Below are 72,089 nucleotides of genomic sequence, written 5' to 3'. Positions count from 1 at the left end.
TGTTAGGATTCCCACAGATACTGAGGGAGGGGGGAGGGTGAATCAGTATCTAATCGGTTATAAGATTTTCTTAACTTAAAACATGTAAAGCATATCAATATTGTATACCGGTAAACAAGAAATAATGCAATAAATAGAGATAACAACAACCACATGAAAAACACACCATAACGCAGTAGTTTAACAAGGAAACCCGGTGTGGGAAAAACCTCGGTGGGATTTGTGACCCACAATATTCACTTACTGGCCAATAAGAGAATATTACTGCTACAAGAGGGGCCTGCACATGCAGGAAGGCCAAGTGCTTAGAGCTCACTACTCAAATACAAAATGGGAAGTATCACTAACTTACAAAATGGATTATATAAATCCAATGTCTTGTACTGCTTCAAAATATCATCTACTATGCCAGATCCAGTACTGGTTTATGGCTCTGCTTCATACATAAACCCTTAACCTATAATTTGCATAATAGGTCTGCCTTATTTCGCCTATATATTTCCTTCCTTTCTATATTAAAATGTTCTACAATGATCTCTTATATATATGAGTCATTTTACAACTTGCCGAGTCGGCTTACAATGATTTTACAATAATTAACTAAATATATTACAAACAAAATTCCTGTCGGCTTATGTGTCGGTATGCTTCCTTTTACTGCTGGTGGTCTCTATGCCAGTGTAGAGTCTGTCTTTGCTAGTGCCAGTAAATTGTCTTCTCGGTGTCATAGGATTGTAAGGTTGCCATCAATGAAAAAACCTTCAATCACCTACAATATCTCATTGGAGTGTGCATTTGCCAACAATCTCCCCCTTTGGCATTGATGGCAACACTCATGAGAAAAATCCAAAAATTGTTATCCAAAAGAGTGTGCTGGAATTGTCTTACCAAAAATTTGTGTACCAAAAGAATATGTGCTCCCCCTGAGCTGATGAGTCATTTGCTGGTTATTTGCTGGTTATTTTTCTCATTCCACTACTCCCCCTTTGGCATCAATGACAAAGGTTGTCAAAGTGTTAATGGGTGTGGTTTCCTGTTTCATCCTTGTAACCGGTTGGTCACAATCTGAAAAAGATCTGCCAAAACCAGATTCAATCTCTCAATGAACTTTTTGCTATCTTTTATTGCGGCCTCAGTCCTCTGAACTGTACCGATGAGGTGTTGCATTTTCTCTGCCGGTGTTTTCTATCCTTGAATCAAAGCATCAGATATTTCTTTTCTTAAGGAGGCGAGGTAGTCCAATTTTGGACTAAGTCTCCATTTTAGATCTTTATACTTTTCTTTTATTCTTTCCTTCTCTCTTTCCGACTTTAGTAGTTCTTCCTCAAAACCTTTATTTTCTGCTCAAAAACTGATAATGAATCAGATGAATTGATGAAGTTATCAGCTAGTTGATTTATTTCCTCCTGTACCTTGCTGATTTTATTGTCTATATCTACTGTCAAAAAGTTAGTTTTACATGTATCCTTGTACAAAGTTTTAAATTCCTTCAGTGTACTACACAACTCTAGTAAAAGAGTGTCAAATTGTCTTGTACACTTCTTTATTTCCTCCTCAAAGAATTTGTGTTTTTCTTTCTCTAGTCTCTCCTTGAATGCATCCTTTTTATTTGTTCAACTATCACAGTGTTGTCAGTAATATACTTAGACAAAGTGTCAAGTTGACCTAAAGAATCTTTATTATCTATATTGCACTTAGGTGCTATCATTTTCAAAATTGGAATTGTGTCATCAATTGCCTTGTATGCTTGTGAGCTACACTTTGTTATCTTCTTGATGGAATCCAAAAGAACTTCTGTCACATTAGTTGGTTTGAATTCTACATTTGATGAACCAACAATCTGTATTTCGTCGATGGGAGCAATTTCCTTGCTTGTGGTGACCTCTGGTAGGTCAGTTTGTGTTTCCATTTCTTTAAGAAAAAGGTTTGGATTGCTCAATTGATGTCGGTGGCACTGTCTCTGTGTGAACCTGTTGTTCAGTGTTATCATCTGTTGGTTTACCTTCTGTACCATCTGTTGCCGGTGGCTCACTAGCCATATCTGTTTTCCTAGTTGTATCCTTATCTACCACAATATTGACTTTTTGTGTGTCAATGTCAATTGTATATAACACCTCAGAATTGGGATTTGTGTCCTCTTTTGGTATGTCCATACTCTCACTAGCCAGTTGATTTTTAGTGGTAACTATCGGTGGAGTATCCAGAGGCGGTGGGGATAGATTATCTATTATTTTTATGCTAGGTGGTCCACCAAGCTTACCTTTTCCTTTATCCTTATCCTTTTGGTATACTTTGATGGGTTTAGGATTTCTATATTCTTCCTGCTTTGCTTTCTCTACAAGGAATATGTCCCATGCATTAGTTGTTTCCTCTACAACCTCATTCACTCTACCAACCATAAGTGCTACATGTCGGTGTGCAGTTGAAAATACTGACCGGTTAGCCTCTGAGATTAGTTTATCTATCTCTTTTGGTGAGTTAACTGGATATACAACAAGAAGTTTTTCAATTTTTATTTTCTTATCAAGCTCTACAACAACTTGCCTTCTAGCTTCAAGTCTTTTGAACAGTTCTGCTGGTAATTCATCCACAACTTGCATTAGAAATTTCTTGTAAATGTCCAAGTGTAGGATTACACTATTTTCAACTTTTTCCTTGTCATCAATTGATAATGAATCATATAATTTATTAATGTTCTTCAACTTTCCATCCTCTGTTATTTCATCTAGAAGTTTGTCAATTGGAGCAATGTTTTGTTGAGTCTTCTTTTTGGGTGTTAACTTTTTCTTTGGAGTTACTTTCTAGCTGTGAGCCTTACTGCCTGTTGTTTCTGTCTGGTTCTTCTAGGAGAAGGTGTAGATACTAGTGAAGGTTTCCTTTTTCTCACAACTCTTTTAAATTCAGCTGGTATATCACTTTTTGAAGAATTTCCAACTGGTGAAAGGTGAGATTCCAGTTGACTGTTTCTAACACATCTTCAGTAATACCATTTTGTTTGAGTACATCTTCTTTGATAGCTTTAGCTTGTCTAGATCCTCTTCTAACTGTTGCTTCAACCTTCTTTACCCTTTTCTTTGATTGGATTTGATTTTCAATAGTCTCAACACTACCAAATACCTCTTCTTTAGGTTCCTTGGGTGCTTCTAGGAGGGCTTTTGCATATGTTTCAATTATGTGGTCATCAGTTTCATAACCCATTTCAGTAACCCAAATGGTTCTTGGGATAACTGCCTCCATCCAAATCTCATCCTTCTTAATAACAAAGCATATTTCATCCTTATACTTATTTACAATTGCTTGTGATAATCTAACTCTGGTATTCATCTGGGCCTTTAATGCCTGAAAGTACTCATTTATATTCTTTTCTCTGTTTTCACCCATGTTATTTAGTAAATCAGACAATTGTTTGCCTATCGGTATATCAAAACCAAGATTTTTATTACCGATACCGGCACTTGTTTTGTTATGTGCACCATTAAACAGACAAGTAGGTTTCCAAATCTAAATGTCCCCTTTTTGTCTTTCTTTATCTTTCCAAGATTGTTAATAAGTTCATCTTTCAACCATTCACACACATCTATTTTTGCATTATCATTAATCATGTCATAGGCACTCTTTATGCATAGGCTAGAGACTGAGTTTAATCTAGTTGCATGTGTGGTTTTGTAGCCTAAGATCATACTAATGAATCTAACATTGATATCTGTTACATCATTTACCCTTAAAGATCTCTTATCAGATGTTGCACCTGTTAGGTTAATCACTAGGTCATTTGAGACCTTCTTTGTTTTATCAGGCCTGTTACCGGTGGAAGGTAACCCTGTCACAGTTTTTACTGCCTCTCTAGTGATTTTGTGAACTAAGTCTAACCAGAAGAATGCACCATGTACCCTGCTTAATACTATCCTTATAACATCCTTAGGAAAATCCAGAATACTGAGAATTTCAGTGAAACCTAGGGTTTCTACTATCTTGTGTTCAGGTTTAACATTACCAGAATCATTAGAGATTATTGATTTATACATGCTCTTGATTTTCTCATCACCTAATTCTTCTATGTGATAGTGAATATACATTCTAGGGTCTTCAGCAAAAACTACTCCTTTAGGGATTTGAGAAAAAGCACCAACATTATCATCTTTCTTGGCAATTTCAGGAACTAACTGAAATACGGGTCTAGGGAATTTAATCACTTCAACAACAATAGGGTTTGCTATGAATTCATGAACAGATGAAGAATCCATGATTATAAATACCTTTATCTGCCTTAGGAATGATTGCTTGCTGAATTGCTTCACTTCTTTGCTCGGAATGCCTTTGCTCGGGAATTTTTGCACTCTCGAAGGTTTGAATGTTCGGTGAAATAAATTGGAGCCAAAACACTTGATTTATAATGTTAATTTTCCAACCACCACATTTATGCTTGTCGATTAAGTAATGACTTAACTTATCTGCCGGTATAGAAGTAATTTCAACTTCTCACCATCAACCGAGGGAATAATAGCATGTTTCACATTTGATTGCCAAACCCTCAAGGGAATTTTCTTTAGTTAGATGAAGAGTCTCCTACCGATGGAGTGTTACTCTCTTCTATCAGTGGAGTGTTACTCTGTTTTGCTGGTGGAGGAGTGTTCCTATCACCATTGAGATTTGATTTCTTGATCCATTGTTTTGAGAATTCCTGCTTTACTTCTTCAACCTTTTCTTTACCTTTCAAACTAGGACCTTTGTTATTTACCGGCGAGGACTTGCTTCTACAAAATTTTGCAATATGTCCAATCTTGTTATAGGCATAACAAGTCACATTATTTTTCTGAATAGCTTTTCCATAACCTATGCCGGTTTGTGTTCTGCATTGATTAGATACGTGTCCAAATCTTCCACAAACATAACATCTTACATTCATTTTGCAATTCTCTGAATTGTGACCAACTTTGTTGCATTTTGAACATTGACCGGTGGGTGTATTGGTATTCTAATAATTTCTAGATCTACATTGATTTTCTCTATGACCATACTTGTTATAGTTAAAGCATTTTCCATTAAATTTATAAGCAGTAGGTTGGCTTACCGGTTTGCCCTAATCCTGTGTGTTTGCAGTACTGGAGCTTTCACCAGCTTCAAAGCCAAGACCATTAGTGTCACCATTAGGTTTCTGATTCTTCCACAAGTTACCAAGTTCTTTTGAGCTTTTCTTGAATTTTTCTTTATGTTGATTTGCAACAGCCAGTTCTCCTTCCAAGATACCTTTTTGCCTCATGAGTTCATTTGAGTCATTCTGTGCATGCATCAGATCTATCTTCAACATATCATTTTAATAACTAAGTCTTGTGTTTTCATTTGCAACATCATTTAGTCTTCTAGTCAAGTCTTCTTTATTCTTCTTTCTATCTTCAATTTCTTTACAAAATCTCATAGTCATATCCTGCATCTCATTCTTTGTTGTCATGTTTTCTTGTTTCAGCTTATTCACCAGATCACTAAGAGTTTCTTTTTCATCATTCTCATTTTGCATCTTTTCACAAAGCTCTCTTCTCTTGTTCCTTGCAATGGTAAGATTTTCTTGAAGTGCTTGAATAATATCCTATGCAGCGTTTAGATCATCTTCAAGTTTGATATTTTTTAACTTTTCTGCATCATAGTCTGAGAGAGCTACTTCTAGTTGCTTCATTAGGTTTTCCATCTCTACCAGTGTCAAGATCTTCCTCAAGCTGTTACGCTTCTAAAAATAGAGGACCAAGCTCTGATACCAATTGTTAGGATTCCCACAAATACTGAGAGGGGGGGGGGGTGAATTAGTATCTAACCGGTTATAAGATTTTCTTAACTTAAAACATGTAAAGCATATCAATACTGTATATCGATAAACAAGAAATAATGCAATAAATATAGATAACAACAACCACATGAAAAACACACCATAACACAGTAGTTTAACGAGGAAACCCAGTGTGGGAAAAACCTCAGTGGGATTTGTGACCCACAATATTCACTTACTGGCCAATAAGAGAATATTACTGCTACAAGAGGGGCATGCACATGCATGAAGGCCAAGTGCCTAGAGCTCACTGCTCAATTACAAAATGGGAAGTCTCACTGACTTACAAAATGGATTATATAAATCCAATGTCTTGTACTACTTCAAAATAACATCTACTATGCTAGATAGCTCTGCTTCATACATAAACCCTTAACCTATAATTCGCACAATAGGTCTGCCTTATTTCGCCTATATATTTCCTTCCTTTCTATATTAAAATGTTCTACAATGATCTCTTATATATATGAGCCATTTTACAACTTGCCAAGTCGGCTTACAATTATTTTACAATAATTAACAAAATATATTACAAACAAGATTCCTGTCGGCTTCTATGCCGATATGCTTCCTTTTACTGCCAGTGGTCTCTGTGCCAGTGTAGAGTCTGTCTTTGCTGGTGCTGGTAAACTGTCTTGCCGGTGTCATAGGATTGTAAGGTTGCCATCAATGACAAAACCTTCAATCACCTATAATATCTCATTGGAGTGTGCATTTGCCAACAAAATAATCTTTATTATTTAATTAATTCAATTTCCTAAGTTTAAATAATTTCATTTAAATTAATTAATTAATTAAATTCCTCCAATTCCCCAAATTATAATTCCAATTAATTCCATCTAATTTCATTTTATTTTCTCCCAAATTCGAATTTCACTTAATTTCATCTAATTTCACATTTCACCAATTCTGAATTTCAATTAATTTCATGTGCATTTCAACTTTCGAATGACCAAATTCAAATCCAAATTGAAAATAAAAATCAAATTCAATTTCAAAATCCTACAACACATGTTTAAATCAAAACTTATTGATCAAATCAGTTATCTATTGAGTAGTTAACTCATTAATAATCCTTTTTAACTCTCAATCACCTTTTTCTGACTAATCCTTCAATTTAGTCATCTCCCTAATCAATTCAGTCTACTGATCAATCAATTGAGTTTACTAGTCAATCTATTTAGTTCACTCTCCAATATATTGAGTTAACAAATCAATCGACTCTGTTAACTGATCAATCTAAATCAATTATCTATCAATCAACACTTGAGTTCTATTTCTCACCCCCTTTGTGTTGAAATCTATAAATTCAACATCATTTTCTCAATTCAAGTTAGAATCACATAATCAATCTAGAGAATCATAGTCTTAAAAATTATTGTCTATCTTATGCAGGAAATCAAGTGCAATACCTGAGAGCCACCTACACCAACAACAATAGAGAAGAGCAATGGAAGCCTTGCTAGATGTGAATTGAGGGAGTTTTAGATAGATCTTTCTTTCATTTCAATTGATTTTGCATCATTCCATAGTAATTTAGGAGTAATATTAATTAGATTAGAGTTGTGATTCACTCTTTGATATCTGATTATGCAATTTACACTTAATTTACCCCTAAATACAAGTACTTCTTGATCGCATTCTAATTGTTTGGTGACTTTGCATTGGCTGGCGTGCTGATATGGTGGTCCTATTTGGATCCCATTAAATATTCTATGTTATTGTACTGAGGGTTTCTATCGGTTGGTGAAATGTGTTGGAGATTGGTCTTAGCGTGATTTTCGATGGATATAATTGTTTGGGAATTTGAATTAGGTCCATGCTATGTAATGCAAATCATAATATTGGTCTGGTGATACTGTGTAATGCAATTTTTATAATTATGGGTTTATGGGTTTAGGGTTTAGCTGACATTATCAATAACTTTTATGATCTGTATTCATAGGTGACTTATTCATGTAATTTGGATAGGGATGGTATCAATGGTTATGTCTGCATTATCAGAGAAAGGTTTATGTACAAACAATAATATATCATTCAGTGGAAGATTGTAAAGGTTTTGGTGCTACAAGGCAGACATCTGTGCTTAATCGGAACTGTATCAAGCATTAGGAGATGCTACTTTCATAGTTCATTTTCTCCAAATTTTAGTTTGATGCTTTTGTAAGTCAATGATACTTCTCTTTTGTGATGAGTAGTGCACTCTAGACAGTTGGCCTAATTGAAAGTGCAATCCCCATTGTAGTTATTTCACATACTGGTACATAAGTATTATTTGATTGTGGGTAGGGTTTCCTACCGTGTTTTTTCCCTTTACCGGGTTTTCCACGTCAAAACATTGGTGTTGTGTGTGCTTTCATGCTTTATCTTTCATTGTGTTGGTTTCTATGTGCTCCAGTATAAAGGTTATAATTTGCATTAACTGTGAATATTGGTAGAAAACTGATTCACCCCCCCTCTTAGTTTTCTCCCGGTATCAGATATGTCTAACACTATTTGGATCTGGTTGGTTATTCTATGTTATTTCACATAGGGTTTCTACTGGTTGGCGAAATGTGTGGATATTGGTCTTAGTGTGATTTCTGACGGATATAATTGTTTGGGAATTTGAATTAGGTCCATGCTATGTAATGTAAATCTTATTATTGGTTTGGTAGTATCATGTGATGTAATTTTTTTACATAATTATGGGTTTAGGGTTTATCCGACCTTGATATCAAGGTTGATGATTTGTATTTATAGGTATCTTATTCATGTAATTTGTGTATCGATGGTTATGTATGCATTATCAGAGAAAGGTTTATGTGTGAACAAGGTTAGATCATTCAACAAAGGTTGTGAAGGATTTGGTATTGCAGGGTAGACATTTGTGCTTAACCGAAACTGTATCAAGCATTAAGAGATGCTCTCTTCACAGTTCATTTTCTCTGGATTGTAGTCTGATGTTTATGTAAGTTAGTGAATTCTTTTTGTGATGAGTAGTGAGCTCTAGGCGGTTGGCCTGATTGCAAGTGCAATCCCCATTGTAATCATTTCACATACTATTGCAGGTGTATTATCTAATTGTGGGTAGGATTTCCCACCATGGTTTTTCCCTTTATCGGGTTTTCCACGTCAATGATATTGGTGTTGTGTGATTTGTGCTTTCATGCTTTATCTTTTCCTGTGTTGTTTATATTGTGCTCCGGTAAATGGTTTACAATCTGCATTAACTGTTTAACTTATGGAAAACTGATTCACCCCCCCCCCCTCTCAGTTTTCCTTTGGTATCAAAACTGTCTAATAGAAACATCCCCCGAGGATGATGACAAACAACAACCAAACATAAAACATAGAAAAGAAAAACAACATTAAGCCTTTTAAGGCTTTAGCAGCTTCAATCTCTTGTTGGTAGAATTGATTGTATAGGTCAACAAAGCTAATCAATTCATTTTTTTTAATCTCTGAAGAGCCTTTTCTTACATCCTATGGTACAAGTGTTGGGACTTGCATTAGCACCATTCTTCTCTTCCCCTTCTTAAATCTAATCCTCAAGAAGGAATCTTAACTTCTCAGAAAGGATACAAATTCCTTTGGTGTTATTTTGAAAGGAGCACCATTGCTTCCTATGTATGAGTCCTCATGTTATATTCCATCCAAAACATCATATTATAAACATGATAAAAAATTGTAGTATTTTGTTTGGGCCAATTTAGATTGCAATAATGGGTCTAATTATGTGGCCATTTTTTTGCTTCTTAACAAGATATTTTAAAGGCTAGGCCTTATTAATGTCAACAAAAAGGTATCTTACTTATGGTAAATGAATAACCAAATGTTGTGATGCTAATGAAGAATATAAACTTATGCTAATAAATTACATTGCCTCTAGCTTGTATGGGAATCTAACCTAGAATAGTATTGGATTACATTCTTTAATAATTTCTCTAGTAGCTATAAAAGTTAAGGATACCTTTATTATTGATAGTGTCTAGAAATCTTGAAAAATATTAAGTTGTGACTACTCTAGAATGGGGATTGTTTTCACCATGGCTTATTAATCAACCAACACTCCATTTAATGTGCTAATATCCCACCATTATGTTTCAAGATACATTTCTAGTACAAATACACCCTATATTCATTCCCTCGGGTTATTTCAAAAGGGATTCATATATCTACATGATATCCATGGTCAATTTCACCTAAATTTGTTGGCCTCAAGACCAAACTAATTTCTAGTTAAGCCAAGTTGATCAAGAGAATAACTAGATGATAATTTAAGTTGATCAAGAGAATAACTAGATAATAATTTAAGTTGTACCTTGTTAGCATATACATATATATTTTGTATTTTGTTAGGCTTTGATGGAAGGATTAAAAGTGGTTTGTCATTACTACCTTTTGTAATTACACTATAAAGAAAGGCTATAGATGGTTCTCTCCTCAACTATTTATAGTTCAAAAATTGTATTGTGCAAATAATATTTATAGTACCCAACTTTATTTGAGCTAAATATTTTTAGATATTTTAAAAAGATATTATAGAGACCAAAATTAATAAATTTAAATAGTTCTTACTTTATTAGGTTTTTATAATTGGAACCTATTTGATACATCTTGGGATTTCTAAGCCAAGATATCTTTGTAGTATTATGATTGTATTCAAAATACTTGGCAATATATGAGATTTTTTTTTAAAGACTTTATTCAAATGACATGTTGTCCTTTTAATGTGTGGATTCAAATTTCCTAATACATTTTCCTTGGTGTGGCATGATTTCAAATTAAAGACTCTTTTTTATATTTTTGAAAGATAAATAATTTGGCATTTAAAAAATAAAATTGTCGATACTTATTGTAGACACCTATTTTTGTCCACCCAATTAAATAAATTTTATATTTGTTTAATTATCATTCATCCAAGTATTAATTAAATTCACATTTAATTAATCTTTTTCCTTTTTTCAACTATTAATCAAATCAATATTTAATTAATTCATCCCAACACCCTTCTACTATTAATTAAATAAATTATTTGATTTATTTGATTTAATTCACCTAGCCAAATTTAGACCATTAATTAAATAAATCATATTTGTTTAATTAAATCCTCCTTTCACATTTAATTAAATCCCCCTCATTTAAATAAATGAATATTTATTTCAAATACCCATTCAATGCAAGTTGCACATTTAATTGAAATAAATGAATTTTATTTTAATTAAAATCCTATTTATCCTCACCCACTTGCATTCTCCTACATTAGCCACTTGCACACTAACCTTTCTTCTAATTTCTTTTAATCCTTTTTAAATTAGGTTAATCCTTTTCTAAATGTTTGCACATTCCTAACTAAGAGATTAGTGAATAGTCACTTCTCAAAAACATTTAAGGCTCTTACAAAGCCTTAAAGGCCTTCTCCCTTCAACAAGTTAACCCACATAGGTCCTTAACCAAACTAACCCCCCTTTGACCCTTGGTTAGAGAATTTTTCTCTAACTCAACCATCCATCTAATTCTCAAGTCTCTTCAAGCATTTAATTCTTTGACTAAGGTAACCCTTTAACCCTTGCACATTCATTTATCCCTTGGATAAAAGCTTTATCCATTAATCCAATCCTAACCAAACCACCTAGGGTAACAATCATGTCTCTTCAGACATTAAATGTCTCTTCCCTCTCCTCTCAAGCCTCCTCATGATGCCACTTGTCACTATGGCATTGGTGGAAGTTGCAAATATGGATTGAGGATCAATCCCCCCTCATGCAATCCTAGCCCTTTCTAAGACAAATGCATCTTAGCCATCCAATTTCTCATTTCTTCTATAAATAGGGCTCATTTATTCATTATCAAGGAGCTACACACATTGTGCTCTCATTATCAAGGTTATTTCATTATCAAGTCATGCAAATCTCTCTCACTTAAGCATTTTAGAAGCATAGTAGTTTCATTAGTGTGTCAACTTGGAATTTTACTTTAGAATAAGCCTTTACCCTCTTGTCTCATTGTGTCCTATCCCCATTGTTCTTGGTTGCAGATAATTGCTCTCAGACATTCACTGTGTGGCTTCCAAGATGGTAAGTGTGGAATGGAAAAATAAATGATAGTTGGATATGATTATGCTAGAATGATTTATGCAAAACTATATGATTATGCTAAAACCAAAGGCACACTCCTAATTTTCTTAGAATTATTAATTGCTAAAACTCACGAATGCAAAATGACTACCACAAGATAAATATTAGTCTCAAAATGCTAGAGAAACTCTCTTTTAATAGATTTTTGGTGTGCAAAATCCTATGTGGCAGAGATCAACAGTTGAGATTGAATCAGGTAGATTGGATGGCTATGAAAAGATTGGTTGGGATGTGAGAGATAAAAGAGAAAGATGTTCCTCCTACACCTACATGATGGAGGAAAAGGTGGAAGGAGAAGCCAAGTATCAAAAGTCTCACCTTGACTGAGGATGAAGACTTGGGAGAATATAGGATGGTTGGAGAAGATTTAGGGATATGAGGAAAAGTGGACTCAACTCCCTCCAAATATGTAGGTATTGGATTGTTGGCAATTTGCATTAAGTTGTCATTGATGTCAACCGGTTTGAAAGGTTACCAGTAGAAGTGGTGACCGATATGATGGCAATACACATAAGAGTGAGCATATAGAAGGAAGGCTTACTAGTAAGGCATAAACTAAGATGAAGGTTGTGTGTGTATTATGAAAGCACAAAAACTGATAAATAGAACAAAGAAGAGGTTGATGGTCATATTGGTATCATAAACCAAACCGGTAATCAACCTGCATCGATAAAGTATGTCAAACTGACATAGGAATTCAAGCAAAGGTGGATGTCGACAAGCATGACAACTGGATGCCAGGTGGAGGTACCGCATAGGTTGGTGGAATGTGCATCGAGGTAACAAATCTGTAGGCAGGTCATTTTTTATGAGAAACCCGCAAGTCACGGAGGATGCTAGAAGATTATGGCTCAAGGAAGGCAAGCTAGAAAAGAAATCGCAATGATCTTGCAAGAAGATTTGATCTTTGTACCTGTTAGGTCAAGGAAACAAAAAATCCATTAATGGTGAGTGACAGAGAAAAGAGGAAAAGCGTGGTGCAGAACTCTAGATTTAGAAAACACACATTGGAATACAAATTTTGACTAGTGATTGATCGTTGTCATAAAGATCATATCCTTGAAAAGAAAATCAAATCAAAGGGGATTCGAATTGAGTTGGATAAGGAAGGAGAGGCTACCAGAAGAAGAAAAACCTCCATACTATTGAAGATGATGCCATAGATGAAGAAAGTGCATCAGAAGATGACTACCATGAGAATGACAGAAAAGTTAACCTCTTTATGACACTTGATGAACCAGTTGGTGAAGATGAGGAAGAAGAGGACATTGAGGCTGAAGTGGATTTAGAAGGAGAGCTTATAAGTGCTCTTGAATAACTGAGTAAAACAAGAAGAGAACTCTAGAAGGTCAAGCACGTAGCAGTAGATGAATAAGGTCTCTTGAAACAATTCCTGGATGAGTCCAGTCAAGTCATATCTGACTTGAAACTATAGCTAAAAGAAACCAAGAGAATATGTGAAGTTACATCTTTGATCTGATGAAGAAGGAAAAGGAGCATCACGATCTAAAAGCAGATATAGTGAAGCTCAAAAAGGAGCTTGAAGAAAGTAAGGAAGAGATAAAAGTAAGGAGCAAGTATGAAGGCAACATCGAAGCCTTAGACAAGATGTTGAGAAAACAGAATCAATCCAAAGATACCAGTGGCTTAGGCTTTGAAGAAGGTCAAAGTTCAAATAACAAAGACACATCCGATAAAGAAATAAAGTTCACCTCCTCAAATGAAGGTGAAGAAAATATGACATTCATTATAAGCAAGGATACCAGTAAAAAGACATATGCAGATGCTATTGGAAATCGCCACACAAACTGGTATACACAAGCAATGAATCAGAGGCCACACTCATCGTACCGACATGCAGATCTAAGGAGAAATGCAAGAGCTAACCATGAAGTATTTACCAAAGTCAACAATATGAAGGGAAGACCTCCGATGAGGCAATCCTTTGCAGGACCAAGGCAACCTAACCGGTATGTTTCTAACTTTCATGGTTATTGTTACCGGTATAACAAATTTGGGAATAGAATATCTGAATATAGATTAACCAATAAGCCCTCCATGAGTTATGAAATAGAAATCCATTTAATGCACTCTAAGATATGAATGTTGTCTATTATCAGTGCAATGGATATGGTCATAGGAGTTTTGAAATGTAGGAAGAATAAACCGGTACCCCACAATAATGTTAAGGATTTATCTTTAAATGAAAATGTGAAATGATATAACTATCAAGAGTTTGAACACATAGCAAGGCTTTGTAAAAATAGGTTAATCAAGTAGAAGAAGACAAATCCTGATCAAGAACCGGTAGTTGAATCTGAGCACAAAATTGCAACTGACAAAAAGAAGGAAACCAAACTGGTATGGGTTGAGAAAGAAAAGGAAAAGGCTAAATCCAATCTGATAGTGCAAACTGCCTTACATATTGAAAGGAAAAATCTATGGGTTGTAGATAGTGGTTTCTCCAACCACATGACAAGTGACAAAAAGAAATTCATCAAACTTGAAGACTGGAATGGTGGTTCAGTAAGATTTGGAAACAACTCATCCATCAAAATAAAGGGCAATGGTACTCTAAGTATTGATGGAAAATTGAAGGCACATGATGTATATTCTGTGGAAGGCCTAAAGCACAATCTACTAAGTATGAGTCAAATGTGTGACAAAGGTTATAAATTCATCTTTGACTCAACTGATTGCCAGATAAAGAAAGACAATACCGATCAGTTTGTGGTAGAAGGAAAGAACATATGGAAATGTTTATAATCTGAAGGAATTCTATGAGTCCCAATGCATGATAGGACAGGTTGATGAAAGTTGGTTGTGGCACCGAAGATTAGGCCACATAAACTTTGATAACTTAGTTACAATGAGAAGAAAGGGGTGTGTTAGGAATATTCCACCCATAATCAAACCGGTAAGCACATTTTGTGATGAATGTGTGAGAGGAAACAAAATTAAAGTGAGTTTCAGGACAAAAGAGCACAACACCTCTAGACCACTTGAGATTGTGCATACAGATCTATGTGGTCCAACTAGGATAAGAGCTCTTGCCAATGAAAGATATTTTATGCTCTTTATTCATGATTACTCAAGAATAACTTGGGCCACCTTCCTGCAAGATAAGTCACAAGCATTTGATAGATTAAAGATCTTTAGGAAAATGGTGGAGAAAGAAAGTGGGTACAAGTTAAGATCAAGCCGGGGTTGGAGAGTTCACATCAAATGAGTTTGAAGATTATTGTGAAAAACATGGAATTAGAAGACAATATTCAGCCCCTAGGACACCACAACAAAATGGTGTGGTAGAAAGAAAGAATAGGACAGTTAAGGAGATGGCCAGGACCATGTTAAATGAGGCCAGTCTACCAGACACATATTGGAAGGAAGCTATTCATACTGCTGCATATACTTTGAACCGCGTTCAATTAAGAACAAACAACAGAATGACACCTTATGAGTTGTGATATGATCGGAAGCCATCGGTCAAATACTTCAAAGTATTTGGAAGAAAGTTCTTTATCAAGAGAGATATGGATGGTCTAGGAAGTTTTGACTTCATAAGTGATGAAGGAATCTTCCTTGGTTACTCATCTAATAGCAAGGCCTACAAATGCTACAACAAAAGACTAAGAAGAGTCATTGAGAGTGTGCATGTAAAAGTTGATGAGGATATGCACAAAGGAATTCATGTTAGGATTCCCAAAGATACCGAGAGGTGGGGGTGAATTAGTATCTTGCTAGTTAATAGATTTTCTAATCTTTTAAAACAAATTTCATTCCAAAACAATGTATCGGTAAAACAGAAATAATGTAGTAAATAAGATCAATAACCACAACATAGAAAGCACACCATAACACAATGTTTTTAATGAGGAAACCCGGTGTGGGAAAAACCTCGGTGGGATTTATGACCCACAATACTCACTCACTGACCAATAAATGAATATTACTTACAATAGGGACCTGCACATGTAGGAAGGCCAACTACCTAAAGCTCACTGCTTAATTACAAAAAGGGAAGTCTCATTGACTTACAAAAATGGATTATGCAAATCCAATATCATGTACTGCTTCAGTTCAACATCTGCTATGCCAGGTTCAGTACCGGTTTAAGCTCATACAACTTCCATAAACCTTATTCCAAAATCTGCCTTATTATTCGCATGTTCACATCTGCCTATTACATTACATCCTTACACAAATGATCTTCAAGATCTCAAACTTATATATGAGTCCTATTACAATTCGCCTTGTCAGCTTACAAAAATATTTTATAATTAAATACAAAATAAAATCCTGTCGACTGGGGTGTCGGTAATCATCTTTGTTGGTGCCTGTGTCGGTGCCTACTGGTGCCATAGGATTGTAAGGTTGCCATCAATGAAAATATCTTCAATCACCTACAATTTCTCATTGGAGTGTGCATTTGCCAACAATCTCCCCCTTTGGCATTGATGGCAACACTCATCAGAAAAAGTCAAAATTGTATCCAAAAATGTGTTGTCCAAAAAAATCTACCAAAACTGTGTGCTCCCCCTGAGCAGATGATATCTTATGTCAATCATTTTTCTCATTCTACTACTCCCCCTTTGGCATCGATGACAAAGGCTGTCAATTAATGTCAATTGAGCGTAGTTCTTGTTGGGATCCCTGTAACTGGTGGGTAACAATCTGATATAGATCTGCTAATGCAAAATTCAAGCTGTTAGTGAGCCTCTCACTATCCTTCAATGCTGCTTTGTCCTTTGGATGGTACCAGTGAGTATGTGCATTTTCTCTTCCAGTGTCTTAAGTCCTGGAATAAGAGCCTTTGATATCTCTTTTCTCAAGGAGATGAGGATGTCTAGTTTCAAACCTAGTCTACATTTGAGTTCCTTAGCCTTGTATTTTATACTTTCCTTTTTCTTCTCCAATTTCTCAAGTTTATCCTCAAATCTAGCTATCTCTTGTTCTAAAACTGATATGTGTTCTGATGAACCAATGAGATTGTTAGCTATATCATTTATTTCTTTTTGTACTATGCTAATTTCCTTATCAATATCCACTGTAAGAAGATCAGTCTTGCAGGTGTCTCTGTACAGTTCCTTAAATTCTGTTAAAGTTTTGTTTAGTGTCGGTAGAAGGGTGTTAATGTGTTCTGTGCACTTCTTTATTGTCTCTTCAAAGAATTTTTCTTTTTCCTTATTCATTTTCTCACTGAATGTCTCCTCATTAATCTGATCAATTGTCAAAAGATTGCTGGTGATGTACTTAGACAATGTGTTTAATTGACTCAAAGAATCTTTATTTTCCACATTGCACTTGGGTGCAATCAATTTCAATAAAGGAATTATGTCATCGATAGCTTTATATGCTTGTGCATTACACTCTGTGATTTTCTTGATGGAATCTAGTAAAACCTCTGTTACATTTATTGGTTTGAATCTTGTTAAGGAAGAACCAGAAGATTGTCCAACTGTCTTAACAATCTGCAATCCGCTGGTGTGAGTAACCTATTTGCTTATGTTGACCTCTGGTAGGTCAGTTTGTATCTGCATTTCTACTAGCAAAGGTTTGGGTTTCTTAGTTGTTGTCGGTGGCATTGTCTTTGTTTGAACCTTTTCCTCTTCATGTTTCTCAGGATGTACCTCTGTCGGTTTCTCTGTGGTTTCCATTGCCGGTTTCTTTGATTGTGTCTTAGTGTTAACAACTAGTTTCTCTATATGTACCTCTGAACTATCTACTGCCAGTATCTCAATAATTTATCAGTAGCCAGTTGACCAGTAGGTTTTTCAGTGTGTAGATTAGTGGCATCTATCTTTCCAATATCCAGGGGATCATTTGATAGTTCAGTGTGTGTTTCAATCCCAATCTCGATGTTTCCAACTGTATCCTCAACATTTGTCTCAACTGCAATGTTTTCTATCGGTGGTTCAGTTGCCACATCTCTCTTCTCAGTTGTTTTCTTATCAACTATAATGTTGACTTCTTGTGTGTCAATATCCATGGTATACAACACCTCTGAATCAGGATTATGATCCTCATGTGTAGTTTGCATACTCTCAACATTATCTATTACTGGTGGTGTATCAATAGTTTATGCCGGTGGAGTATCAGAAGGAGGAGGGGGCAAGTTATTTGTTACTTTTATGCTCGGAGGGCCACCTACCTTTCCTTTACCTTTATCTTTTTCTTTTCTTTTTGATAGAATTTGAAAGTCTTTGGTCGTTTAAGTTCTTCTTGCTTTTCCTTCTCTACAAAGAAGATATCCCATTTGTTCATTGTCTCTTTAGTGATCTCATTTACTCTGACAACCATTAATGCTACATGTTGGTGACCGATGGAAAATACAGTATTGTTTGCCTCACTTATCAGTTCATCAATCTCTTCTGCTGATCTTACTGGGTGAACTCAAGTAATTTCTCTATCTTTATCTTCTTGTCCAGTTCAACAATTGCTAACCTTTTTGCATCTAACCTTCTGTACAAGTCACTAGGTAGATCATCTACAACCTCTATAAAAAATTTCTTATAAATATCTAAGTGTAGGATAACACTGTTTTCTATGATTTCCTTTTCTTCATTAGTGAAAGTGTTATACAACTTGCTGACATTCGACAAGTTACCATCTTTAGTTATTTCATTCAAAAGGTTGTCTAAGGGAGGGATAACTTGTTTTACCTTATTCTTCCTAGGTGTTATTTTCTTTGTTGGAGGCCTTATTGCCTGTTGTTTCTATCTTGTTCTTTTAGGAGAAGGTGAGGGTACCAGTGAGGGTTTTCTTTTTCTTACTACCCTTTTGAATTCAGTAGGTATTTCATTATCAGAGAAGGTACCAACCAGTGAAAGATGTGTTTCCGGTTGTAGTCCTTCTAATTCACTTTCCTTAATACTAGTTTTATTCAATATATCTTCCTTTATTTCTTTTGCCTGTCTGGATGCTTTTCTAATTGTTTGTTCTATTTTCTTTATTTATTTTTGTGATTGAACTTTGCTTTCAATGGTTTTTGCATTTCCAAATACTTCTTCTGTTGGTTCTTTAGGGGCTTCTAGAAGGGATTTTGCATAAGTTTCTATTATGTTTTCATCTACCTCATAACCCATCTCTATAACCCAAACTATCCTCAGAACCACTGCCTCCATCCAGATTTCATCCTTCTTTATAACAAACCATATCTCTTTTTGATATTTATCAACTATGGATTGAGATAATCTTTCCCTAATTTTCATTCTAGCCTTCAGTGCCTGAAAGTGTCCAATTATTTTCTTCTCCCTATCATCTCCCATGTTATTAAGAATATCCAAAAAAAATTTTCCTACCGGAATCTCAAATCCAAAATCCTTTCTACCAATATCGGGAGCTTCCTTGGTGATATACATCAATACACATACAAGTAGGTTACCAAATCTGAATGTGCCTTTCTTGTCACCCTTAATTTTCTTCAGATTGTCTATTAGCTCATCTTTTAACCATTCACATATGTCAATCTTTGCATTACCGTTTACTAAGTCATAATCACTCTTGATACATAAACTAGAAATAGACTTTAACCTGTTGGCATGTGTAGCTTTGTATCCAAGAATGATGCTAATGAATCTTTCATTGATATCCTTTACATCATTGACTCTTAGGGATCTCTTGTCAAAGGTTGCACCAGTTAGGGTCATTACAGTGTTGTTTGGAACCTTTTTAGTCTTGTCAGGCCTACTACCAGTGGAAGGTAAGCCTGTCACCGCCCTAACTACTTCTTTTGTTATCTTATGAATGGAATCTAGCCAAAAGAACTCCACATGAACTTTGCTTAATACAATCCTTATAACCTCTTTGGGAAAATCAGGAATGCTAAGTATCTCCACAAAACCTAGGGTTTTAATTATCTTGTGTTCCGGTTTTACATTACCCTTTTCATCACATATTACTATCCTATACATGTTCATAAACTCATCAGCACCTAATTCTTCAATATGACGATGTATGCAAATTCTAGAATCCTCAGCATAAGCAACTCCTTTGGGTATTTTAGAAAATGCTCCTAGGGTATCATCCTTCTTCACTACTTCGGGAATGATTTTAAATATGGGCCTAGGGTGTTTAATCACTTCAATTATAGTAGGGTTTGTAATGAGTTCAGGTGCAGAGGGGGAAGTCATTGTATATATACCTTAATCTACCTTTAGGTTTGAATGCCTGAATGATTTGCTTCACTTCTCACTATGGATGCCTTCGCTCAGGTTTTTCGCTCTCTAAGGAAGTTTGATGCTCGGTGAATGAAAAAGAGTAAAAAACACTTGCTTTATAATGTCATTTCCTTCAACTACCACATTAAATGCTTGTCAGTTAAGTGAAACTTAACACATCTGCTGGTAAAGAAGTAATTCAACTTCTCACCATCAACCGAGGGTAAACTAGCATGTTTTTCAATTTGGTGCCATACCCCCAAGGGATTTATTTTTAGTTAGATGAAGAATCTCCTGCCAGTGGAGTGACACTCTATTCTACTGGTGAAGGAATAGCTTCATTAACATTCTGATCTAACTTTCTAATCCATTGTTTTGAAAATTCTTGCTTTACTTCTTCAACCTTCTCTTTACCTTTCAAACTGGGTCCTTTGTTATTTGCCGGTGGTGCCTTACTTCTACGAAATTTTGAAATATGTCCAATCTTGTTACAATCATAACAAGTCACATTATTTTTCTGAATAGCTTTTCCATATCCTATGCCGGTATGTGTTATGCATTGATTAGATAAGTGTCCAAATATTCCACAAACATAACATCTTACATTCATTTTGCAGTTTTATGAATTATGACCAATTTTGTTGGATTTAGAGCATTGACCCGTGGGTGTATTGGTGTTTTGATAGTTTCTAGATCTACATTGATTTTCTCTATGAACATACTTGTTACAATTAAAGAATTTCCCATTAAATTTGTAGGCATTAGGTTCTCTTACCGATTTATTGTGATCATGATTGTTTGCAGTACCAGAGCTTTCACCAACTTCAAAGCCGAGACCATTAGTATCTCCATTAGGTTTTTGATTTTTCAGCATGTCATCCAGTTCTTCTGAGCTTTTCTTTAATTTCTCCTTGTGTTGATTTGCAATAGCCAACTCATTTTCCAAGAAATCTTTTTGTCTCATGAGTTCAGTTTTATCATGCTCCAAGTGAATCATATTTGTCTTCAACATATCATTTTCATGACTGAGTCTTAGATTTTCATTTCCAACATCATTGATTCTCCTAGTCAAGTCATCTTCATTCTTCTTTCGGTCTTCAATGTCTTTACAAAACCTCATAGTCATATCTTGCATCTCATTCCTCAAGGTCATGTTTTCTTGTTTCATCTTACTTACAAGATCATTAAGAGTTTCTTTTTCATCATCATCACTCTATATCTTCTCATTAAGTTCTCTTCTTTTTTTCCTAGCAATAGTGAGATTTTCTTGAAGTTCTTGAATGATTTCCTGTGTAGCCTTTAGATCATCTTCAAGTTTCATATTTTTCAACTTTTCTGCATTATAATCTGCAAGAGTTGTTTCCAATTGCTTTCTCATGTTTTCCATCTGTACCGGTGTCAGAATCTTCCTCAAGCTGTTAGGATTTTGAAAATAGAGGACCAGGCTCTGATACCAATTGTTAGGATTCCCAAAGATACTGAGAGGGGGGGGGGGGGGGGGGTGAATCAGTATCTTGCCGGTTAATAGATTTTCTAATCTTTTTAAACAAATTGCATTCCAAAATAGTGTATCGATAAACTAGAAATAATGTAGTAAATAAGATCAATAACCACAACATAGAAAGAACACCATAACACAATGTTTTTATCGAGGAAACTCGGTGTGGGAAAAACCTTGGTGGGATTTGTGACCCACGATATTCACTCACTAGCCAATAAATGAATATTACTTACAATAGGGGCCTGCACATCCAGGAAGACCAACTGCCTAAAGCTCACTGCTTAATTACAAAAAGGGAAGTCTCATTGACTTACAAAAATGGATTATGCAAATCCAATATCATGTATTGCTTTGGTTCAACATCTTCTATGCTAGGTTCAGTACCGGTTTAAGCTCATACAACTTTCATAAACCTTATTCCAAAATCTGCCTTATTATTCACATGTTCACATCTGCCTATTACATTACATCCTTACACAAATGATCTACAAGATCTCATACTTATATATGAGTCCTATTACAATTCACCTTGTCGGCTTTCAAAAATATTTTATAATAAATACAAAATAAAATCCTGTCGATTGGGGTGTCGGTAATCATCTTTACTGGTGCCGGTGCCAGTGCCTGTACCAGTGCTTGCTAGTGCCATAGGATTGTAAGGTTGCCATCAATGACAATACCTTCAATCACCTATAATTTCTCATTGGAGTGTGCATTTTCCAACAATTCAAACTCAGGTTAACCAGTATGATGATTCCAATATTGAAGGTGATGAAGCTCAGTTAGAAAATGAACCAAAAGAAGCATCCAAGAAGACTCCCAACCGATATGTGCAACTGAATCACCCACAAGAGAAAATTATGGGAAATAAGAGTGATGGTGTGCAGACTAGAAGAAGACTTGCCCGGAATGATGAACAAGTCAACCTTTACCTCATGACTGAAGTAGAACCTAAAGCATTCAATGAGGCCAACAAAAGGCAAGAATGGATGGATGCCATGGAAGAAGAATTGCAACAGATTGAGAAGAACAAGACTTGAGAACTAGTCCCTAGACTGGAAGACAAGAACATCATTGGCACTAAATGGGTCTACTGGAACAAGATGAATGAAGAAGGTAAAATTGTTAGGCATAAAGCTAGACTAGTGTGCAAAGGATACTCACAGGTAGAAGGAATTGAATTTGAAGAAACATTTGCACTGGTAGCTAGACTAGAAGCAATTAGAATGTTTCTAGCCTTCTCTGCCTACAAGGGTTATAAAGTATATCAAATGGATGTAAAATTTGCCTTCCTAAATGGAATTTTGGAATAAGAAGTGTACATGGAGAAACCATAAGAGATTCTATTGCATAATGATGAAACATTTGTGTGCCAGTTGAAGAAGGCCTTGTATGACTTAAAGCAAGCTCCTAGAGCATGGTATTCAAGATTAGATTAGTACTTGAAGGAGAAGGGAGTTAAAAAGGGGAGTGCTGACAACAATTTGTACATAAAGAAAGATGGAAACCACATGATCATCGTGGTTGTGTATGTTGATGACACTATCTTTGGAGGCAATCAAGACACCCTTTGCAAAGAATTTGCTGATCAGATGTAGTCAGGATTTGAGATGTCAATGCTTGGTGAATTGACATACTTTCTTGGTTTGCAGATATTACAGCAAGATAAGGGAATCTTTATCTCACAAACCAAGTATGCAAAGGATATGTTGAAGAAATTTCAACTGGAGGATTGCAAACCAGTAAGTACCCCCATGGTGACCGGAAGTAAATTGAGAAAGAATGATGAATAATCGATTGTGGATTAGACTTTGTATAGATCCATGATAGGAATTCTATTGTATCAAACTTCTTCTAGACCAGATATAGTATAGGCAATATGCATGGTGGCCAAATTCCAAGCTACACCCAAGTAGTCACATATGAATGTTGTAAGCAGAATCTTTAGGTACCTACAAGGGACACTCAGTTATGGGTTGTGGTACCCTAACCAAGGAGAATTCATCTTGGAAGTATAAATTGATGCTGATTAGGCAGGTTGCATTGATGATTAGAAGAGCACAAGTGGTGGTGCATTCTTCCTAGGTGACCAATTGGTCTCATGGCTTAGCAAGAAGCATGACTCGGTCTCTTTATCAACTACTGAAGCAGAATACATTGATGCTGCTACATGCTGCTCTCAGGTGATTTGGATGAAGAAGACCCTCAAGGACATCTAGGTGGACATCACTGATCCTATTCTCATTTGGTGTGATAATTCGAGTGCAATCAACATAGCAAAGACTCCGGTGATGCATTCCAGAACAAAGCACATTTCTATCAAGTATCATTTTCTTAGAGAGAAAGTTGAAGGACAGGAGGTAAGGATGGATTATGTCCCTACCAAAGAACAAGTAGCAAACATTTTCACCAAACCATTACCGGTAAGCACCTTTGAGTACCTCCAACACAAGTTGGGAGTTGTGTCATCTGCCTTATGCACTTGAACACGAAAAAAATTATATGGTTCAGGGGAAGTTCATAACAGTCAAAGGGGGAGCTCGGTATGGATCAAAGGGAGAGTGTACAATACCCTTTGTCATTGTGTTAAAGGGGGAAAAATATATCTGTATGAAGTGTCTTGCGGTAAGTTGACATCAATGCCAAAGGGGGAGATTGTTGGATTGTTGGAAATTTGGCATTAAGTTATCTTTGATGTCAACCGGTTTGAAAGGTTACTGGTAGAAGTGGTGACCGATATGATGGCAATACACATGAGAGTGAGTAGATAGAAGGAAGGCTTACCGGTAAGGCATAAATTGAGATGAACGTTGTGTGTGTATTATGAAGGCACAAAAACTGGTAAACATAACAAAGAAGAGGTTGATGGTCATACCAGTATCATAAACCAAACCAGTAATCAACCTGGGTTGACGAAGTATGTCAAAATGACATAGGAATTCAAGAAAAGGTGGATGTCGACAAGCATGACAGCTGGATGCCAGGTGGAGGTGCTGCACAGGTCAGTGGAGTGTGCATCGAGGTAATAAATATGCAAGCAGGTCAGTTTTTTATGAGAAACCCGCAAGTCACAGAGGATGCCAGAAGATTACGATTTGAGGAAGGCAAGATGGAAAAGCAATCACACTGATCTTGTGAGAAGATTTGATCTTTGTACCTATTAGGTGAAGGAAACAACAAATCCATTAATTGCGAGTGATAGAGGAAAGCAGAAAAGTGTGGTGCAGAACTCCAGATTTAGAAAACACACATTGGAATGCAAAGTTCAGTTGGTGATTGATCGTTGTCATAAAAATCATATCCCTGAAAAGAAGATCAAATCAAAGGGGATTTAGATTGAGATGGAAAAGGAAAACCTAACACGATAGTATTTTAATGCGTTCTTGGTGGGAATCCATGATTATAAATATACAAGCTCGAAACAGAAAAGATTGATGCTTGTAGAGAAGAAAAAGAGAAAAGAGAGCTTAAGTGCAGAGAGGGATCATTTTGCCTTAGAATTTATTCTAAGAAAGTTGAAGAGTGAGTGAACAAGCAAACCAGTGAGAGGGTTTAACCAGCAATGATTGAGTACCGATATAACTATAGTAGGTGCAATAGTCAAGCAAACTGATGAGGCGTGTTAGAGCAAGACAACATCCAAGCATGACATGGTAAGTTGCGAGACAGAGAGAGAGAGAGAGAGAGAGAGAGAGAGAGAGAGAGAGAGAGAGAGAGAGAGAGAGAGAGAGAGAGAGAGAGAGAGAGAGAGAGAGAGAGAGTGATCTCACAATTAGTAGTGTGAGATCTAGTGGAGAAGAAAAGATTGTCAACTAGCAGTAAGCCATTTGATCAAGAGTTGCAAAATTCATTTGCAATAGGAAGCCTTAATTGTATCTAAATTTTATTTCAATATATACATCACCAAGTTGGAGTTTGGTGTAGGGGTTGGTGCTCCTTGGGTTGGTGCCCTGAAACAGAAGGGGTTGGTGTCCTAAATATTTGTAATCCAGTGTTTTACTTGTGAGGCTGGATTGGATCAGTAGTCTCCAGCAAAATTTCTCACCGAGGTTTTTCCCATATTGGGTTTTCCTCATATATTTGGTGTTGTGGGTTGCATTTATGTGATTGTTCTCTTTGGTTTCCATTTTTGCTTTACCGGTTTGATTGTTTGGTGCTTAAGATAATGACCAGTATTCTGAAGTTGTTTTAAAAGTCAAAAAGTTTAGGAACCACTGATTCACCCCCCTCTTAGTGGTACTCTGTGTTCAAGAGTAGGGTGGTTGGAGAGAATATAGAATTTGTTGAGAAATGTGTGTACGTACACATTCTTTGATTTATGAATTGAATGTTGAAGATAAGTGATCTATTAATATTTTAAAATATTAATATCTTTAGCCACATAATTGATGAGTTGGCAAAAGACGAAGTGATGTGGAGATGAGATGAGTTGGATTTGGAGATTAAATAATTAAGAAATTATTTAATTAATGAGACTATAGAAGAATTGGATAGGGGATGATTAAATATTAGATATTTAATTGAATTGATTTAGAAAAAAAGGAGTAATGAATTAATTAATAAAATGTTTTAATTTAATTAATTAATAAAAGAATAAGCATTAAAATGAATTAAATAAATTAATCTTTTCAAATTAATTATTTAATAGAAGAATACAAATTAAAATGAATTAAACAATTAAACTTGTCAATTTAATTATTTAATAGAGGAAATTAACATTAAATAAATAATAAATATTTATTTAATTATTCATAGCCAATTTTTAGTGTATACATTTTCCCCTCTTTGAAATATTGTTGGAACAACATTGTTTCAAAGAAAAATCATGTCTCGGTTTTGATTGCCCCTAACGTTCGATAAATGCCACTAGCATGCCCCCTCAGGAGATTGATCGTGAAATTTTGAAAAAAAATGTTTGAGCGATTAATCTCAAGATAAAATGATGAAGAAATTTGATTAAAATCCCTTAGCAAAATTATTTAAGAAAATAAAAATGCTCCTCTCCTTCTTTTGAAAAATTAAAAATTAATTACCCTTCATTAGGTCAAAAGGTAATTATATAACCCATGGATGGGTCCATTTCTATATCATTTGCACTATTGGCTTTTTGTGAGTGATTATTTGTGAGCAATGTGGAGATTTTGGAGTTCTTGTTGAGGTGTCAGGATGGTGGTCCCCTATGAGCAGCATCGATTTGAGAGAGTTTGCAGATACCAGAGACCATATCAATACAGACCCCTGGTAGGTACCCTGATCTTTGCTTAGTTTTAATTTTCATGCATTTTTTCCAAAAAAATTGCATCATAGTTTAGTTTTGAAAATTTCCATATTTTCAGCATAGTTTTAGTACTTTTGTTTGATGTTTTAGCGCTTTTGCATAGCTTTTTAGTGCTTTTAGTTTTTTAGCGCATATGCTTAATGTTGTCATGTTTTTGCTCTTTTGTTTGTTTGGCACTTTTGCTAGAAGTTTTCAAGATTTTACATAAATTTTTCATGCTTTTACAATTTTAGCACAAACACTTTGTGTTTTCGCGCATGCACATATTTTTATAGCACATTTTCTCATTGTTCTCATGCATTTGTGATATTTTGTAGCACATATGTTTCATTCAACGCTTTTCCTCAGAGTTATCTCATATTTGAAATGTGGTGTAGTGCTTTTGTCTATTTCTTTTGATAATTATGTCTAAGTCAAGTTTTGAATTGAGGATTTGATGAGTTTGAATTATTGATAAGATAGATATATAGATGATGTTTGATAGATTGATAGATTTTATAGATTAATAACCATGATGAATGGTTATTGATTGGATAGAATCTCTAAGAGACCAATCTAGTCTCTGATGAAGAGCTGATAAATTTAGGCAACTAAGTACCACTTGTTGATTATTGCATAGATTGTCTGATAGATAGGATAGGATTGATAGGTAGGATAGATGATCTTTGCTTAGTTTTAATTTTCATGCATTTTTTCCAAAAAATTTGCATCATAGTTTAGTTTTGAAAATTTCCATATTTTCAGCATAGTTTTAGTACTTTTGTTTGATGTTTTAGCGCTTTTGCATAGCTTTTTAGTGCTTTTAGTTTTTTAGCGCATATGCTTAATGTTGTCATGTTTTTGCTCTTTTGTTTGTTTGGCGCTTTTGCTAGAAGTTTTCAAGATTTTACATAAAGTTTTCATGCTTTTACAATTTTAGCACAAACACTTTGTGTTTTCACGCATGCACATATTTTTGTAGCACATTTTCTCATTGTTCTCATGCATTTGTGATATTTTGTAGCACATATGTTTCATTCAACGCTTTTCCTCAGAGTTATCTCATATTTGAAATGTGGTGTAGTGCTTTTGTCTATTTCTTTTGATAATTATGTCTAAGTCAAGTTTTGAATTGAGGATTTGATGAGTTTGAATTATTGATAAGATAGATATATAGATGAAGTTTGATAGATTGATAGATTTTATAGATTAATAACCATGATGAATGGTTATTGATTGGATAGAATCTCTAAGAGACCAATCTAGTCTCTGATGAAGAGCTGATAAATTTAGGCAACTAAGTACTGCTTGTTGATTATTGCATAGATTGTCTGATAGATAGGATAGGATTGATAGGTAGGATAGATGATCTTTGCTTAGTTTTAATTTTCATGCATTTTTTCCAAAAAAATTTGCATCATAGTTTAGTTTTGAAAATTTCCATATTTTCAGCATAGTTTTAGTACTTTTGTTTGATGTTTTAGCGCTTTTGCATAGCTTTTTAGTGCTTTTAGTTTTTTAGCGCATATGCTTAATGTTGTCATGTTTTTGCTCTTTTGTTTGTTTGGCGCTTTTGCTAGAAGTTTTCAAGATTTTACATAAAGTTTTCATGCTTTTACAATTTTAGCACAAACACTTTGTGTTTTCACGCATGCACATATTTTTGTAGCACATTTTCTCATTGTTCTCATGCATTTGTGATATTTTGTAGCACATATGTTTCATTCAACGCTTTTCCTCAGAGTTATCTCATATTTGAAATGTGGTGTAGTGCTTTTGTCTATTTCTTTTGATAATTATGTCTAAGTCAAGTTTTGAATTGAGGATTTGATGAGTTTGAATTATTGATAAGATAGATATATAGATGATGTTTGATAGATTGATAGATTTTATAGATTAATAACCATGATGAATGGTTATTGATTGGATAGAATCTCTAAGAGACCAATCTAGTCTCTGATGAAGAGCTGATAAATTTAGGCAACTAAGTACCACTTGTTGATTATTGCATAGATTGTCTGATAGATAGGATAGGATTGATAGGTAGGATAGATGATTTGATTGATAGGATAGATCATGTGATTGACTTAGAAACACTTGGTTGCAAAAACATGAGAGATTAGATGTTTTGCAGTGTCATGAGGGGTTTATGTCGATGAGACACTTAGTTCTCGAGCTAGATGTTGCAGCTATTAGTCATATTAATGCATGCGGATTGAGAAATATCTTGTATATGCTTGATATCAGGATAAACAAGGGATTGTTGACAACTCTTGTGGAGAGGTGGCATAGTGACCACAACTCCTTTCACCTACCCACTCATAAGATTTGAGTGACTCTAGAGGATGTATATAGGATTATCCATATTCCCATTGTTGAAGAGCTTGTATAGTATGATTATCGAGACATGGGAGGAGAAGCAACATTGAGGACCATTTTTGGAGATGAGTTGATTGATGGCTCAAAGATCATATGGGAGGATATGTTGATGTACTATGAAACTCTTCCTTCCATTATGGCCAGATTAGTTGGAGGTTTAATTTGCCCAAATAGGAGATCCCAAGGATTTTTAGTTGGACAGGGCAGGATTCTATTAAGCATGATGCAGTACAAGACAAGATACGCATGGGGCATTTGTGTGTTAGCTTGTTTATATCATGATTTACATCAGGTTGTATACGATGGAGCAACTAGTCTTTCCACATGAGTGACTCTCTTACAAGTTTGGTGTTGGGAGCATATAGCTATCAACTGACCAGTTCATGATAGGGTATAGGCAGATGAGCAACCATATATTTATTTGTATAGTGGCACACTTACCCAACACAAGCTAGGTAAGATTGAGTACTGGCGATGGGTTCTTGATACTATGGACTCAGTGATTTGGAGGCCTTAGGTTGATTGTGAGCCTTAGTATGATGATGCTAGATCTTTACCTTTCATCATGCAGACTAGATACTTGATTGGCAAGACCCCTTTTTTTATTGAGAGATAACTAATTTTTGCCGAGACAACTTGGTAGACCATGAGGTGTTGCCTTGAATGCTCAAACATACAAGGATAGGCGAGACTGGGGCCCTTCTCTTTCCTTTGATGCAACTTATGCAGAGTTTATTTCATTACCCATGGTTCCATTTGATTGACTACCACATGTTTTGGATACGGGTACCACTGAGGATTATGCCCAATTTCTAGTAGCACATCCTTTCCCTAGGATCATAGATAAAGTAGATCCTCCACCTATCTTTGGAGATGAGGATGATGATGAGGATGATCCCCGACAAAGGAGGAGATGAAGATGATGGGGTGGTAGAGGAGGTAGGAGGGGTGGGAGGAGAGCTGGTCATCCATGGGTATGAGGAGGACCATTTGGTTTTCATGGTAGAGGTTGACTACTACCATTAGCAGGTAGGGATGGTGGTAGGGATGGAGGTCAGCAAGAGGAGGATAGAGGTCCTGGAGGTAGTGATAGAGGTCTATTGGGTGGGAGAGATGGAGGCAAACCAACTAGGAGAGTTAGGGTTCAGGGTGGAGCCAGGGAGAGTAGGAGTAGAGGCTAAGGAGGTATTGATTTTGGGCAAGTTCATCTTGATCCTGGTGTATTAGATTCTCAGGGGGGAGGTGATGAGGAGAGCTCAAAGGATGATGTACCACTAATTTGACGAAGAGACTCGGATTCCCCAGGTGGATGCCCTAACAAAGGGACAAGAAGGAGGGGTGGGAGGACCTATACCAGAGGTACAAACAAGGGGTGATGATATACAAATTCATGATGAGGCTCTCGGGATTCTAGATGACATTGCCAACTTGAGAGGGATATTGCCATTAAGAAATATGGTCGAGCAGATAGTATACTAGAGCAGATTTAGTACTTTGGGCTAGGTGCTCTATCAGGTGATACAATTAGATCTTTGATTTGTGCTAGGAAGGAGATCTCACACTGGCATGTGCTATATGAGAGTGTGGTTCCTCCTAGTCAGAGAACAGGAAGCTCTATCTCTACATAGAGATTGGGAAGATAGGGCCGGATAGAGAGTGGTGGAGTTATGGGACCACCTCATCAAGATAGAGATCCAGATCCTAGGGAAGGACTATCAGATGGGGCACACCCTACTCGACAGAGACATATAGATTCTGGTGGCAGTGCCACATTATTTATCTTGAGACTTGATTGTATCTTTATTGTTTCATGGGGTATTGTATACTATTGATGATGATTTTTTTTTTGATATCATTGTATACTTGGATAATTTTATGATTTATGATGATATGCAAACATTGAAAGACTTTATATGATGTTACTCTATGATGGTTACTTTGTTATTCATGCATGATGATGTGATGATGACTTTATTTCTTTATCTTGACGATGATGATTATGCAATGATTCTATAAGATGCACCTATGATATTAATGATTATGAGATGATGATAAAGATTAAATCCTTAGATGAGCTACATGATTATGATATATGATGACTTTATGCATTTATGATGATGATTATGATCTTTATACATTGCTAGTGAATGATGCTATGATGATGTATGCATTGATGTTGATGTCATATGATTTGTACATGATGATTTTTTTGTAATATACATGTGATGCCTATTGATGATGTATATGTATATAGATGATTTAGATGACGTGTATAGATGATATGATGCTTATAAATAAAATAATTTTGATTTAAATGAAAATGATATTTATAAAATGATGAAAATGATATGTTTATAATGATGATATGATGAAATGTTGCAAATGCAAATGAACCTAAAAAAAATGATATGAACCTAATGGATTAATGCACCTAATACAATTTATAATGATTAATGATGTAATTGAATCTAAATGAATAAATAAATGCAAATGCAAATGTGTTTTGTTTGTCCAAGTATACACAATCATTATTTCAACCATTGATCCCGAATTGTGATGAATTCTTAAAATGCAAATGAAAATGCAATGGAAATGCAAAGACCTAACTAAATGACATTGCCATCTTTTCAACGTTTTTGAAAAAATTCTTAAATTTATCATTGACCTTTTAAAATGTTGTAAGAAAATACAAGCATCTAGGTATAATGACACCAAGATGACCAGATTACTTCTTACATAGATTTTGATATAGCAAGTTAATACAAGCATCTAGGTATAAGGAACCAAGATGACCTGAGTATTTCTTGCATAATAGACAAGGATTATCCCCTTCCATATATGACTCAACACGTCCTCGATGATCTTTTGTCGATCATGTCCTTAAACAAGTACATATATTACTAAGAGATAAACCACAAACAACAAACAAACAAAAATAAACATGCCCCATCATAACTCCTCTAGACATGGACATCATCAAGTTTCATAGGGTACATGATTAACAAAAAATCAAGATACAAACAGTGAATCATGCATGTCACATTTACGTTCTCAAAAGCAGATATAATCATCCCGATTACTGATTGTTAATGTGTATTGTCACTTTCTTGTTGAATCTCAAAATTATAAGTTTCACGATTCACTTTGTTGAATGTGTCTTGATTTTGTTTTGTTGTCTTACTCCTTGTCGTCTATTTCAAAATCCCATTGTTTTTGGTTTTTCTAGGATGTTTTAGGATTTTCTAGATTTCAATGTTGCCCCCAGCTAAGTTCAAGATTTTTGCCCCCAGCTAGAAAAAAACTTTATTATGGATGTACAAAAATAATCCAAACCATGGTGGGACATGATGTAGATAACTATTTGGATAAGCAAGGACAATGACTATGCTAAGTATGTCCATGTTTGATAAACTTTTGTGAGCTGCATATTTCTGCTGATGGCTTAGATTAAATGGATGCGAAAGAAAAAAAGTGAACTCATAGATAGAAGAACCAACTATTAGATAGTGCCTATTACCAGGTTTTCACCATCTAAATTTATTTCATTTTTCCATATATTTGATTTTTCATTGTTTTCCACTATTTTCGTTGTTTTTGTATTTTCTTCTTTTTTGCTTTTTTAGGGATTTTCTCTTTTGTACTATTTTTTTTTACTGCTTTTATACTTTTAATGGTATTTTGTTGTTATTTTAGGCATAGAACTTCTTGAGATGCATGGTGTTGATAGGTTCATTGAACCATTCACCCTCTGGTGTAGACAATCTGTATGCTCTTGATCCATATGCTGCTACCACGACAAAAGGAGCCAACTAGTTTGGATCAAATTTGCCCTTTTTTCTCTCTGTCTTGCTGGTTGCATAGATTTTCTCTCAGAATGAGATCTCCTATTAGAAATACTCTTGGCTTGACCTTGTGATTATATCTTCTCACCATTCTTTGTTGATATGCCTTCAAGTGATCTGAAGCATTTTGGCAACGTTCTTGTTTTAGTCCTAATTCTTGTAGCCTAGAGACTCTTTATTCTTCTTCTGGGATAAGTCCCTTCAATGACACATGTAGAGAAGGTATCTTTACTTCTACTGGTAATATTTCTTCTGATCCATACACAAGGTAATATGTTTCCCCTATTGGTGTATGAATGCTAGTGTGATATGCCCATAGAGCAGGGTTCAACTGAATGTGCCAGTCCCTACCAGCCTCATTGACTGTCTTCTTCAGAATCTTGAGGATTGTTTTATTTGATGCCTCATCTTAACCATTTCCTTGTGGATAATATGGTGTTGAGAACCTATGTTGGATCTAGAATCACTCACATAGTTCTTTCACATCTTGATATTTGAAAGTGTTAGGGTTTCAATTAGATCCGAAGCAAATATGAACTAACAATTATATGCAGATTTAAATACAAAAGATAAAGAAATAAAATAGGACATAGATAACACAAAGATTTAACGTGGTTCACCCAGAATGGGTTACGTCCACCATACATAGCCGTCCAATCTTTCTTATTATCCAGCAAAAACAATACATCAACCTTACAATGCCTTAAGCATCCCAGCCACTTATAACATGCATTTTTAGGGCAACAAACAAAGTTGGCCTTTTTAGGGTTTTATTACAATGTCAGTTTTCATCAATGAAAAATGGCAAAAAAAAATTTCTTGGGGGCTGCCACCCCCGAACCCCCGTTTTCTCGAGGGTTGCCACCCCCAAACCCCTGCCCGGGGCCCAGCCCGGCCCTGGACCCTGGTGAGGATACATGCTGAGTGTACAGTACTTTGCTGATCAGTCACCACATTTCAACAATCTCCCACTTGGAGATTGATCAGGCTCCACAACGAACAATCTCCCACTTGGAGACTGATACTACACGACACCACTGTACATGCAACATCCACTGGATAAAACACTAGGACTTGACTGGTATAAATTCCACAATTATCAATCAAGAAGACCAATAGAAACTGATGAAGAAATCAGCTTCTCCTGTGGAACTGCCTTTGTGAACATATCGACAGGATTCTCACTTGTGTGAATCTTCTCAATCCGTAACTGACCCTCCTCCAAAACAGTCCGGATGAAGTGGTACCTGAGCTGAATGTGCTTTGTCCTTGAATGAAAAGTAGAGTTCTTTGCAAGATGAATGGCACTCTGGCTATCGGTATACAATGGGCTATCCTCTTGTGTCTGACCCAATTCCTTCAGAAAACATTGCAACCAAATCATCTCCTTGCTGGCTTCTGTAGCAGCAACATACTCAACTTCAGTGGTTGAAAGTGCAACAACCTTTTGCAGCCTAGAAATCCAACTGACTGCAGTTCCCCCCATAGTAAAAACATACCCTATAGTACTCCTCTGTGAATCAATATCACCTGCCAGATCAGAGTCAACAAATCCACTAAGAGCAGCATTAGGTCCTTTGAAACATAATGCCTTCGTAGTAGTTCCTTTCAAATACCGAGGAATCCATTTCACAGCATTCCAATGTTCCATAGTCGGATTACTTATAAACCTACTCACAACTCCCACTACATGTGCAATATCTGGCCTTGTGCATACCATTGCATATATCAGACTACCAACAGCTGATGAATACGAGATGTTAGACATTTTATTAACCTCTTCCTGTGCCTTTGGACACATCTCCTTAGTCAATTTGAAATGACTAGCCAAAGGTGTACTAACTGCTTTTGCATCCTGCATGTTAAATCTTTTCAACACCTTCTTTATATACTCACTTTGGGACAAATTCAAGGTTCTATTTTTCTTGTCTCATGTAATCCTCATACTGAGAATTTGCTTAGCTGCACCCAAATCCTTCATAGCAAATGACCTGGCTAATTTCTATTTAAGATCATTTATATGTTACATGTTAGACCCAGGAACAAGCATGTCATCAACATAAAGCAATAGGATAATATAACTGCCATTATCAAATCTCTTAAAATATACACAATGATCAGAATGACATCTATGATAACCATGTTCAGCCATGAAACTATCAAGTTTTAAATACCATTGTCGGGGTGCTTGCTTTAGGCCATACAGACTTTTCTTCAACCTGCACACCAAGTTCTCCTTACCTTTGACCTCATATCCCTGTGGTTGCAACATGTAAATTGCCTCCTCCAAATCTCCATGGAGAAAAGCTGTTTTGACATCTAATTGTTCAAGATGTAAATCATCTGTAGCCACAAAACTAAGTATAGTTCTAATTGAAGTCATTTTTACAACTGGAGAAAATATTTCATCATAATCTATACCCTTTTTCTATGCAAAACCTTTTACCACAAGTCTAGCCTTATATCTTTTCTGACCTCCTTCCTCCTCCTTCAGCCGATAAACCCATTTGTTAGGAAAGGCTCATTTTTCTGTAGGTAAAGGGACTAAGTCCCAAGTCTTATTTTTCATCAAGGAGTCCATCTCCTCTTTCATGCCTAGCTCCCACTGTTGTTTGGCATCTACCTGCATTGCTTCTTCATATTCTTCTGGTTCACCAGAATCCATTCATAAAATAGAATACAAAGAAGGAGAAAATCTTTCAGGGGGTCTACTTGTCCTCGTAGAACGTCTAACACTTGTAGGAGTTTGTGGGACAATCTGTTGTTGCTGAGCATCAGGTGCCTGTGGCATTTCATTTTCAAGAATCTCATCCAACACCACATATTCTTGTTTGTCCTATTCATGCTTCTTTTCCTGCATCTGTTCTTTATACATAACCTTCTCATTAAATATAACATCTCTACTTCTAATTATTTTCTTATTTTCAAAATCCCATAACCGATAGCCATATTCATCTATCCCATATCCAATGAAGGTACATTTCTGAGATTTAGCATCAAGCTTGGTTCTATTTTCTTTATCAACATGGACAAAAGCTTCGCAACTAGAAGTTTTTAGAAAAGAATAATTTACCTTTTTACCAGTCCATGCCTCCTCTGGAATACCACCATCTAAAGGGGTTGAAGGTCCTCTATTTATCAAACAGATAGCAGTATGTATAGCATCTACCCAAAAATGTAAGGGCAATGCAACATGCAATCTCATGCTCCTCGCACGCTCCATGATAGTCCTATTCATTCTCTCTGACACACCATTTTCCTATGGAGTTCCTGGAACTGTCTTCTGCTTTCGAATCCCATTTAAGGAACATTAATCTTCAAATGTTTTGCTGCAATACTCACCTCCATTATCCGATCTGAGACACTTCAACTTTTTTCCTATCTCATTCTCAACCAAAGCTTTCCATTTCTTAAAAGTTTTACATCTGATTTTTGTTTTAGGAAATATACCCATGTTTTTCTGGTTGAGTCATCAATAAAAATAACATAATAACAAGAGCCACCAAGAGATGATACCTGAGCCGGTCCCCATACATCTGAATGTATAAGCTCTAACTTTTCACTCTTCTTCTCTTTCCCAACCTTGAGAAATCTGACTCTTTTTTGTATGACCCTGCAAGAGGATGCAATTCTTGCATCGGTGCATGAATGAGATTCCCATGAATCTAACATTATTTACACTTCTTAGCATATGAGAAGGAATGTATTTCCATAGTGGACCAATAATACCCCAATCAAATGAGTTTCTTAGCTAGTGCAAGACCACTCGAGTGTGTGCCACAAATACCTTCATATACTTTGTTTAGAGCTTTCTTAGATTCCTCACATTCAAGACACCTTAGAAGAGTGCTATCCAGACCTTGTCTATATAGGGTATCAACAATGATGGTATAATAGGTTGACCATCAAATAAAGTTTTGCTTCTTATTGTGGGATAGGTTTTGAGGAAGGATATTCTCTTTTAGGTACATATAGGTTTTTTCGCATAGGGAGGCATCGGTTCCAGATATGTTGTAGATGATTTGGGTATTTGGGGAATCAATGGTAGGATAAAAGATTTCTTCCACCAAGAACTCGTAATGCTCTTGATTTTCCTAAGTTTGCAAAAGAGATGCTATTTTGCCATGGAATCAACAACTTTATTCTCATTCCTTGGGATATAAGTAAATGTGATTTCAATAAAGTGTTCTTTGAAATCTTCAATCAACTTCTTGTAGGGCATCAATTTGTCATCCTTGGTTTGATATTCATCATTGATCTGATTGATTATTAACTTTGAATCTCCATGGACATGTAACTCCTTGATGTTCCATTCAATAGCCATCTTAATCCCAATGACTAGTGCCTCATACTCTTTAGTATTGTTTGTACATGGAAACCACAGTCTATATGATTTAGGTATTGTGTGACCCTGAGGTGTTATGAACAAGATCCTGCACCTGATCCATGCTATGTGTAGGAGCCATCAAAATACAACTCCCTAAATTTTGTACTAATTGTAAGAATATCTGCATCAGGAAACTCAATGTGTAGAGGTGCATCATCGCGCATGGGCGCTTCAACTAGTTGATCAACAATTACTTGTCCTTTTATGGCTTTCCAATCAACATATTCAATGTCAAACTCACTTAGCACCATGATCCATTTAGCCAATTGACCAGTTAATATTGTATTGCTAAGTAAATATTCAATGGATCAATATTCACAATTAGCTTTATAAAGTGGGTAAGCATATAATGTCACAATTTATGAGTTGTGAATACCACTACTAGACATGTGTTTTCCACTGCTATGTAGTTCAACTCATAATTGAATAAGGTTTTGCTGATATAATATATTGCTCTTTCATTTCCTTTGGTGTCATGCTATGCCATAAGTGCCACTAATAATACATTTATCACCAAGATGTATACCAACAATGGTTTTCCTTTGATTGATGTTGCTAGCACCTGTGGATTTACTAGATATTATTTGATTTGTATGAATGCTTCCTCATATTTATCATCCCATCTAAATGGAACATTCTTATGTAATAAGTGAGTAAAAGGATGGCATTTTCAACTAACTAAGCTATGAACCTCCTGATTGATTTCTATCTCCCTTGTAGAGAACACAATTGGCTAATATTCTTTGGGGATTCCATATCCATGATACCTTTTACTTTTTCATGATCCACTTCTATTCCACAAGGTGATATGATATAACCTAGGATTTTACCTGATTTAACCCCAAAATCACACTTCTTTGGATTCAACCCGAATTTGTAATGTTCTAGTCTATCAAAGATCTTGTCTAAGATTTCCAAGTGCTCTTCTCTTGTATGTGATTTTGCCACTATATCATCCACATAATCCTCCATGAAAGTATGCGTCATATCATGAAAAAAGGTTTTCATAGCTCGTTGATATGTAGCTCCTGCATTCTTGAGCGCAAATGTCATGACGTTCCAACAGAAAGTACCCCAAGGGCAGGTGAAAGTTGTTTTCTTTTGATCTTTGAGAGCTATCTTGATTTGGTTATACCTTGAGAAACCATCCATTAAAGAGAACATTTCATGTCCCGTTGATAGATCTACAATGATATCAATTCTTGGTAATGGAAAATCATCCTTTGGGCATGCTTTATTAAGGTCCTTAAAATCTCTGCATACTCTGATACTTTTATCTGGTTTTGATAAGGCACAATAGTTGACACCCATTATAGATATGTGACTGTTCTTATGAACCCTACATCCAATAACTTCTTCAATTCTACTTTGACAAGAAGAGCAATATGAGGATGCATCTTTCTAAGTTTCTTTTTACCTGGTTTTTCTCCCAGAGTAACATTGAGATGATGCATAATAAGATCTGGATCAAGTCCTGGAATATCAACATATGACTAGGTTAAGTTTATTTGCCTATTCTTGAAAAATTTGATAAATTTCTCTCTTTCTTGTTCTGATAAAGATGTTGCAGGATCAAGCATCTTAGGACTCTCTGGAGTAACAATATTAACTACCTATGTGGGTTCTATTAGAATAGCTGATCTTTCTTGAAAATATTCTAGTGGAGTGTCAAATATTCCATCTTCTGGCACCCCAAGGAGGTTTTCACTATCAAATACGTCCTTATTTTGTCTTTTGATTGATCTAATGTTGCCATAAAATGGTTTTCAGAATTAGACCTTTTTCTTTGTTTTATTTCTTCACTTGTGTGACTGGAAGATTTGGCACCCTCCTGACTACAAGAAGAATTATTTGATTCATTGGTGGAAGCTCTCTTTTGTATTACAGGTTCAATAGTGTTAAGGTATACAAATATGGCATTGTCATTTGGAAAGATATCAAGTTAAGGGGTTTTGTCATTTTCCCAATCAATCAATTCTAGGTGGATTAAGGGTAAATCATAATCTTGGTCAATATCAGTGTTTTCAATCGTCATAACATAATTGTCAAAGTTTTTGGGTATATTAGTCGAGTTAAGTATATCACTCTCTTCAGGATATACTCTTCTGATCACTATCCAATTAGCTCTAGCAAAGTTAGAATGAGTAAATTGTAATTCACTCTCAAGTGGTCTATTTGATGATATTTGTCCCTCAAATGAATGGATCATATCGATATACACATATTTTGTGCTACAAGTTTCTTTAGAAGATGTCTCAGAATTTGTATCAAACTCCCACTCATGTGAGTTAGTTTCAATACTACCTTGTAATCTACATATTTGTTCATATAGATTATCAGTAGCTTTTGTTGATTTCCTTGTCATTTCTTTTCTTCTATCATATTCTGCTTCCTTTGGACTGATTTTTTCTCATACTTGGCTTGCCATCAATTCCTCTGTGGTTCTACCAAGTTTTGGTTCTTGATGACTAGGGATTGATGGAGATTTTATATCCTATTTTTTTCCTCCTATTTTCTAGCATATGCTTCTTTTCTTTGAACTCTGATTTCTTCTTGTCTTCTATCAAGCTCTCATTTTGGTTTCTTGGAAGATGTGTTATCCTTTGGAGTAGCATTCTTGTCTTCAATTTATGTTGTTGGTTTTGTACTGGCTTGATCAGGTTCTGTGATTGCTTGCACTTGATGAATCTATTTATAGGAAGCCTCCTCTCTTTGAATGGCGAGTTCCTCTTTTCATTGCTCACATTCCTCTTCTTTTCTTTTTCTATTTGTCTTTTCAAGTACTTGTTGTATCACTTCTTTCCATGATTCCTCTTGGCATGCTACTTTTATTATCCATTGGGGATTTTGATGATGATCTTGATTTTGTATAGGTTGAGTTTGCTGGTCATACCCAAGTCTAGATTTATCTTTAACATATTGAAAGTGAGGTGTGATTGGTTTTATGATGCCTTCTTGACGCTTTCTAATAGGGCCTTTTCCTTGGTATCCCATTCTCTACATGATTTTGAATCCCTTGCCATACTACTCTTTGGGGACAATGATATCTAAAGTTGCTGCTTTGATTTCTTCTTCATCTTTGTATAGCCAATCAAGGATATCCTTTTCTTCAATTTCTTCAGATAATGTTCCAGCTCTGACAAATTTTCCATCAAATATTTCAATGGGTTTTTGCTGGATTTTCATTTTTGCATTTGTTGGTTTTCCATATGACTTTGAAGAAAGTGGTAAAGTTTGCAAAGAATACTTTCCCATTCCTGCATCATTTAATTTTATCTTTTTCTCAAAACTTTCCAAAGTGGATGTATATAATGTCTCTTGAGATGATTTGGTAGGAGATAATGATTCTTTGTTATGAGGAACCTTTGCATCTTGAGTTGGTTTCAAATTGTTGCAATATTGACCAGAATCTACTGATATGGTTATTTCTTGTCCATTATTAGGAAATTTGACACATTGATGATATATCGATGGAACTGTTTGCATATCATGAATCCATGGTCTACCTAGAAGAATGTTGTAAGACAAATTCAAGTCCAAAACTTGAAAATTATATCTCTCTCAACTAGTCCTATTTTAAGTGGTAAAACCACTGTTCCCCTAGAAGAGCGTTCTTCTTCATCATGGTGTTATTTTATTTTTGGGATCCACTGCATTTTCTGAATATCTCAAATCTTTTATCTAACTCAATGCACAAATGTTTAAGCCAACTCCTCCATCTATAAGAACACGTTTGACATGGGTTGTATGCATAATGACTTCAATGTGTAGGGGAGCATTAAGGGGATGTTGCAATGATACATCATTATTTTATGTGAATGATAAGAAATGACGGGCTATGCAATATCCCACCATATTTTAGAATTGATCAACATCCAAGTCCTTAGAGACTATTTTTTCCACTGGAGCCATTCCCAATATTTCCTTATGAATTGGTGAGATCTTGAGAAGCTCTAAGAATGATATTTGTGCGGGTATTTTTTGTAATTAATTCACTAAGTTATATTGTCTTTAATTGGACATTATATTATTTGTTACACCTATAAATGTTACCTTTGCCTTACTTTGAGTAATGGAATTCACTGGTTTTGCAGGTGCTTTGTCTTTAGCAACGATGACATTCACTACATTGTCATATGTGTAGGTATAGTTTGCCTTTGCTTTGCCCTTGTCATTTGATGTATTTAAGGTTCCACCCTTTTTCATAATTAGGGAGTGGAGTTTTGAATGCCAAGTGTGATTCATTCATTTTATGACCATCCACTGTGATAAGATTATTATCAATCAAGTCCTGAATGACATGTTTTAGTATTTGACAATCATTCATTTGGTGTCCTTTGTTTCTATGAAAATCACAAAAATGATTGTCATTCCACCAACTTGTTTTGACCTTAGGCTCTAAAACTCTTTCTTATAGTAATGTGATCAACTTGTTTGCAAGTAGTTTTTTTAGAGCCGACTCCAATGGTTCCCCAATATTTGTAAATTTTTTGCGGGGGTTGGAATAAGAGGACTTTGGTTTAGCATTCTATTGATTGTTTACTGGTGCTCGACTTGAAATATTGAAAATGGGTTGTTGTGGTTTAGCATCGTTGTTGTGAGATACTCCCTCATTGGCAACATTTTTGTTCTTCGTCCAAAATTTTGGTTTATCAATGTTTCTATTATTACTATTGTTGTTGTTACCATTGTTGTTGTTGTTGTAGTTAGAGGATTTGTAGACTTTTAATTCTCCTTTCTTGACCATAGTGTCCTCTATTCTCAATCCGTTTTCAATCAATTTTGCAAAACTAGGAGGACATTGCATTTTGAGTTTATAACTCATTTCACTGGTAAGATTGTTAATGAATATATCCATTTTCTCTTTATTTGGTACATCTCTAGGGTACCTATTAAATAGTCATCTCCATCATTGTAGAAAGACCATAAAAGGCTCACCATTATTTTGTTTGATGTTGCATAGATCTAGCATTGTTATCTCATTTTTTATATTGTAGGAGTATTGTGAGATGAATTTGTTCACAAGTTCTTTAAAACATTTAATCCCAGATGGAAATTTGGAGAAGCATTCCATTGATTGCCCACTTAAACTTATAGGAAATAAATGCATTAGATAGGTTTCATTGTGTGTAAATTCCATACTCATCATGCAAAATTTCCTAATATGATCTTGAGGATTAGATTTCTCATCATATTTATCATATTTTGGGATTTCACAATGTAGTGGGAATGGCACCATGTTCAAACTCCTATCAAAAGGATATGGACATATGTCCTCCAATGAATATTTCTTGGAACTTGTTCCATTCTGAATATCCTATATTTGTTGTTGTAAATTTTTCATTTGTTGAGTGAGATCTAAAAGAGGATTATCAACATGAGTTATCCTTATATCCTCATGAGTTATTCTATCACCATGATCCCTTCTTGTTTCATCTTGGTTTTTTGTGGGAGCATCCTGATCTCTTGTTGTTTCATCTCCTCTTGTTTCTTCTCTATGAAGAACAAGGGATTATGAGGAAGATGTCTGCACCCAGAACACCTCAGCAGAATGGGGTTGCTGAAAGAAGAAACATAACTCTAATTGATTGTGTGAGGGCTCTAATGATTCAGAAGGATATTCCACATGTCTTCTGGAGAGAAGCAGTGAGTACAACTAGTTATACCTTGAATCGGATGCAGGTGAAGAAGGGGAAAAATAATACTCCCTATGAATTATGGTGTGGATACTCACCCAATATGAGTTACTTGAAGGTATTTGGAAGCAGATGCTACATCAAGAGGGATGAGTACTTTGGAAAGTTTGATCCTAAGAGTGATGAAGGAATCTTCTTAGGTTACTCCACAAAGAGTAAAGCATACCGATGTTTGAACAAATGGACCGGTAAGATTGTGGAGAGTGCAAATGTTAGAGTATATGTGTTCTTTGAGAAAAATAAATAGGACATCAAGAGTGAACAAGGGGACTATCAAGGATTTGATTACACTGTACTGGTCGAACCTGCTAAAGAGAATCCTAGTGTAGCTGCAAATGAGGAAGTATGTGAAGTAGAACCTGCACAACCGGTAGAAGAAGCTCCAAGAAATGAACTAAAACCACCAAGGTATGTCAGAAACAATTATTTCGCTGACAATATTATTGGTGATAAAAATGTAGGAGTACTGACTAGAAGAAAAGAAAGGGTGAGTACCCATTTGGTCTCTAAAATTGAGCCCAAAATAGCAAAGGAGGCTCTAAAAGATGAAGATTGGATCAAAGCTATGGAGGAAGAACTGGAGCAGATTGAGAAAAATGAAACTTGGACCCTTATGCCCAGACTGTAGAATAAAAATGTGATAGGCACCAAGTGGGTGTTTAGAAACAAAATGGATGAAACCGATCAAGTAGTAAGAAACAAAGACAGGTTAGTATACAAAGGATATGCATAGGAAGAAGGTTTGGATTATGGAGAGACCTTTGCACCGGTGGCTAGACTGGAAGGGGTCAGAATATTGCTTGGTTATGCTGCTTATAGGAAGTTCAAGGTCTACCAAATGGATGTCAAATCGACATTCTTGAATGGTGTTCTAGAGGAATAAGTGTACATTGAGCAACCAAAAGGGTTTGCTTCAAAAGATGGAAGAGATATGGTATGTAAGCTGAAGAAGGCTCTGTATAGGCTAAAACAAGCACCAAGAGCTTGGTATTGGAGACTGCACTCATACCTGATAAGTATAGGGTTCATGAGAACCAGTGACAACAATAACTTGTATTTGAAGACTGGAGAAGAAGGAAAACATCTAATTGCAAAGATTTTTGTAGATGACATCATCTTTGGAGGAGATGATAAAATGAGCAAAGGTTTTGCAGAAGAAATAAAGAAATAATTTGAAATGTCCATGATCAGTGAAATAAAATTCTTCATTGGTTTGCAAGTATCTCAGCTAAAGAAAGGTATATTCATTAGCCAGACCAAATATATAAGGGAAATATTGAAGACCTTTGGAATGGAAGATTCCAAACCTGTTGGAATTCTGATGGTTACAGGTTGCAAGCTCTCCAAAGACGATGAGGCTAATGAAGTGAATGTGAGACTATACTGATACATCATTGGTAAGTTACAATATGCAGTGCACAGTAGACTACATATATCACAAGCAGTTGGCTTGGTTGCTAGATTTGTTGCAAATCCAAAAGAGAGTCATATCATGGCGGTTAAGAGGATATTCAGATACCTTAAGGGGACTGATGAGTATGGTCTCTGGCATCCACATAAGGGAAATTTCAACTTAAGTGTCTTCACCGATGCAGATTGGGTAGGGAGCATTGATGACAGAAAGAGCACTAGTGGAGGTGCATTCTTTCTTGGAGATAGGATTGTGTCATGGACAAGCAAGAAACAAAACTATATCTCTCAATCCACAGCTGAGGTGGAGTATGTGGCTGCTGCAATCAACTATACACATGTATTATGGATTAAGAAGATCTTGGAAGGTATCCAAGAAAAGGTGACTGAACCTATGGTGATACACTTTAACAGTACAAGTGTCATCAACATATCAGAAAATCTGGTAATGTACTCCAAAACCAAGCATATTATAATAAAATATCATTATCTTAGGGAACAGGTGCAAGAAAAAGAAGTTAGACTAGAATATGTGCCAACCAAGGAATAGGTTACAGACATATTCACCAAGCCGCTACCTAAGGATACTTTTGAGTATCTCAGAGATAATTTAGGGGTAATTCCCCTGCATGCTCTAAGGTGAGTGAAGATCGGAATAAAATCAATCCAATATGATTTTTCCTATAAATTCTATATATTTGGATGGATGATTATGGACTACTCCTGTTAGGGGGAGCAATCATTGTAGTATGTGAAATAGGATGTCTAGACTACACCTTTGATATCACTGTCAAAGGGGGAGTGAAGTCAGATGTAACATGAAGAAAGATGAAGTCAAATGTGACATGAATGGAAGCTAATGAAAGGGAGTATAATATCTTTACTCAAGATCAAACATAGCAGTTGATCGATACAACAGAAGCAATAGTGACTGGCTGGTAAAAGAGAAGTTTGAAGTGTTGCCATCAATGCCAAAGGGGGAGATTGTTGGCATAACTAATGATGTTGGCACAACCAGTTCATCAGTTAGTATTGTCATTGATGACTAACACTTACTGATGAATAAGGCCAATCTAATAGGCAAGGATGTGTGGTAAACCCCAATGGTTTACTCATGGCTACAAATAGTATGGAGGATTCAGTGCCTCCCTAATATGCATTAAGCAGTGTGTTGGTAGAAGACTAATCGGTTGAAGGATAAATAGAGTAGCTGATTAGTTAGTCAAGCATCCGATAAGTGTTGAGATCAGTTTCTTAAATTGGTAGTTGAAATACTGGTGCAATCACAAGAGGTGACTAAGATTGTAGTTTAGTAGTCTTATGTATGACTGGAACACTCTAGATAGACAAGTGATCAGTTTGCTTGATGATCAGTGACCGGTGGAAAATTATGAAGAGTTACACAGGTGAAAAGGTGATACAGGTTGAAGGATGCTATCTACCAAGAATCTCAGAGCAGTGACTGGTAAGATGGATGCGATGACAAAAGGTGAGTTAGTCATGGTGAGATATCATCAAACAAACTGCTAGTGAAGTCTATAGCAGTTAACAACTAGTTAAGGAAAGATTTGTGTGGATTTTCCCATTCGCATTAAAAAGGCAGAACACGATCCAAAAGTTGCTAAAATTATGAGTTGCGGTGGCAGATAAGGATGGGTTGTTGGTGAGAATGATGGAGAGTGTGTAGAGAAAATGTGGGAAGATTTGAATTTCAAATCTACTGAGTTTTAGGTATAAACTCATTTAGGAAACAATAGGTATGTGTTGGAAAAACATGGTATAAAGTTTTTTGGCAAAAACCAAAAAGTTAGATCGTAAAATTACTAAGTGCAATTTTGAAGTGAGGTGATCTAGCAAGGTGAGAAGAGTGCAGAGCTCAGATAGTGTGAAGAGTAGAGAAAGAATGTAGAGCACCAGTAGAGTGCAAAACAAGTATAATGCAGAGCACCAGTAGAGTGCAAAGAAAGTATAATGCAGAGCACCAGTAGAGTGTAGAGCAAGTGTAACCGATGGTCAAATCAAAGAGCTTCAATTGGATCTGATAAAGCTAAGAGTAGTTATCATAGAAGATCATTCTCTTTGTTGTTTTCTAATAATTACAATAGAAAAATCCCTTAACCAGGTGGACTTTAACAGGTCCCTTTGTAAAATCTCTTAACTGGGTGACATTTTAATTGATGATTCTAAGTCCTTTAACAAGGCTACCTCTAATAGGGAAGTTAGACAATTCAAATAACCAGAAGACAACTGAGAGGGGGGGGGGAGGTGAATCAGTTGTCAACAAATTACCAGAACCTTAAGAAATTAAACCTTTAATACCGGAACCCAAAAGAATAATACTGGAATGCATAAACCAAATACCAAAATAGTAGATATACCAATTGAGCTCAAACAATAATCAGAGAATAAATACCATCCACAAGACACCAAGATTTGTACGTGGAAAACCCGTTAAAGGGAAAAACCATGGTGGGAAGCCTACCCATAGTCAGATAATACTTTTGCAGCAAGTATGTGATTACAATTGAGGGGCCTGCACTTGCAGGAAGGCCAACAGCCTAGAGCATGTTGCTTATCACAAAAGGTGCCTAATTGTCTACATAAAAATCCAGACAACAATCTGAAAGAATGAATGAACTGTAATGATAGCATCTCCTATGCCTGAGTATAGTTTCAGTTAAGCTCAATACCCAAGGATTAAATCCTATTACATAAACCCAAATTGATCTCCAATGATCGACCAAATCCTCTGCCTGAATGATTATTACATTATCTCCACAGATAATTTCATAATTTCATAACCCATATCTGATCTACAATGAGATCTTACATCTATATATACAAACCCTCAACCACAAACAATAAGTTCGGCCAGAGACCAAACAAATAATATCCAACCCATAAGACATCTCAGAAATGTATCGAGAAGTCCAATCCACATGCTACATTAAGTCGGTCCATAACCTAGATAAACTAGAACCTAATTTAGGTCCATACACGCTAAGGCAATGATCTCAATCAACCAAGTCTCAAAAATGATCACCATCAACATCCTAAAAATTCATTAGAAGTTGCACCAACACCACTTATACATAATATCAAATATCTTCAATAAGGCTCTGCCGACGAAACCCTCACCCAAACAACAAACCAAGCTTGCCAACATATAGGAGAGAATCTGATCACCAAATCAAAACCAAATGACTGAGCATGAATAAGCCAATTTCATAAGCCAAACATACTAGAGCATATCGGATCATCATGATCTAATCCAACTAGAAACCAAACAACCTACCGAGATCAAAAGGATACCGGTAAATCTATTGGAAAAGTGCCTCGAATTCACTTGACCTTTGTTCATGTTAGTCAGAGTAGCCTATGCCGATGAAGTCTCTCTATCAGAGATCAAAGTAGCTTGATGGAGGTTTGTCTGATAGCAGGCGTTATTTTGATGAAGTCACCTATCAGCGATCAAAGTAACCATTGAGGGTGTTTTGTCGATGATGTGTCTTGTGCAAATGAAGCCACATTTCTTGTTCATTGGGGATTAGAGTAAGTTGAAACTAGTCTTGCTGATAGAGGGTGTTTTCATGATGAGTGGTGACTTACCACAAATGTCCACATGGGTCAATGGTCAAAATTTTTATCATGCAGATAGTTAATGTGGTTGCACCGGTGTATAAGAATATGAACCGACTCGCCTCCTAGTGAATGTGGGATAATTCGTTCTCACGAATTCATGAATGAGTAGATGATTGAGCTTCCTGATGGTTGAGTGAACAAAAAGTTGAACAGATAGAGATCGTTTCAGAATTATATGTTCCCAGAGGAAACCAATTTTAGTTGTTGGCTATTTGCTACGTTCTGCATTTGAATGAAATATGGTTTTGTTCTATTAGTATGTGAAAAGAGTTCTGAGAGTGAATTTTTTAAAGGAAAGATCTAAAACTTTATTGTAATCATATGTTTATTGAAATAAAGTGATCTCTTTTAGGTGGTGGGTTTTTTCCCGTAAGGGTTTTCCCACATAACTCATGTGATATTTCTCTGTCGAGTTTTGTCTATTTGTTTTTTTATCCATTTTTCTGTGCACATATTTAAGTTTTGTAAATTGAATTTAATACATACTTACTTTATTTCCTTGCAAATTGACATTAGGAGAGCCTCTTTCGCACTGTGCTTTCCTTACAAGTGGTATCAGAGCCTGGCCAGTTGTGTTATCCTTGTTGGGTAGGGTCGGTTTTTTGTGTCAATTTTATTTCAGTGGGAGTCTAGCAAAGAGTCTACTTGTTCTATTTGCAGAGTGAGATGGTGAGCACTTTTGGGCAAATGGACCTTGGCAAGTTCAAAGGCTCAAACTTTGAGTTGTGGAAACTTAAAGTTGAAGATTTACTAATTGACCGTGATCTTTGGGTTGCTGTGTCTGGACAGAAACCTCCAGGTATGAAGCAAGAGGATTGGGACTTAGTAGACCGAAAGGCCAGAGGACTGATAAGATTAAGCCTTGCAGATTCTGTTCTTTTGAACTTTCATAAGGAGAAGACTACTTGTCTTCTATGGAAGAATTTGGGAGATATTTATCAGGGCAAATCCATGGTGAATAAATTTTTTTTGAGAAAGAAGTTATACTCTTTGAAGATGGATGGAGGGATGTTTGTAGTAGATCATTTGAATGCCTTCAACATGGTCCTTGCACAGTTAACTTCTATGGGAGATACAACTATGAAAGAAGACCGTTATATGTTGTTGTTGTGTTCCTTGCCTGACACGTGGGACCACTTGGTAATGGTTATTAGGAGTACTACTGCCAAGTTTAAAATGGATGAGGTGGTTGCTTCTCTTTTGTTAGAAGAGATGAGAAGGAAATCTTTTGAGGTGGCTAAAGAGGCTCTCTCTGTTCGAGGAAGGTCAAAGGAGAAAGACAAAAAGTTCAAATCTAAGTCACAAGAGAGGTCAAAGTCTCATGGAAAGAAGTCCAAGGTGAAATGATAGAGTTGTGGACAGAAAGGCCATATTCGAAAGGATTGCAAAGAAGAGAAGAAGAATAAGAAGAATATTTCTGATACTGAGTCTTCTTAGAGCGATGCAGATGCCTTTGTAGCAACTCTGGTAGTGCCTGCATCTGATGATGTATGGTTGGTTGATTCAGGGGCATCATTCCATATGACATCTCACAAAGAATGGTTCTCAAAGTATGAACCATATGCTGGTGGAAAGGTGTTCCTAGCAAGTGATTTAACACTAGAGATCGTAGGGAGAGGTAGAGTAAGAATCCAATTTGCTGATGGCAGAATAAAGGGAATCAATGGAGTTCTTCATATACCAGGTCTGGCTAGAAATCTACTCTCTGTTAGTAAGCTAAATGATGTTGGAGTTCAGGTAAATTTTGTGTCTGGTGGTTGTAAGATGACTAGAGATTCTATTGTATTGGCTAAGGGTGAACACATTGGAACTCTGTATAAGTTAAATGCTAAACCTATGTGTTTGTAATGTCATAAATTGTACGCACTTGCTAAAGCAGTACAATTTAACACCTAGTTTAGCACCCGCCTTGGCGCAGTTGCATTTTGCATTGCATTTCCCCTTTAGCACTTAATTAATCAAATTAATTAGGTCTAAAGGTTCTATTTCATCATCTTCCACATCATAAAGTTGGGCCCTTTCATTAAAGCGTGCCCCTTTCATTTTATTCTTCCAATACACTACTTAATCAAAAACCCTAATTAGGCCCTATTCTGAGCTTGGGGGCTTGATTTCGGGGGTCAAAACATCTCGAAATCACCTGTAACTTCGGGATTCTCTCTAAAATCATCATATCTGATGGCCCTGAAAATTTGGTGAAAAGTTGTCGGGACCGTGGCGCCCGGAGTGCACACGGTCCCGGACATTTTTCCTGAAATTTTAGGAGCACGATCCAATCATAAAATAAAGCTTAACCCCAAGAAATTGGTGGGATATTCAATCTCTAGGTCGGCCAAAAATTGGAATTGAGACCTAGGGTTTCATACATAAGAGCTCTCTTTCTTCATTTGAAGGGATCAGAATTTTGCTTTCAGGAACCTCATATGCAGTGAAAGAGCAGATCTGTGAAGACTTCAACAACATTCAGCATCCCTCTATCAAGCATTTAACAATTCCATTCATCCATTTAGGGCTTGGAAGACATTGAAGAACAATAGGAGATTACCGACTGAAGATTGGCTTGTACTCCTCCCTTGAGGGTTGGGTATGATTTCATGTTGTTTTCATGTCTTTGCATAAGCTTCAATATCTCATTTATTCATGCTTTAGATCACTTTGCATCTTGATTTAGAGCATTTACATTATCATTAACAAGCAATTAGGGTTTACTTTCTAGGTTGCTCTAGTTTGCTTACTTGCATTTTAGATCTTGCACACACACAAGGTCTGCACACACATTACTTTTACAATACAACTTGGCTATTCGTGGAGGTGGAAATCACCGAAGCGGGGGTTTGACTAAGGCAAAACCCTATATAGCCGCCCAAACACCTTTTTCAGATATAAGTGCAGGTTTCGAGACTCGGACGACGCCGTAGGTTGCAGATCCGAAAAAAGCAGGTCGAGACAGCACCCCACATCAAATTGTAGAATAGAATACCAGGACAGGGGCGTGGGGCGCTAGGCGCCCTGGTCCCTAGGACAGAGGCGCTGGGCACCCTGGTACTCCTGACAGACAGCATTTCAGACAGTTTACCAGAGTGCAAAACAGCAGTTTCAAGTGCAGTTCCGGGAAAAAATTAGGACAGTGGCACCCGCGCCCCCGTCCCAAACATTTTCAGTCAAACTTTGACTCCAGGTACGCATCTGCATTCTTGTTTTATCCTTGTGTTTACAGCTTTCCATTGTTTAAGTTCAATTCTGCAATCTTGTTGTTAGCTCATACTTGCATTTTAGGGTTAGGAATTGAACTTGCATAATCTTACCTTTCAATTACAACAAAGGAATAGAAACCCTAATAGGTAGCCCATGGCTCTCTCTTTCACAAAAAGAAGTAGCCAATTGTGTGATACCTCTAGGCTCTTTCGTATTCCATAATGTGTGTCAAAAGGTATGATTAGGGCATGATAACCTAGTCTCGCTTTTTCCCCCACACATTTTGGTGAACCCGACGTGAATCTATCATTGTTTCTTCTTGCATTGCATTTGTTAGATCTAGATCTAGATCTAGTGTGTTATCATTTCATTTTTATTTAAAAAAAAAAAAAAAAAAAAAAAAGAGTGTGTTTCTTTGCATTGTGTGTTTAAATTTCATGCAATTTTTATTTCAAAATGTCCGACTTTTATTTGCAAAATGTTCATGCTTATGATGATTATTATGAGTATAGCCAAGATGAATTAGATGAAGCTTTAGATGAGTTTTTGAACCCTAAAGATGCCAAACCTTCATTTTACCAAAAACTCATAAACCTTGTTACTATGCCATTTCGTTGTGATGAGAAAGATAAGTTGAATGAGTCCTCTCAAGGGTACATTCCTATCAACTCTTCCACTAAATCTAGTAACATGGTTGTTTTCAACAATCCCCTCTATGAGGAGATGTCTCCTTTTGAATCAAAAGATAAACCTTTTAATAGATATGATCATGCTTTGTTGGATGATGCTCTTCATGACTTTGTGGGTTTATCGAAATCTCTAAACAAAAGCAAAACCTCTAAATTGGTTAACATGATAAACGTGAATGAGCATAAAAAGCCTCTCTTTGAAGTCCAAGGTGCTTATCCTTCTCCCACCTTTCAAGGTCCTAAATCACCTCTCCTTACTGTCCAAGGAGGGTATGATCATGATTCCTTTCGTACTCCGAATAAACCAATCATCACTGTGCAAGGAAGAAAACCTATAAGTCCTTATAGTTATGCCAAGCAAATAACTAGAGAGAGTTATCATGCGGTTGCCCATACTTATCATACCAGAAATAATAGGCAGCCTAGTCCTCCTCCTGTTATTCCAGTTTCTCTTCCAAATCCTCAACCAATTCTTCCACAAGCTCCACGTATTTCACAAGTTCTTAGTAAGGAATATGATCTCATAGAACAACTTAAAGTTACCCCTGCTAAGATATCCCTTTGGGATTTGATTCAAACTTCTTCCGCTCATCATGGAATGTTAAAAGATGCCTTGAAAGATTTGAATGTTCCTCCACCGAATACATCTAGTAATATAGCATCTTTGGTTAACTCTGTGATGAATCCTAAAGCTCAAATTGTGTTTACCCAAGATGAGTTGCCTACTAGTGAAATTCAACATCAATATGATCCCTTGATGATTGTGGTTATCATGAAAGACACTGCTATAAGATGAACACTAGTAGATAATGGCTCTGGTCTTAATGTGTGTAGCATTAATCTTTTGCATAAGATGAATGTGGATACATCTCTAATTGAGCCGGACTCTCGTCCTATTCGAGGCTTTGATAATGTGGCTAAAACTTCATTAGGTACTATCACCTTGCCTATCACAGTGGGGCCTGTTACTTTACCTACTCCTATCCATGTTATGTCGGGAAATCTAACATACAACTTGTTATTAGGGAGACCTTGGATTCACAGTATGCAAGCTATCCCCTCTACATTGCACAGAAAAGTTAAGTTTATCTACAACAATAAGACATATACCTTGATAGGTGATACCAATTTTCAAGCTTGTTTGCAAACATCTACTTCCAAAGGGGGTGCCTCTAAGCCGCCCTCGTCTAGTGGTGACTCTTTAAACAAGATACCTATCGGTGAATCCTCACTCTCTGATGATCAAAATTCTTTGGATGAGTCTGGAGCTCCTGAAGAAGACTCTTCTTGACTTGAAACTACACATAAGAAGGATTTTGATCCCGAGAAGGTTCTCGCAGACGACGATTGGGGATCCCTTGATTTTAATCCTACCTTTGTAGGTGAATATAAGGTTCCTTCTAGAGAGCTTAAAGCTGAAAAGAAGGAAGAAGCTAAAAATCAATCAACACTACCTGAACCTATGAGTAATAACTTTGTGGCCGCTTCTCAAACTTCTTCTCCCCGCACCTCTAATTCTGAAGAGTTTGATTCTTTGTCTTATGAAAAACCGCCTTCTCTGTCTGAAATGGCCGATCGTTATGGTCGTGGTTTTCGCATTTTTGCTAAGCATGGGTATCATGGAAATGGTTGTGGTGCTCACGAACAAGGAATAAAGCTTCCTCTAGAGAATAATCTTCACAACCATGCCTTTGGACTTGGCTATAATCCCTGTAAGTGCACTAAAGCTTCTAGAAGACCTTGTATTAGTGTTAATGCTATTTCTACCTCTCTATCAATGCAACACCCTGAGTACATTGATGAGGATCCTTCGTGTGCTTGTGCTTTTGATGTTTTCCCTACCGATGATGCTTTAGCTAAATTTTTAGGAGCATATGATACTCTTCCTCGTTATCATCACAATAGGGGACTCCCTTATTGTTTGAACACTGAAGGCTATTTTGGAAAAGAGACGGATAACGATGAGATTGTGAAAGAATTCCCTCAGCTACAGGATACTCCTCAACAAAGTAATCTTCTCATAAGTGACACCACTAATGTTAAGATGGATCCTTGCAATGAAGAAAAAGTTATTAAAATTGGAAAATGTTTGGATGAAGAGGAACAAAAACAATATGAAGATTTATTGCATGAATTCCCTGAGATCTTTGCTTGGACATATTCTGACATGCCTGGTATAGATCCTAAGATTGTTACTCATAATATTGTCTTAGTCCCTGATGCTAAGCCTGTGAAACAAAAGATTCAAAAAATGAATCCTAAGGTAGCTTTGCTTGTTAAGGCTGAGATTGAAAAGTTATTGGAGGCTGGATTTATCCGCCCTATTGATTATTCCCCATGGATTTCAAATATTATCGCTGTGGCTAAACCAGATAATAAAATAAGAATGTGTACTGATTTCCGAGATTTAAATAAGGCTTCTTTAAAAGATGATTTCCCTCTTCCGAACATTGACATGATAGTTGATTCTACGGCAGGACATGCCTTATTATCCTTCATGGATGGTTTTTCAGGATACAATCAAATTTTCATTAATCCTCAAGATCAATTCAAAACTGCTTTCACCACTCCTTGGGGTATGTTTTGTTGGATAATGATGCCTTTTGGACTTAAAAACGCCGGTGCAACTTATCAACGAGCGATGACCCTTATCTTTCACGATTACATGCATAAGATTCTAGAAGATTATGTTGATGATGTTTTAGCCAAATCCATTCTTCGCATAGATCATATTAGGATCCTTCGTCAAATCTTTGAAAGGATTCGTAAATATCACATGCGCTTGAATCCTCGAAAATGTGTTTTTGGTGTGGATAGTGGAAAACTATTAGGATTCATAGTTTCACATCATGGGATTGAGGTGGATACTAAGAAAATAGATGCTATTGTCAACATGCCACCTCCTAGAAATGTGTCTCAACTCAAAAGCTTACAAGGAAAAATTCAAGCTATTCGTAGGTTTGTATCTCAACTTGCGGATCGTACTTTTCCTTTCACTCAACTTCTCAAAAAGAATATCACTTTTCAATGGAATGAGGATTGTCAGCAAGCATTTGAAGATTTAAAAATGTATCTGGCTAATCCTCCTATCCTTCGACCGACTGAACCTTCTAAACCCTTCCTTCTTTATACGGCTGCGTCCTCTCATGCTCTTGCAGCATTATTGGCACAACATGATAAAGATGGTAAGGAGTGTCCGGTTTATTATATAAGTCGTACCTTACTCGATTATGAGACCCGATATTCTGTGATAGAAAGACAATGCTTGGCCTTGGTGTTTGCGACTCAGAAATTGAGACATTATCTCTTAAATTCAGAAGTCCACGTCATGGTAAAGTTTGATCCGTTGAAGCATCTTTTCTCTAAAACTGATTTATCAGGACGCCTAGCTAAGTGGGTTATGATGTTAACTGAATTTGACCTTAAATTTGTTTCACAAAGGGCAATTAAAGGGCAAGCGTTGACTGATCACCTAGCTAAGGCCCCTTCACCTTTCTCCTTCCCTAACCCTAAGTATTTTCCCGATGATTTCATCCTTTGTATAGAGAAAGATGAAACTTGGGAGTTATAATTTAATGGCTCTAAGTGTCGTATAGGATCGGGGGCAGGTGTTGTTCTGATTTCTCCTACAAAAAAGTCTATTCCCTTATCTTACCGTCTCAATTTCTTATGTACCAATAACATTACTGAGTATGAGGCTCTTATAGCAGGAATAAAGGCAGCCTTAGCTTTGAATATAAAACACATACATATTTTTGGAGATTCTCAACTGATTATAAGACAAGTAACAGGACTGTATCAAGCAAAACAAGACAAGTTATCACAATATAAAGACCTTGCTATCTCTTTGTTACAAAAATTTGATTTGTACACCATAGAACCTGTTCCTCGAAAAGATAATCGACATGCGGACGCAATGGCGTGTGTGGCTTCTCTTGTATCTTTAGAGGACCCTGTGGTTGATCTTAAATTTGTTATTCACAACCTTACTTCTCCAGCTATTGTAGATGATTCCAGCCTGGTGACATGTTGCAACTTCATAGACTCAGATGAATGGTACTCGCATATCGTAAGATACTTGACTGATGGTACCTTTCTTCATTCCGCCAATAGGAACACCAGGGCTAGAGTTCGCAAGTTGTCTGCTAGGTATATCATTCTTTCTAATGTTCTTTACCGAAGGGGTTATAATGGTCTTCTCCTTCGCTGTCTTAACAAATCAGAAATCCCTATTGCTCTTGAAGAGGCGCATTCAGGTGCCTGTGGGGGGCATTTTGGAGGTAAATCCTTGGTTCAAAGATTACTTCATATGGGATATTATTGGCAAACTATGTAGCAGGATTCTTTTTCATTTGTTAAGAAATGTCACCAGTGCCAACAACACAATAATTTGATTCATGCTCCTGCCCAAGAACTCCATTCTCAGGTAGCTTCTTGGCCTTTCTCTGCATGGGGGTTGGATCTCATCGGTAAAATCTCTCCTCCGTCATCTCAAGGACATGTTTTCATTATAACCGCAACAGATTACTTTACAAAGTGGGTAGAAGCTGTTCCTCTTCGCTCCACTACAGCTGAAGTGATTTGTCGATTTCTTCTAGAAAACATTATTTCTCGATTTGGGATACCTTCCACTATAATCTCTGATAATGGGACATCATTTAAGAATAAAGACGTGAAGCAATTCCTCAAGAAATATCATATCAAACATCGATTTTCTACACCATACTATCCTCAATCAAATGGTCAAGCCGAATCATCCATTAAAATAATCGAAAAAAATTCTTCACAAAACCGTGAATAAGCATGGTAAGGATTGGAGTACTCAGCTAATCTATGCTCTTTGGGCCTACCGAACGAGTGTATGAATTGCCACGGGAACTACTCCTTATAATCTTGTTTATGGTGCTGATGCTATTATGCCTTTAGAATTAGAGATTCCATCACTTAGAGTTTCTCTCAAAGGTATAATAGATGATGACTCCTATAGAGAACAAAGACTTCAACAGCTTGAGATGCTTGATGAACAACGTATAAATGCTCTTGAGCATATTCAAGCGTATCACAAAACTCTACAACGAAACTATAATGATAAGGTTATTCAACGTTCCTTCTCAGTGGGTGACTTAGTGCTCTATGAGAATCAGCGCAATGTGAATGCCTTACCTGAAGAAAAGGGAAAATTCAGTCCTAATTGGCTTGGACCGTATATCGTTATTGAAGATTATGGATCAGGTGCTTACAAAATAGCGGATGTAGATGGTACGCCTCTTAAAGACCCTATAAATGCTATGCACTTGCATAGATACTATGCTTAGTTCCTCATTCCTTATCATTTATCTATTTCCTTTCTCATTTCTTCAAAATTGGATAACATGTTAACATATCTTTGATTAGAGCAAATAGAATTAAATGATGTTTTGTTTAATCTATATTGCTTCGTTCCTGACAAGCATGTGTCTTTACTTTATGGTTTGTCTTGAATTCATTTATGTAAATTACAAAAGATTTAAATTTTCATTATGTTGACATATTATACAATGTTTTTATGTGTTAAGTTGAATCATGTCATGTTGTGTTTAAATTCAAATTAAATCACATTGGTTATATGATTCGTAGGCTTAATACATACTTTCTTCCTTATCATCAATATAGTACTTGATCAAATATTTTAATTAAGTCACACATGTATCAATTTAATCATGGAGCATTGAGAAATCAATCACATGGAAATTAAATTCAGAACATACATGTACATCTACCAAATGTATTAACTTTAATCACAATACACATTGTTTAGGCATTAAAGATAACACGTTTGAAACAAAGAAGCATGTATATATATATATATATATATATATATATATATGTGGATCAATATACAAAGGTAGGTCACTACACATCCAAAATGTGACCTACCCTACATCATAAAATCATCTCCTATCCCTAGGGCTGGTGGCTGGAGAGTGACGACTAGATGCTCCCTCCTGATCCAGCCATGCAGGTGGACCCATGGGGGTATACCGTGATATAGATCGTGAATGGCTCCGAGAGGAACTCCTACGATCCCTATCCATAAGGATAGCGCGATATGAGGTAGCCTCGGCCTGAGCTGCTGCTAGATCACGTTGTGCTCGCTGAAGGTCCTCTGATAGAGCCTGCTCTCTCTCCCTCCATATCTCTACCTGTACTCGAAATGGGGAAAACAAATCATCATGCCGACCCGCGTTCCCTTGAGGTCTATAAGCAACTTGTGAGGAACTAGGGATCTGCACTGTCGTAGAGATATCTGTCACTGCTTGCTGGATCAAGGAGCGCCACTCTTGCACATTAGCTGTAGCAGTAGAACAGATTTTGTGTTAGTACCATTTTATATCATCAAAACATCAATCAATCAATATAAACCTACTATACCTGGATCTCCCTCACACCAGTAGGGATCATGATATGGTAGCATCTGTGACTGGGAACTACTAGGCTCCCCATGCTCGAACGATTTGTGTGCGATAGGTGTAGGTCTCCGTAGCGCCTCATGTTCCCCCTTTTGGGGAATAACAGGAGGATCTAAGGCTATGGTATCATCTCCTGAATGGTGAGGAGCTGCATCTGACTCCTCCTCATTATCTCTATCCTCCTCCTCCTCATCATCCCCATCCTCCTCGTCATCCTCATCCTCATCTGCATCCTCATTCTCCTCATCATCATCTCTCTCCTCCTCCTCGTCACCCTCATCCTCCTCCTCCTCAGCACTAGGCTGATCTCCTATAGGCGGATCAGGACCTCCTGCCTCCTCATGACCCTCTCCCTCCTCTGGCTCCTCTGACCTGGATCCCTAATCCTCATCTCAGTCTCCATGCCTCCATGGACCTGGATGGCCTGTCAGGTGATCTGGTGGAAAGATAGGCCCTGGGTATGATCTCATAAACTAGGAATGATACCTGTGCTGTGCCCCGGGGTCTGCAGCATAATCAGTGACCACATCCTGATCGGACCCCTCTATATCTGTGATCTCGATATCATCTATCATCGGTCTCGCTACTGCTCTGGGTCTGGGAAGGACTCGTGAGTGTCGAGTATAGATGGGCACATCGGTTGGGACACACTGCTCTAGCCCGAACTGCCTCCGTACTCGGTCAAGGTAGAATGGGACTATGATGTGTGGATATCATCCTCTTAGTAGGCGGTTCCTCTGTAGGCATGCTAACTGTCTCTCCATCCCATCCCATCTGTGCATCCACAGATATGGTCTCCACACGGTCACCTCAGCTGTCAATCTGTCAACTATCACTCTCCAATACAATAGATCTCCAAATCTCCACTCGCTGGTAAGTGGATAAGAAAATACCCTAGGTCGCTCGCTAGCCGTACTCATCGGATAGCCGACAGGCCTGGTGCATGTAAAGTGCTCAAATATCCACACCTACAGAAGTGTGCATGTCATCAAGCTGCAACCCTGTCCGAAAACATACTCCTCGAGGTCGTGATAGAGATGTGCAAGCATACTCTGACCCCAGGCATATACTCTCCTATGTCTCTCCATAGCCCTGATGCACCATGTGAGACCCCCATGCATGTGTGTACCTCGCCCATTAGGGCAGACAGTTAGTGCAATGATGGCTATCATAAGATGTCTCATGAGGGGCACCTCTCCTGTAGGATGTAAGAGCCAGCTGACCATGATACGACCTCTCGTCTCACTCAGCATGACTCTCCCTATGCAATATACCTGCTCCCTCTGATGATCCTCTAATGACCGATCGGTCACATATGTCACGGTAGCTCCTCTGATTGGTAGGCGAAGAATGCGGTACACATCCTCAAGTGTCACCGTCATCTCCCCTACTGGAAGCTGGAACGTGCATGTGTCAGGATCCCATCGCTCCATGAATGCCATCAGCATCGCGGGATGAAATCGGATGGCCGACATAAGAATTATAGACCACAAACCTACTATCGACAATGTGTCTCTCTCTGCTTGAGTAAGTCGGGGAATCTGATCACGCAAACTGCAAAGAATCTGCCCCGTCGTGTGCTCTCTCATGTACAGGAGACCCTGCATCACAAAAACATAACTATAATCAGTACTCAATCATCAAAAATCATTCATGCAAAACTGTCGAACATCGTATGCTAACCCTGGCATCTCTCGCCAAGTCTTGATTGGGGCCATGGTGCCTTGTCAGGGACCATGGCGCCCTGAAGGGACCATGGCGCCCTATCAGGGACCATGGCACCCTGAAGGGACCATGGCACCCCACAAGGACCATGGCACCCTGTGTGGGACCCACGGTCAGGTTCCAGGGCCCGCAAACAATCATAGAAAGTCAAATGCAGAAAATCAAAAGTCAACGTTTAGTCAACTCACCTCATCCAGTGGCTCATCGTTGATCATGGCCTGTCGCATGATCTCAATCCTCGTGGGACGCTCCAGTTGTCGTGAAGGCATGATGATGGCTATGTGGGCTCCGCTGCAATGAACAATACTCAAAATCAACAAAGTGACAAATGCAAATGTCACTTTCAAAGGTATATACTTTCATTCTTTTACATTTACTTTCAAAACCCTAATTTTCCTCTATCACTCATTTCATCATAACTTGAGTTTGGGAGATGCGATTTTCGAACCGTTTGTTGCGTAGGAATCATATTTTTGCTCCCCTACTCTCGGGATGTTCCAAAAAGTGCTCTGATGAAGCCTTTTCAGTGAACATCCCTCATCAATACTCTCTTACATAATTTGTCGTAAGTAAACATGCTACCCTGTTTCACCTCCCTAATAAGCAAGTCAAAATAGGGGGGGGCATATAGATACTCACAAATTTCATCACCTTCCTTAGTAAGCATTAGGTGATTTTGTGATCTAACATGTGTTTTGTATGGTGCGGTTCCTAACTGTGTACTGCAGATACCGCTGGGGGCTTCGTCCGACAACTTATGGATATATCCTTTTTCAAATGATGTTTACTTTCTGTACTTTAGCTTGCATATGCACGTAGTACTCATATGACCGCTAAAGTGGGGGCTAAATGTAACTTCATAAATTGTACGCACTTGCTAGAGTAGTACAATTTAACACCTAGTTTAGCACCCGCCTTGGCGCAGTTGCATTTTGCATTGCATTTCCCCTTTAGCACTTAATTAATCAAATTAATTAGGTCTAAAGGTTCTATTTCATCATCTTCCACATCATAAAGTCGGGCCCTTTCATTAAAGTGTGCCCCTTTCATTTTATTCTTCCAATACACTACTTAATCAAAAACCCTAATTAGGCCCTATTCTGAGCTTGGGGGCTTGATTTCGGGGGTCAAAACATCTCAAAATCACCTGTAACTTCGGGATTCTCTCTAAAATCATCATATCTGACGGCCCTGAAAATTTGGTGAAAAGTTGTCAGGACCGTGGCGCCCGGAGTGCACACGGTCCTGGACATTTTTCCCAAAATTTTAGGAGCACGATCCAATCATAAAATAAAGCTTAACCCCAAGAAATTGGTGGGATATTCAATCTCTAGGTCGGCCAAAAATTGGAATTGAGACCTAGGGTTTCATACATAAGAGCTCTCTTTCTTCATTTGAAGGGATCAGAATTTTGCTTTCAGGAACCTCATATGCAGTGAAAGAGCAGATCTGTGAAGACTTCAACAACATTCAACATCCCTCTATCAAGCATTTAACAATTCCATTCATCCATTTAGGGCTTGGAAGACATTGAAGAACAATAGGAGATTACCGACTGAAGATTGGCTTGTACTCCTCCCTTGAGGGTTGGGTATGATTTCATGTTGTTTTCATGTCTTTGCATAAGCTTCAATATCTCATTTATTCATGCTTTAGATCACTTTGCATCTTGATTTAGAGCATTTACATTATCATTAACAAGCAATTAGGGTTTACTTTCTAGGTTGCTCTAGTTTGCTTACTTGCATTTTAGATCTTGCACACACACAAGGTCTGCACACACATTACTTTTACAATACAACTTGGCTATTCGTGGAGGTGGAAATCACCGAAGCGGGGGTTTGACTAAGGCAAAACCCTATATAGCCGCCCAAACACCTTTTTTAGATATAAGTGCAGGTTTCGAGACTCGGACGACGCCGTAGGTTGCAGATCCGAAAAAAGCAGGTCGAGACAGCACCCCACATCAAATTGCAGAGCAGAATACCAGGACAGGGGCGTGGGGCGACCTGGTCCTGCCAGGATAGGGGCGCTGGGTGCCCTGGTCCCTGGGACAGAGGCACTGGGCGCCTTGGTCCCTGGGACAGAGGCGCTAGGTGCCTTGGTCCTCCTGACAGACAACATTTCAGATAGTTTCCCAGAGTGCAAAACAGCAGTTTCAGGTGCAGTTCCGGGATAGAATCAGGACAGTGGCGCCCGCGCCCCCATCCCGAAAATTTTCAGTCAAACTTTGACTCCAGGTACGCATCTACATTCTTGTTTTATCCTTGTGTTTACAGCTTTCCATTGTTTAAGTTCAATTCTGCAATCTTGTTGTTAGCTCATACTTGCATTTTAGGGTTAGGAATTGAACTTGCATAATCTTACCTTTCAATTACAACAAAGGAATAGAAACCCTAATAGGTAGCCCGTGGCTCTCTCTTTCACAAAAGAAGTAGCCAATTGTGTGATACCTCTAGGCTCTTTCGTATTCCGTAATGTGTGTCAAAAGGTAGGATTAGGGCATGATAACCTAGTCTCGCTTTTTCCCCCACACAGTGTTGTTATAATGTCTCTGTAAAATCTGAAAAAACTACCGTGTTAACACATGATGTAAACTCTATAGAAGTTAAAATTCCTGCAGAGAAAAAAATGTTATGGAATCATAGGCTCAATCACATTGGAGAGAAGGGCTTAAAAGCTCAGAAAAATAAGAATCTGGTAGAGGGGTTTTATGATTATAATTTTGAGTTCGAATTTTGTGAACACTGCATATATGGAAAGCAACACCATGTCACTTTTTATTCTAGTCCTCATAGATCTTCTGGTTTGTTGGATTATATTCACTCTGATGTATTTGGTCCTGTAAATGTTCCTTCGTTATCGAAGTCTAGATATTATCTTTCTTTCATAGATGATTATTTGAGAAGGGCATTTATATATTTTTTAAAAAGTAAAGCAGAAGTGTTCAGTCAATTTAAGGAGTTTAAAAACTTGGTTGAAAATTAGACTGGTAGGAAAATTAAATGCTTAAGGATTGATAATGGTGGTGAGTTTTGTTCTACAAAATTTGAATAGTGTTGCAAAGATCATGGAATAAAGAGGCATATGACTACACCTTACACTCCACAACAAAATGGAGTTGCTGAAAGGTTGAATCGGTCTCTGATGGAGAAAGAAAGAAGCATGTTGAGTAGTGCTAGTCTGGAACAAAAATTTTGGGCTGAAGCGTTTGCTACAACATGCTACTTGCTGAATCATTCTCCTACTTCAGCATTGGTAGACAAGACACCTATGGAAGCATGGTCTGGTAAGAAGTCTTCTTTAAGACACATTCGTGTTTTTGGTTCAGAGGCATATGCACATGTGCTTGAAGTAAATAGATCTAAGTTGGATAAAAAAGTAGTCAAATGTAGTTTGATTGGCTATGACATTGGTGTGAAAGGATACAAGCTTTTGAATCTTGTGACTGTAAAAGTTGTGTACAACAGAAGTGTAATCTTCTATGAGCTAAAACCTATGTCAATAGATCAACACATAGAAAAGAAAGAAAAAGATGTGGTTGAAATTCCACTAGGAGAGGAAATACAAACTCCAAATGTACCTAAAAATGTAGAGAGTTCAAGCAGCTCTGAAAGTTCAGAAGAAGAACATGATGATGAACCTCCTGTTGAATCTCATGAAGTCTCACCACAGGTAGAAAGGAGACTCAAACAGGAGAGACAACAACCTAATAGGTATGGTTATTCACCAGAAAGATTTAACTACTCAATGTTGAATTTTAATTGTGCCTATACTTTTCTTAGGGATGCTGATGAGCCTAGGACTATGAAAGAGGCTATCAACATGTCTGATTTAGATTCTTGGTTGGAAGCAATGAATGATGAAATTACATCATTAGAAAAGAATGGAACTTGGGATCTGGTATCATTGCCTAAAGGCAGGAAGCCTGTGGGCTGTAAGTGGGTATTTAAGAAGAAGTATGGTCTAGATGGCTGCATTGATAAGTACAAGGAGAGATTGCTTGCGAAGGGGTACTCTCAAAAGGAAGGTATTGACTATGGAGAAATATTCTCTCATGTAGCTAAGATGACATCTATTAGATTTCTTTTGTCACTTGCAATAGTGTATAATTGGGAAGTTGAGTAGATGGATGTGAAGACAACTTTTCTTCATGGTGATCTTGAAGAAGAAATTTATATGTCCTAGCCAGAGCACTTTGTGGAAAAAGGTAAAGAACATTTGGTATGTAAACTCAAAAAGTCTCTTTATGGTTTGAAACAATCCCCCAAAATGTGGTATCAAAAATATGATACCTTTGTGTTATCTTTAGGACTTTTGAGATCTAAAGCTGATCATTGTGTGTACTACAAAACTGAAGGTGATAGGAGTCTTATCATTTCTTTGTACGTAGATGACATGTTATTCATTGGAAATGGTAAAAGTATGATCTCAGATTTGAAATCTTAGTTGTCCTTGAAATTTGAAATGAAAGACTTGGGTGCAGAAAAGTACATTATGGGAATGGAAATTAAAAGGGATAGATCTAAGAGAAAGATTTGGTTCAGTCAAAGCAAATATATTACTAATGTTCTTGACAGATTTAATATGTCTGACTGTAAACAACAAGTTGTTCTGATCCTTCAGGGAACAAAGTTATCTATGCATGACAGTCCCAAATCTCAAAAGGAGATTGATGATATAAAGGATGTACCGTATGCAAGTGCTATTGACATCTTATCTATGCGATAGTTTGTACTAGACCAGACATTGCCCAACCAGTGGGAGTACTTAGTAGATTTATGGAAAATCTAGGAAGGCCACATTGTGATGCTGTGAAGAGAGTGTTTAGATACTTAAGAGGTACTTCTTAGTATGCTCTGTATTACCATGGACATTTGGCTGGGTCACAGAGGGCTATCAACATTCAAGGATATGTGGATTCTGATTGGGTAGGGGACATTGACATCAAGAGATCCACCAGTGGATATATATTCATGTTGAATGGTGGTGCTAACAGTTGGATGAGCAAGCGGCAACTTGTAGTCACTTTGTCCACTACAGAGGAAGAATACATGGCTTCCACACATGCTTGTAAAGAAGTTGTTTGGATTAGGCATTTGAGTTCTGATATTGGTTTTGATGCATGACAAATTGAATTTTGTTGTGATAGTTAGAGTGCCATTTTTTTGGCAAAGAATCCTACATTCCATGCCAAGTCTAAACATATTGATGTCCAATATCACTTTGTTCGTGACATGGTGGAATATGGAAAAGTAAATCTGAAGAAGGTAGACACTCTGGAAAATGTTTCAGATGCCTTAACGAAGCTAGTAAGCACTTACAAGTACAAGTGGCATTCTAGATGTATGGGTCTTAGTACCCATGGTTCTTAGTAATGTTTGAAAATGTTAAGCAATCTAGTGAATTCCTCGTCAAGTGGGAGTTTGTTGGAAAAGTGCCTCAAATTCACTTGACCTTTATTCATGCTGATCGAAGTAGCCCATGCCGATGAAGTTGCTCTATCAGAGATCGGATTCGCTCGATGGAGGTTTGTTTGATATCAGGTGTTATGCTGATGGTGTGTCTTATGCCAATGGAGCCACATTGCTTGTTCATCAGGGATCAAAGTAAGTCAAAATTGGTCTTGCTGATAGAGGGAGTTTTCTCGATGAGTGGTGGCTTACCACAAATATCCACATGGGTCAATGGTCAAATTTTTTATCATGCAAATAGTTAATGTGGTTGCATTGGTGTATAAGAATATGAACCGACTCACCTCTTGGTGAATGTGGGATAATTCATTCTCATGAATTCATGAATGGGAAGACGGTTGAGCTTCTTGATAGTTGAATGAATAGACAAGGATCATTTCAAAAGTATATGTTCCCAGAGCAAACTAATTTTAGTTGTTGGCTATTTGCTATGTTCTGCATTTGAATGAAATATGGTTTTGTTCTATTAGTCTGTGAAAATAGTTCTGAGAGTGAATGTCTGAAAGGAAAGATCTGAAACTTTATTGTAATCATATGTTTACTAAAATAAAGTGCTCTTTTAGGTGGTGGGTTTTTTACCATAAGGGTTTTCCCACGTAACTCTTGTGTTATTTCTCTGTCATGTTTTATCTATTTGGTTTTTTATCCATTTTTCTATGCACATCTTTAAGTTCTATAAATTGAATTTAATACATGTTTTATTTCCTTGAAAATTGACATTAGGAGAGCATCTTCCGCACTGTTCTTTCCTTACAAAATCAACCAAAATAACTAGTGCTGACATCAATGACAAAACATCAATGCAACACATAATCAATTCCAGCAAATTGCCAACAATCTCCCCCTTTGGCATTGATGGAAACACTAGATGTGAAAAATATCCAAGTACCAAGAAATGCCAAACAAGTCTCCCCCAATGGAAGACATCCAACAAACTCTCCTGGATAATATGACAATGAAGTTCTGAACCAAAGACAAATCTCCCCTTGTGAATGATATCTCAGTAAAGCTTTGTAAGCGTCATTTTTCACAAATATCTCTCCCCCTTTGACATCAATGCCAAAGATCTGATAAAAATATCAAAGCAAAAATATAAACCACTAAATCACAAGGCTAACTACTCCCCTTGAGTAGTAGCATCCCCAAATCAATCTAGAATGAGTAATATCTTTGATAATGCATACCAGACTGATGCCAAACCACATCAATCAAGTCTCTAGTGGAGGGGCAGAAACTCCCAATCTGTCTCTGAAGTACTCAAATGATTCCTTAGGAAAAGGTTTAGTGAAGATATCTGCAATCTAGTCTTTAGTGCACATAAACCAGTCTAACTTCATTTGCTTCCACCTTTTCCTTCAAAAAGTTGTACTTGATAGATATGTGCTTTGTATTAGAATGAAATACTAGATTCTTTGATATATCAATAGCAGTAGAGTTATCACGATGAATAACTACCGATTCATTAGAATCCACCTTTATATCCTTCAACATTTGCTTCATCCATAGAACTTGTGTACAGTTAGTAGCAGCAACAACATACTCAACTTCAACAATAGATAAAGAGGTACATGGCTGCTTCTTGTTGATCCATGAAACAAGTTTCTTTCCAAGAAATAAATTTCCACTGGATGTGCTCTTCTGGTCATCAACATCTCCAGCCCAATAAGCATCTGTATATGCACATAATGTAAAGTCATCATTTTTAGGGTACCATAAACCATATTGTTGTTCCCTGCAAATACCTGAAAATCCTCTTCACCACACTCACATGATTTTCTCTAGGATCACTCTGAAATATTGATACAATACAAACTGCATTCATTATATTTGGTCTAGTTTGAGTCAGATATAATACACCTCCAATCATAGACTTGTACCTAGTAGGATTTACCAATGCAGATGTATCCTTCTTTGTCAATTTCTCACTTGTAACCATAGGAGTACCAACCGGTTTAGAGTTTTCCAAACCAAATTTCTTCAATAACTCTCTAGCATACTTAGTTTGACAGATGAAAATACCTTTATCAATTTGAGTAATCTGCAAACCTAAGAAAAATTTCATCTCCCCAATCATAGACATCTCAAATTTATTCTTCATATTGCTAGAAAATTCCTTACACAACTTATCTTCACCTCAAAAAATGATATCATCAACAAAGACCTCAATAATTAGTATATCATCATCAATGATCTTATAATATAAATTACTATCAACATTACCTTTAGTGAAACCAAGCTTCAAAAGATATTTATCCAACCTTGCATACCAAGTTCTAGGTGCCTGTTTTAATCCATATAAAGCCCCTTTTAACCTACAAACCATGTTTTTATCATCTGAAAGTGAAAAACCATTAGGTTTCTCAATATAAACTTCCTCTTCAAGATCTCCATTCAGAAAAGTGCACTTAACATCCATTTGATAAACCTTTTAGTTCTTATGTGCAGCATAAGCAAGAAATAATCTCATAGCTTCAATCCTAGCTACCGGTGCAAAGGTTTCATCATAATCAATTCCTTCCTTCTTATAATATCCTTTACAAACCAATCTAGATTTATTTCTTACAAACTTGTCCATCTTCATTTAATTTATTCCTACATATTTAGTTCTAATAACATTCTTATTTTTAGTCCAGGGAACTAAAGTCCATGTGTTATTCTTTTCTATCTGATCTAATTCTTCTTCCATAGCTTTCATCCAACATTCATCTTTACATGCTTCAATTAATGATACCAGTTCAATTTGAGAAATTACTCATACCTCATTAGCTACCAACCTTCTTCTTGTCATCACTTGTGAGGCCCTACCCCGACCCGTCCTAGCATTTCAGTGATTTTCATGTTGAAACTATTATGGATGCTTCATTTCTATGCATTATGGATATAGAACCTTATATGATCCCAGGATTGGATAACATTGATATATTGATGCTTCATTTCTATGCGTTATGAATATAAAATTTTATATGATTCTAGGATAGGATAACATTGAGAGAGTGTATGTCATTTATTTGATTTGTAGGACTTTATTATGATGTTAGAAATATGATGCATATCTTATGAATGGATGAAATTTATGAGGATTATGATAATTGGTTATGTGGATTGCTTTGATATATCATAAATTGATTTGTATGATGTCAATTATATACAGAGTGATTGATTTGTATTCTTATTTATGTGTTTAATATTATATGGGGCTATTTGGGAATTGCTAATGTGCAATTGAGATGCATAGGAAAATTATCCATGTGACCATGGAAACAATATGGAGAATCAAGCCTAGGCCTATGTGTGATTGTGAAGCCAGGGGTTGTCTATTTGGAGAGACAACCCTTCATTTGTAAATGTATTTAATTTGTAAATGTTATGCTTGGTTGAGTATTTATTTTGGGATTTGTTTAGATTATAAATTTTGAAAGAGACAATTGCCATGTGTGTTTTGGTGATGTGTAATTCTTTTGTAGTGTCACTTGACACATGTGTTGTATGTTGAGTTGGCATTGTCATGTCTTTTTTTTGAGGAATTTATTTTTTTCAATGTTTATATTTTCCATTATCCTTGAAGGTCCCAAGTAAACCTAGGATAGTGAGCCATTAGGAGGGTCAACTCAAAGTTGACCTATAGGTAAACTTTGGGTGGATTTTCAAAGGGTTAAACCAACTCCTAGAGTCAGTTTAGGAGCATTTTTAGTGGGCCATATGGTGTACCTATGGATGAAGGCCAAATTTGGCCATGTGTCCACTCTCTAGGACTTGTTTAACCTCCCCAAAAAGTGAGTTTCCCAAGTTGGCCGAATTTCATCTTTAGGAGAGCTTTCCTTGGTTAGATAACCTTCTTGGTATGTGTCATTCCTTTTCCCCATTCCATTTCCCTTTTTGAGGTGCCTTGGTTAGGGAGTGTGTAAGGCTTTGGGAAGACCAACCAATGTGAGCTCTCACTTTATCCAAGAGGTTAGAAAGAGTGAGAGAAGCCTTCTTAGGCAAGGGATTGAAACTTAGGAAGTTAATCACCCACTCTCCATCTTTGGAGACTATTACTTGAAATTTTGGAAAAAAATTTAGGATAGAATTTTTGGCTAAGTGTTGAAGGAAATAAGTGTAGATTTGGGCTACTCTTCTCCAAACTATCCCTTGTAAACCCTTGACAGATTCAAGATTGGTTCAATCTTTTTCCTTGTATGTTACAATTTTGCTTTGAAAGATTGCTTGAATGTAGTTTGTTTTCTTCCTTTGTGTTTAATTTGTGAAGAAATATATGTGAGCTTTAACTTGCTTTGGTTATGCATTTTATGTGTATTTTGGGAGTATCCAGGGCCATCTCAACCTTGGGAGGGTAGAGTGGCCTTGGGGGTGGAAGGTTGTTTGACAACCTTAGAGTGAGAGGCTCTCTTTGGAAGAGAGTGATCTCAAGGGTTTGTTATTGTGACCCTTGCTACATAGTTTTTGTTTATGCATTTGGGGGTCATAAGGGGAGATATTATAGCTTGTATGCCTTAGGGGTCATAAGGATGTTAGGTTAAGTTGGACTTGTGATGTATTCTTGGTTGCCATGAGATGGCTTGTGATCTACTATTTTGCAGTTTCTCCTCAAGGTACTTAGTCCACTTCCACCCATGTAAAAATCACATTATGTGATGATGTTTAGCCTTGGGATGGGAATGTGTTTGTTGTGATTTTTCCATGCTTGTTTGTGTATTTCTTGAGTGTAACTCATCTAGGTCTTGGTTCTCCAAGCTCAAGGGTGGCTTCTAGTAAGCCTAGGTTGGGAGGTGAGCTTTGGGAAGGGATTGAAGGAAAAACTTTGGAATTGTTCCTATTGTGGTATTTTAGTTGCAAAAATGAAAGAGAAGAGTTTTCTGTTGTATTATTTTTAAAAAGGGAAATGTATTATTCAATTAAGCTTACATGTAATGTAATGTATTTTAATAGAGATGTTGATCTTTTAAATAAGAAGAAAGTATTTTGAATTAATTATGTAATGTCAAAGCTGCTAGAAAATAAAAGTATTTCTTTATACCATGATTTATTTAAAGAGAAATGCATTCTTTTATTAAGTTTGTTGTTGCAAGAAAGAAGTGAAAGTAAATAAAGAATGAGTTTTCTATAGTTGAGATAAAATCTATTGCTCTTATTTCTTGAAAATAAAAAGGACATTCTATCTCTTTATGCTTATTGAAAATGATAGAAATAAATGAAGTAGAAAAGCATGAATGCTAGTAAGATAAAAATAAACATTTAGTCCTAGTTATTTATTCCTAATGCAAAATATGGTTAAATGGATATTAGAGGAATAATGGTTTTGCATTTTTAATGTTTCTAAGTGTTTTCTAGACTATATTCATGATGCTGTAATTTATTCATCTCTGTCATTTATTAAAAAAAAATGCAGTAAATAAAGGTAGATAAATTAATCTTTTCCTATAGTTAACTATATGGCATTAAAAATGAAAAGAAATACAGTTATTTAAATCTGTTAGTTTTAGAAAATCTACTTTTATGTGATTAGAAAAATACAGATTTAGACATAGAAGAGAAATCTAGAAATTCAGATAGATAAAAAAAGAAAAAAAAAGAAAAAAGAGTATTTAGATAGACATGCATTTATCTACCTTTTTGTGTTTTAGAGAGTATAAATTTAAACTTAGAGGGATCAAGATATCCAATGAGAAAAATATTAATTTTGATATGCCTTGTATAAAAAAAAAAAGAATACAACAAAAATAAATCTAATACATGACTAATAGATTTATATTTATTTTTAAATGAAGGAATGGACTATTTAAAATGTTGTTAAAAAAGTTGATTGTTATATATATATATATATATATATATATATATATATATATATATATATATATATATATATATATATATATATATATATATATATATATATATATATATATATATATATATATATATATATATATATATATATATATATATATATATAATGCTTGATGCTTTTTTTTTGAAACTATATAAAAAAAAGAAACATATAAAAATAAAAATAAAATAAAAATAAAACAAAAACCCTACCTCGAGGGTCTCATGGAGCCGAAGCTCCACGCGGGAGACCCTCGGCGGCCCAAGTCCCACAGAGGCGCCGACGGTGCCATTGTGGGCCGTGCCCCGCAGGGATGCCTCAACGTCACTGCGGGTCGCGACCCGCAGTGGTGCCTCGGCGCCACTGCGGGTGGTGCCACTCCCTCCCGTGGCCCCCTGTCAATCTTGCAACCCCCGCAACAATTTTAACTGTCGCCACTGTAAAAAAAAAAACATGGCCACTGTGGGGAGTCCGCCCACCGCCATGGCTAAGTTTGAAAACCTGCATAACACGAAAGAAA

This window comes from Cryptomeria japonica, chromosome 4 (assembly GCF_030272615.1).
Source record: "Cryptomeria japonica chromosome 4, Sugi_1.0, whole genome shotgun sequence".
Classification (NCBI taxonomy): Eukaryota; Viridiplantae; Streptophyta; class Pinopsida; order Cupressales; family Cupressaceae; genus Cryptomeria; species Cryptomeria japonica.
The sequence above is the reverse complement of the archived record's forward strand: the minus strand, read 5'-3'. Positions refer to the sequence as shown.